Source organism: Falco punctatus, assembly GCF_963210335.1.
Source record: "Falco punctatus genome assembly, contig: scaffold_211, whole genome shotgun sequence".
Classification (NCBI taxonomy): Eukaryota; Metazoa; Chordata; class Aves; order Falconiformes; family Falconidae; genus Falco; species Falco punctatus.
In genome coordinates, this window is record NW_027660102.1 from 1 (window position 1) to 67196 (window position 67196).

The following is a 67196-nucleotide window of genomic DNA, read 5'->3' on the forward strand; positions in this document are numbered from 1 at the left end:
ACAAGCCTTCAAGGCTCCCAAGACCAAGCCTAAGAGGGTCAGGACCGTGCATGTTTGTACTCGCAGTGAAGCTCAACACCTTAGGCAACCCTCAGCCGAGACAACGGTGAAAAACTCACCGGCGCCGAACGTTTCCTCGTCTGTAAGCTGCCCATCCTTAGCATGCAGGACTCCACATTCAAAATTCACAGGTCCCGGAGAAAGAAAACCAAAAACTACAGGACAAACAGACAATCAAACAAAAGACCTCAAATAAGGTTTCCTCTAAGGACTGTTAGATACATCTTTTGTACACGACCTACGCACGGCAACATACGCTTCGTACCAGCTCCGTTACATGCTCAAGTAGCAGACGCCTCAGACTCTGCTTTCCATCACAGATTACGATTTTTTGATGACGTTACTAAAGCTGGTCATCTATTAGTACGATAGGTTATGCCAGTGCCTGAAATGATTTTCGATCTCAGACGCTGCACAGAAACGCCGCAGTTTTTCACTGCAATAAGCAATTGATACCTCAGTCGGTACACGTCACCGAGTGAGTGCTAGGAGTGAAAAGTTTACATTTACCTCTCGCTCTTCGACAGCCAATGAATCCGGTAAACAAAACAACATCTTTAGCACACCGGTACCGAAGACACAGCGCAAAACCCCCCGTTAATGTGCTCCTGTATTTGTTTTAATTTCAAAGTAGCCACTTCAACTGATAAAGACAGCCGATTCTCTACCTGTAACTCTACTCCTCCTTATTATCCTGCTACAGAAAGAAACAAACCGCTAGCATTTCTACGTAACGACTTATTTTTCCAGAGAAGAATAAAAAGCCACAACCGACCAACCAAAAAAAAAAAACCAAACAGAAACAAAACAAACAAAAAAAAAAAACCCCCAAAACAACTCACCTCCTACCTTCTGTGTCCCAGGATGAAAAGTTTCCTTCGGGTTCTTCCCAAATTTGTCATGACCCACAGGACTGAAATGCAAACGAAATACTGCTTTAGAGGAGAGCGAGCACACACCTCGACATTAAACCATGAACTGGCTGTAGTCGGAATCGATTGCGAGAAGAATCGTTCAAAGAGCCTCGCTGACGTGGAATTTTTTGCGGAAGAGCCATTTATTTCCCACACGACTAACCGCTGAGACTTCTTAAACTTCTTTCTGATTTTAAAAACAGAAACAACTAGGACCCTGCACGGAGATCACTTTTAAGCGTACCGTATTTACTTAGGAAGCACAGAACTTTATTCCCTCGTCCTTCGCTTCGGCTTTCTACGTAACTGTCGTGAGCGTTTTAGGAAGACTCGGTAACCTATCCTATTTCATAAGCTTCTCTTCCATCCCTTTGAAAACAACTCCAGGCACGTCAAATGAAAAACGAGCTGCTCGGCGTCAGGCTCGTACCCCAAAGATCCACAAGCAAGACCAGCTGCCTCGCTCAACGGAAAGACCTCACGTACAGCATTTCTTCCCAACTCGTGTTTCTACGTGACTGTCATTTTCGCCCCTTTTTTTTCCCCTACCGTGAATTTCTGGAGCTGCGCAGCACGCCACGGAGTGCCAAATGCAGTCTGTCTGAGGCACACCGAGCTGACACGGAGGTCACATCCGATGCGCCTCTCCATCATCGCTTACGCTAGGCCACCACGCCGACAGGATCTCCCGTAGTTCCCTTCGAAAGCAATTAAAAGGCTGAGATTAATTTAATTGACAAAAAAGCAGGTTTGTCGTGCAGCTGAAATTCGTTGACATAGTCGGTACCGAAACTCACGCTGGCTGTGAACGGGGTGAAATGGCAAAGGACCATCAGCCAGGCCCGAGGGAAGGCTCAAAGGCTGTACAAGCTAAAGAACAGCCAGGGAAGGGATTTTAGTCCGAGCCCAGGCGGGCAAAAGGAGATGACGTTAGTCCTGCTGCCTGCAGGCGTGTGGGAAAATCACCCCGGGGTGGGGGGGGGAACTCGAGAAAATTGCGTCCTAACGGAAGCAGGGTATTACGGAGAGCTTTTTTTAGGGTAGGATACAGCTACAGCCTCGAGGACGGTCGGCACGCACACAGCCTGTACCGCCACCGCTCCCTAAGCAGCGGCTCGGCGCACGCCGACAGCGGTGACGGAGGACGAGCTTAAGGCAAAAAGCCAAAAGCAAACCCCTCAAAGCCCAGAACCGTTCTCAGGAACACAGGAGTTAAGCCTAAAAGCGGTTGAAAGCTGCCTCCTACCTCTTCCCCCTCCGAGACCGGCACGTTTCCTCGCGATCCCTTTTCGCAAACAAAAGACGGACGCCTGCGGTATCAGCTTGGTCCCGAAGCACCACGACGCGCTTGCTGGCTACACGCTCTCTTCTGACAAGGCTGACAGCTTCTCCGCACGCGACAGCCGAGGCCCTGTGAAACACGAGGAAGGCAAACACCGGTAACGTCTCGCAGGGGTCAGGAGGAAGTCAGGATGCACTCCATTCGGAGCCCGACGCGTTACCCAAAGGAATTACCCCAGCAGAACAAGAGGCAGGAACGATCGGTAGACAGGCAGACCACATGCACGGCAGCGATACCCCCGTCAGACTTGCAGGGCGCTTCCAGTCCCAGCCCGCTGCCGCGGCTCAGGCCGGCGGCTGGGGGAAAGACAAAGCCCCGCGCAGAGCTGCGGCGGCTGCCCGGGCAGCCCAGAGGCGGCGGGGGGGGGGGGGGGGGCGGCAGGTCGCCGCGGGCCGACCCCTCCCTCTCCCGGGCCCCGCCAGGCCGCCACAAGCGGCGAGCACCGGGGCCGCCCCGCCGCCGCTCCTCGCCTCCTCGCTGAGGTAGCGGCGCAGCCCCGACAGACAAAAAAAAAAAAAAAAAAAAAAAAACCCAGCCCAAAATAGGCAGCACCGTGAGGAGCCCGCTGACCACCGTCGCTGCCGGGGAGACGAGAACGGCCGGCAGCCCCGCCGGTCCCGGGCCGGGCCGCCCGCCTCAGCCCGCCCGCCGCCGGCACCAGGCGCTCCCCGCCGCGGCCGAGCGCCGGCCCGCCGCATCCCCCGCCCCGCCCCCCCCGCTTCGGCCGCTGCCCGCCGGCCCCCGCCCGCCCGCCCGCCCGCCCTCAGGCCGAGCGCTCACCCAGCGCGCCGCCGCACGTCCCGGCCCGAAAGTCTTCCAGGCTGCCGGCGAAGGCTCCGCACCGCCACGGGCGCGGCGGCGCGCCGCGCGGGCTTGAAATGAACCCCACTTCCGGGGCCGTCTGCGTAACCCGTACGTGCGAGGCCGAAGCCCCGCCCCTAGGGGGCAAGCCGTTTCCGCGCACGCGCAAAAGCGGAATTGCGTCATACGCATGCGACGTCGCCGGAGACCACGCCCCCTTTGGCTTCAGTCCGGCACTGCGCATGCGCTGCCCTTAGTTTTGCCAGTACCTCTTCTGCGCATGCGCGAAAGCGGAATTGCGTCATACGCATGCGACGTCGCCGGAGACCACGCCCCCTTTGGCTTCAAGCCGGCACTGCGCATGCGCTGCCCTTAGTTTTGCCAGTACCTCTTCTGCGCATGCGCAGAAGCGGAATTGCGTCATCACCACGCGACTACTCCCCCAGACCACGCCCCCTTTGGCTTCAAGCCCCGTCTGCGCATGCGCTGCCCTTACTCTGCAGGGCGGCCACGCTGCTGCCGCCTGGCGAAAAAATTTGGGTACTGCAGCCAGTCTACCTAACAGACTGCACCCTTTATTAGACGAATGGAAGCGAGAAGGGAACTCTGCCCACGGCCCCTTAGCAAGTCGCCCGGCTTCACATCTCGCTGGATCAACTTCTTCCAGTGAACATATTCAATTCCACCAGTCTAGAGAAAAAGAGAAAAAAAAAAAAAAAAAAAAAAAAAAGAAAAAACAAAAGAATCACTCGAGAGACCAGGCATACACTTTTTTTTTTTTTTTTTCCTTATAAAAACACCAGCAACATTGTCTTCACGATAAAAGAGGCAATGAAACCTTTTCTTGTCAAATGTAAGGGCACTAAAGAGAAGGTAATTCGACAGACAAGACAGAAACCTCTCCAGCTCTTTCCCCACGTCTATTTGGCATTCGTTTCCAAAAACTTTCTCGGGTGAACGTCTTTTGTCTTTGAGCAGTGCGACAGGCGGTTTGCAAACGGCACAAGTCTCTGCTTTTGAAAAATCAACTCAGACTCTGTAATCACTTTAGATGGGGCACTTTGTGTTTCAGAGAAACAAAACCAACGCTGAGTCTTTCCTTGAACGACACAGGCCTGTTCACCTTTAAATCAGAGAAACAACGGACGTGGTTCTGATCTCTCAAGGAATCTTTACTTTCCAACAGACTGCACCGTCAGGATCAACAAAGCAGTTTCCTACCGTTTCGCCAGCGAGCCAGAGGACTGTCTCGAGACTCAGTTTCCTTGAACAAACACCGAAGAGATCTTCAAGACTCGGTCCAAATGGCTCCGTCAACCTTGAAATCGTAGTCCCCTTCAGCTCCACACCGCTTCATTCTGGGAACGCCCGCTAGAAAAAAAAGGAACAGTTTATTCAGTGTAACGATTCGATTGGTATACAAGCCTTCAAGGCTCCCAAGACCAAGCCTAAGAGGGTCAGGACCGTGCATGTTTGTACTCGCAGTGAAGCTCAACACCTTAGGCAACCCTCAGCCGAGACAAAGGTGAAAAACTCACCGGCGCCGAACGTTTCCTCGTCTGTAAGCTGCCCATCCTTAGCATGCAGGACTCCACATTCAAAATTCACAGGTCCCGGAGAAAGAAAACCAAAAACTACAGGACAAACAGACAATCAAACAAAAGACCTCAAATAAGGTTTCCTCTAAGGACTGTTAGATACATCTTTTGTACACGACCTACGCACGGCAACATACGCTTCGTACCAGCTCCGTTACATGCTCAAGTAGCAGACGCCTCAGACTCTGCTTTCCATCACAGATTACGATTTTTTGATGACGTTACTAAAGCTGGTCATCTATTAGTACGATAGGTTATGCCAGTGCCTGAAATGATTTTCGATCTCAGACGCTGCACAGAAACGCCGCAGTTTTTCACTGCAATAAGCAATTGATACCTCAGTCGGTACACGTCACCGAGTGAGTGCTAGGAGTGAAAAGTTTACATTTACCTCTCGCTCTTCGACAGCCAATGAATCCGGTAAACAAAACAACATCTTTAGCACACCGGTACCGAAGACACAGCGCAAAACCCCCCGTTAATGTGCTCCTGTATTTGTTTTAATTTCAAAGTAGCCACTTCAACTGATAAAGACAGCCGATTCTCTACCTGTAACTCTACTCCTCCTTATTATCCTGCTACAGAAAGAAACAAACCGCTAGCATTTCTACGTAACGACTTATTTTTCCAGAGAAGAATAAAAAGCCACAACCGACCAACCAAAAAAAAAAAACCAAACAGAAACAAAACAAACAAAAAAAAAAAACCCCCAAAACAACTCACCTCCTACCTTCTGTGTCCCAGGATGAAAAGTTTCCTTCGGGTTCTTCCCAAATTTGTCATGACCCACAGGACTGAAATGCAAACGAAATACTGCTTTAGAGGAGAGCGAGCACACACCTCGACATTAAACCATGAACTGGCTGTAGTCGGAATCGATTGCGAGAAGAATCGTTCAAAGAGCCTCGCTGACGTGGAATTTTTTGCGGAAGAGCCATTTATTTCCCACACGACTAACCGCTGAGACTTCTTAAACTTCTTTCTGATTTTAAAAACAGAAACAACTAGGACCCTGCACGGAGATCACTTTTAAGCGTACCGTATTTACTTAGGAAGCACAGAACTTTATTCCCTCGTCCTTCGCTTCGGCTTTCTACGTAACTGTCGTGAGCGTTTTAGGAAGACTCGGTAACCTATCCTATTTCATAAGCTTCTCTTCCATCCCTTTGAAAACAACTCCAGGCACGTCAAATGAAAAACGAGCTGCTCGGCGTCAGGCTCGTACCCCAAAGATCCACAAGCAAGACCAGCTGCCTCGCTCAACGGAAAGACCTCACGTACAGCATTTCTTCCCAACTCGTGTTTCTACGTGACTGTCATTTTCGCCCCTTTTTTTTCCCCTACCGTGAATTTCTGGAGCTGCGCAGCACGCCACGGAGTGCCAAATGCAGTCTGTCTGAGGCACACCGAGCTGACACGGAGGTCACATCCGATGCGCCTCTCCATCATCGCTTACGCTAGGCCACCACGCCGACAGGATCTCCCGTAGTTCCCTTCGAAAGCAATTAAAAGGCTGAGATTAATTTAATTGACAAAAAAGCAGGTTTGTCGTGCAGCTGAAATTCGTTGACATAGTCGGTACCGAAACTCACGCTGGCTGTGAACGGGGTGAAATGGCAAAGGACCATCAGCCAGGCCCGAGGGAAGGCTCAAAGGCTGTACAAGCTAAAGAACAGCCAGGGAAGGGATTTTAGTCCGAGCCCAGGCGGGCAAAAGGAGATGACGTTAGTCCTGCTGCCTGCAGGCGTGTGGGAAAATCACCCCGGGGTGGGGGGGGGAACTCGAGAAAATTGCGTCCTAACGGAAGCAGGGTATTACGGAGAGCTTTTTTTAGGGTAGGATACAGCTACAGCCTCGAGGACGGTCGGCACGCACACAGCCTGTACCGCCACCGCTCCCTAAGCAGCGGCTCGGCGCACGCCGACAGCGGTGACGGAGGACGAGCTTAAGGCAAAAAGCCAAAAGCAAACCCCTCAAAGCCCAGAACCGTTCTCAGGAACACAGGAGTTAAGCCTAAAAGCGGTTGAAAGCTGCCTCCTACCTCTTCCCCCTCCGAGACCGGCACGTTTCCTCGCGATCCCTTTTCGCAAACAAAAGACGGACGCCTGCGGTATCAGCTTGGTCCCGAAGCACCACGACGCGCTTGCTGGCTACACGCTCTCTTCTGACAAGGCTGACAGCTTCTCCGCACGCGACAGCCGAGGCCCTGTGAAACACGAGGAAGGCAAACACCGGTAACGTCTCGCAGGGGTCAGGAGGAAGTCAGGATGCACTCCATTCGGAGCCCGACGCGTTACCCAAAGGAATTACCCCAGCAGAACAAGAGGCAGGAACGATCGGTAGACAGGCAGACCACATGCACGGCAGCGATACCCCCGTCAGACTTGCAGGGCGCTTCCAGTCCCAGCCCGCTGCCGCGGCTCAGGCCGGCGGCTGGGGGAAAGACAAAGCCCCGCGCAGAGCTGCGGCGGCTGCCCGGGCAGCCCAGAGGCGGCGGGGGGGGGGGGGGGGGCGGCAGGTCGCCGCGGGCCGACCCCTCCCTCTCCCGGGCCCCGCCAGGCCGCCACAAGCGGCGAGCACCGGGGCCGCCCCGCCGCCGCTCCTCGCCTCCTCGCTGAGGTAGCGGCGCAGCCCCGACAGACAAAAAAAAAAAAAAAAAAAAAAAAACCCAGCCCAAAATAGGCAGCACCGTGAGGAGCCCGCTGACCACCGTCGCTGCCGGGGAGACGAGAACGGCCGGCAGCCCCGCCGGTCCCGGGCCGGGCCGCCCGCCTCAGCCCGCCCGCCGCCGGCACCAGGCGCTCCCCGCCGCGGCCGAGCGCCGGCCCGCCGCATCCCCCGCCCCGCCCCCCCCGCTTCGGCCGCTGCCCGCCGGCCCCCGCCCGCCCGCCCGCCCGCCCTCAGGCCGAGCGCTCACCCAGCGCGCCGCCGCACGTCCCGGCCCGAAAGTCTTCCAGGCTGCCGGCGAAGGCTCCGCACCGCCACGGGCGCGGCGGCGCGCCGCGCGGGCTTGAAATGAACCCCACTTCCGGGGCCGTCTGCGTAACCCGTACGTGCGAGGCCGAAGCCCCGCCCCTAGGGGGCAAGCCGTTTCCGCGCACGCGCAAAAGCGGAATTGCGTCATACGCATGCGACGTCGCCGGAGACCACGCCCCCTTTGGCTTCAGTCCGGCACTGCGCATGCGCTGCCCTTAGTTTTGCCAGTACCTCTTCTGCGCATGCGCGAAAGCGGAATTGCGTCATACGCATGCGACGTCGCCGGAGACCACGCCCCCTTTGGCTTCAAGCCGGCACTGCGCATGCGCTGCCCTTAGTTTTGCCAGTACCTCTTCTGCGCATGCGCAGAAGCGGAATTGCGTCATCACCACGCGACTACTCCCCCAGACCACGCCCCCTTTGGCTTCAAGCCCCGTCTGCGCATGCGCTGCCCTTACTCTGCAGGGCGGCCACGCTGCTGCCGCCTGGCGAAAAAATTTCGGTACTGCAGCCAGTCTACCTAACAGACTGCACCCTTTATTAGACGAATGGAAGCGAGAAGGGAACTCTGCCCACGGCCCCTTAGCAAGTCGCCCGGCTTCACATCTCGCTGGATCAACTTCTTCCAGTGAACATATTCAATTCCACCAGTCTAGAGAAAAAGAGAAAAAAAAAAAAAAAAAAAAAAAAAAGAAAAAACAAAAGAATCACTCGAGAGACCAGGCATACACTTTTTTTTTTTTTTTTTCCTTATAAAAACACCAGCAACATTGTCTTCACGATAAAAGAGGCAATGAAACCTTTTCTTGTCAAATGTAAGGGCACTAAAGAGAAGGTAATTCGACAGACAAGACAGAAACCTCTCCAGCTCTTTCCCCACGTCTATTTGGCATTCGTTTCCAAAAACTTTCTCGGGTGAACGTCTTTTGTCTTTGAGCAGTGCGACAGGCGGTTTGCAAACGGCACAAGTCTCTGCTTTTGAAAAATCAACTCAGACTCTGTAATCACTTTAGATGGGGCACTTTGTGTTTCAGAGAAACAAAACCAACGCTGAGTCTTCCCTTGAACGACACAGGCCTGTTCACCTTTAAATCAGAGAAACAACGGACGTGGTTCTGATCCCTCAAGGAATCTGTACTTTCCAACAGACTGCACCGTCAGGATCAACAAAGCAGTTTCCTACCGTTTCGCCAGCGAGCCAGAGGACTGTCTCGAGACTAAGTTTCCTTGAACAAACACCGAAGAGATCTTCAAGACTCGGTCCAAATGGCTCCGTCAACCTTGAAATCGTAGTCCCCTTCAGCTCCACACCGCTTCATTCTGGGAACGCCCGCTAGAAAAAAAAGAAACAGTTTATTCAGTGTAACGATTCGATTGGTATACAAGCCTTCAAGGCTCCCAAGACCAAGCCTAAGAGGGTCAGGACCGTGCATGTTTGTACTCGCAGTGAAGCTCAACACCTTAGGCAACCCTCAGCCGAGACAACGGTGAAAAACTCACCGGCGCCGAACGTTTCCTCGTCTGTAAGCTGCCCATCCTTAGCATGCAGGACTCCACATTCAAAATTCACAGGTCCCGGAGAAAGAAAACCAAAAACTACAGGACAAACAGACAATCAAACAAAAGACCTCAAATAAGGTTTCCTCTAAGGACTGTTAGATACATCTTTTGTACACGACCTACGCACGGCAACATACGCTTCGTACCAGCTCCGTTACATGCTCAAGTAGCAGACGCCTCAGACTCTGCTTTCCATCACAGATTACGATTTTTTGATGACGTTACTAAAGCTGGTCATCTATTAGTACGATAGGTTATGCCAGTGCCTGAAATGATTTTCGATCTCAGACGCTGCACAGAAACGCCGCAGTTTTTCACTGCAATAAGCAATTGATACCTCAGTCGGTACACGTCACCGAGTGAGTGCTAGGAGTGAAAAGTTTACATTTACCTCTCGCTCTTCGACAGCCAATGAATCCGGTAAACAAAACAACATCTTTAGCACACCGGTACCGAAGACACAGCGCAAAACCCCCCGTTAATGTGCTCCTGTATTTGTTTTAATTTCAAAGTAGCCACTTCAACTGATAAAGACAGCCGATTCTCTACCTGTAACTCTACTCCTCCTTATTATCCTGCTACAGAAAGAAACAAACCGCTAGCATTTCTACGTAACGACTTATTTTTCCAGAGAAGAATAAAAAGCCACAACCGACCAACCAAAAAAAAAAAACCAAACAGAAACAAAACAAACAAAAAAAAAAAACCCCCAAAACAACTCACCTCCTACCTTCTGTGTCCCAGGATGAAAAGTTTCCTTCGGGTTCTTCCCAAATTTGTCATGACCCACAGGACTGAAATGCAAACGAAATACTGCTTTAGAGGAGAGCGAGCACACACCTCGACATTAAACCATGAACTGGCTGTAGTCGGAATCGATTGCGAGAAGAATCGTTCAAAGAGCCTCGCTGACGTGGAATTTTTTGCGGAAGAGCCATTTATTTCCCACACGACTAACCGCTGAGACTTCTTAAACTTCTTTCTGATTTTAAAAACAGAAACAACTAGGACCCTGCACGGAGATCACTTTTAAGCGTACCGTATTTACTTAGGAAGCACAGAACTTTATTCCCTCGTCCTTCGCTTCGGCTTTCTACGTAACTGTCGTGAGCGTTTTAGGAAGACTCGGTAACCTATCCTATTTCATAAGCTTCTCTTCCATCCCTTTGAAAACAACTCCAGGCACGTCAAATGAAAAACGAGCTGCTCGGCGTCAGGCTCGTACCCCAAAGATCCACAAGCAAGACCAGCTGCCTCGCTCAACGGAAAGACCTCACGTACAGCATTTCTTCCCAACTCGTGTTTCTACGTGACTGTCATTTTCGCCCCTTTTTTTTCCCCTACCGTGAATTTCTGGAGCTGCGCAGCACGCCACGGAGTGCCAAATGCAGTCTGTCTGAGGCACACCGAGCTGACACGGAGGTCACATCCGATGCGCCTCTCCATCATCGCTTACGCTAGGCCACCACGCCGACAGGATCTCCCGTAGTTCCCTTCGAAAGCAATTAAAAGGCTGAGATTAATTTAATTGACAAAAAAGCAGGTTTGTCGTGCAGCTGAAATTCGTTGACATAGTCGGTACCGAAACTCACGCTGGCTGTGAACGGGGTGAAATGGCAAAGGACCATCAGCCAGGCCCGAGGGAAGGCTCAAAGGCTGTACAAGCTAAAGAACAGCCAGGGAAGGGATTTTAGTCCGAGCCCAGGCGGGCAAAAGGAGATGACGTTAGTCCTGCTGCCTGCAGGCGTGTGGGAAAATCACCCCGGGGTGGGGGGGGGAACTCGAGAAAATTGCGTCCTAACGGAAGCAGGGTATTACGGAGAGCTTTTTTTAGGGTAGGATACAGCTACAGCCTCGAGGACGGTCGGCACGCACACAGCCTGTACCGCCACCGCTCCCTAAGCAGCGGCTCGGCGCACGCCGACAGCGGTGACGGAGGACGAGCTTAAGGCAAAAAGCCAAAAGCAAACCCCTCAAAGCCCAGAACCGTTCTCAGGAACACAGGAGTTAAGCCTAAAAGCGGTTGAAAGCTGCCTCCTACCTCTTCCCCCTCCGAGACCGGCACGTTTCCTCGCGATCCCTTTTCGCAAACAAAAGACGGACGCCTGCGGTATCAGCTTGGTCCCGAAGCACCACGACGCGCTTGCTGGCTACACGCTCTCTTCTGACAAGGCTGACAGCTTCTCCGCACGCGACAGCCGAGGCCCTGTGAAACACGAGGAAGGCAAACACCGGTAACGTCTCGCAGGGGTCAGGAGGAAGTCAGGATGCACTCCATTCGGAGCCCGACGCGTTACCCAAAGGAATTACCCCAGCAGAACAAGAGGCAGGAACGATCGGTAGACAGGCAGACCACATGCACGGCAGCGATACCCCCGTCAGACTTGCAGGGCGCTTCCAGTCCCAGCCCGCTGCCGCGGCTCAGGCCGGCGGCTGGGGGAAAGACAAAGCCCCGCGCAGAGCTGCGGCGGCTGCCCGGGCAGCCCAGAGGCGGCGGGGGGGGGGGGGGGGGCGGCAGGTCGCCGCGGGCCGACCCCTCCCTCTCCCGGGCCCCGCCAGGCCGCCACAAGCGGCGAGCACCGGGGCCGCCCCGCCGCCGCTCCTCGCCTCCTCGCTGAGGTAGCGGCGCAGCCCCGACAGACAAAAAAAAAAAAAAAAAAAAAAAAACCCAGCCCAAAATAGGCAGCACCGTGAGGAGCCCGCTGACCACCGTCGCTGCCGGGGAGACGAGAACGGCCGGCAGCCCCGCCGGTCCCGGGCCGGGCCGCCCGCCTCAGCCCGCCCGCCGCCGGCACCAGGCGCTCCCCGCCGCGGCCGAGCGCCGGCCCGCCGCATCCCCCGCCCCGCCCCCCCCGCTTCGGCCGCTGCCCGCCGGCCCCCGCCCGCCCGCCCGCCCGCCCTCAGGCCGAGCGCTCACCCAGCGCGCCGCCGCACGTCCCGGCCCGAAAGTCTTCCAGGCTGCCGGCGAAGGCTCCGCACCGCCACGGGCGCGGCGGCGCGCCGCGCGGGCTTGAAATGAACCCCACTTCCGGGGCCGTCTGCGTAACCCGTACGTGCGAGGCCGAAGCCCCGCCCCTAGGGGGCAAGCCGTTTCCGCGCACGCGCAAAAGCGGAATTGCGTCATACGCATGCGACGTCGCCGGAGACCACGCCCCCTTTGGCTTCAGTCCGGCACTGCGCATGCGCTGCCCTTAGTTTTGCCAGTACCTCTTCTGCGCATGCGCGAAAGCGGAATTGCGTCATACGCATGCGACGCCGCCGGAGACCACGCCCCCTTTGGCTTCAAGCCGGCACTGCGCATGCGCTGCCCTTAGTTTTGCCAGTACCTCTTCTGCGCATGCGCAGAAGCGGAATTGCGTCATCACCACGCGACTACTCCCCCAGACCACGCCCCCTTTGGCTTCAAGCCCCGTCTGCGCATGCGCTGCCCTTACTCTGCAGGGCGGCCACGCTGCTGCCGCCTGGCGAAAAAATTTGGGTACTGCAGCCAGTCTACCTAACAGACTGCACCCTTTATTAGACGAATGGAAGCGAGAAGGGAACTCTGCCCACGGCCCCTTAGCAAGTCGCCCGGCTTCACATCTCGCTGGATCAACTTCTTCCAGTGAACATATTCAATTCCACCAGTCTAGAGAAAAAGAGAAAAAAAAAAAAAAAAAAAAAAAAAAGAAAAAACAAAAGAATCACTCGAGAGACCAGGCATACACTTTTTTTTTTTTTTTTTCCTTATAAAAACACCAGCAACATTGTCTTCACGATAAAAGAGGCAATGAAACCTTTTCTTGTCAAATGTAAGGGCACTAAAGAGAAGGTAATTCGACAGACAAGACAGAAACCTCTCCAGCTCTTTCCCCACGTCTATTTGGCATTCGTTTCCAAAAACTTTCTCGGGTGAACGTCTTTTGTCTTTGAGCAGTGCGACAGGCGGTTTGCAAACGGCACAAGTCTCTGCTTTTGAAAAATCAACTCAGACTCTGTAATCACTTTAGATGGGGCACTTTGTGTTTCAGAGAAACAAAACCAACGCTGAGTCTTTCCTTGAACGACACAGGCCTGTTCACCTTTAAATCAGAGAAACAACGGACGTGGTTCTGATCTCTCAAGGAATCTTTACTTTCCAACAGACTGCACCGTCAGGATCAACAAAGCAGTTTCCTACCGTTTCGCCAGCGAGCCAGAGGACTGTCTCGAGACTCAGTTTCCTTGAACAAACACCGAAGAGATCTTCAAGACTCGGTCCAAATGGCTCCGTCAACCTTGAAATCGTAGTCCCCTTCAGCTCCACACCGCTTCATTCTGGGAACGCCCGCTAGAAAAAAAAGGAACAGTTTATTCAGTGTAACGATTCGATTGGTATACAAGCCTTCAAGGCTCCCAAGACCAAGCCTAAGAGGGTCAGGACCGTGCATGTTTGTACTCGCAGTGAAGCTCAACACCTTAGGCAACCCTCAGCCGAGACAAAGGTGAAAAACTCACCGGCGCCGAACGTTTCCTCGTCTGTAAGCTGCCCATCCTTAGCATGCAGGACTCCACATTCAAAATTCACAGGTCCCGGAGAAAGAAAACCAAAAACTACAGGACAAACAGACAATCAAACAAAAGACCTCAAATAAGGTTTCCTCTAAGGACTGTTAGATACATCTTTTGTACACGACCTACGCACGGCAACATACGCTTCGTACCAGCTCCGTTACATGCTCAAGTAGCAGACGCCTCAGACTCTGCTTTCCATCACAGATTACGATTTTTTGATGACGTTACTAAAGCTGGTCATCTATTAGTACGATAGGTTATGCCAGTGCCTGAAATGATTTTCGATCTCAGACGCTGCACAGAAACGCCGCAGTTTTTCACTGCAATAAGCAATTGATACCTCAGTCGGTACACGTCACCGAGTGAGTGCTAGGAGTGAAAAGTTTACATTTACCTCTCGCTCTTCGACAGCCAATGAATCCGGTAAACAAAACAACATCTTTAGCACACCGGTACCGAAGACACAGCGCAAAACCCCCCGTTAATGTGCTCCTGTATTTGTTTTAATTTCAAAGTAGCCACTTCAACTGATAAAGACAGCCGATTCTCTACCTGTAACTCTACTCCTCCTTATTATCCTGCTACAGAAAGAAACAAACCGCTAGCATTTCTACGTAACGACTTATTTTTCCAGAGAAGAATAAAAAGCCACAACCGACCAACCAAAAAAAAAAAACCAAACAGAAACAAAACAAACAAAAAAAAAAAACCCCCAAAACAACTCACCTCCTACCTTCTGTGTCCCAGGATGAAAAGTTTCCTTCGGGTTCTTCCCAAATTTGTCATGACCCACAGGACTGAAATGCAAACGAAATACTGCTTTAGAGGAGAGCGAGCACACACCTCGACATTAAACCATGAACTGGCTGTAGTCGGAATCGATTGCGAGAAGAATCGTTCAAAGAGCCTCGCTGACGTGGAATTTTTTGCGGAAGAGCCATTTATTTCCCACACGACTAACCGCTGAGACTTCTTAAACTTCTTTCTGATTTTAAAAACAGAAACAACTAGGACCCTGCACGGAGATCACTTTTAAGCGTACCGTATTTACTTAGGAAGCACAGAACTTTATTCCCTCGTCCTTCGCTTCGGCTTTCTACGTAACTGTCGTGAGCGTTTTAGGAAGACTCGGTAACCTATCCTATTTCATAAGCTTCTCTTCCATCCCTTTGAAAACAACTCCAGGCACGTCAAATGAAAAACGAGCTGCTCGGCGTCAGGCTCGTACCCCAAAGATCCACAAGCAAGACCAGCTGCCTCGCTCAACGGAAAGACCTCACGTACAGCATTTCTTCCCAACTCGTGTTTCTACGTGACTGTCATTTTCGCCCCTTTTTTTTCCCCTACCGTGAATTTCTGGAGCTGCGCAGCACGCCACGGAGTGCCAAATGCAGTCTGTCTGAGGCACACCGAGCTGACACGGAGGTCACATCCGATGCGCCTCTCCATCATCGCTTACGCTAGGCCACCACGCCGACAGGATCTCCCGTAGTTCCCTTCGAAAGCAATTAAAAGGCTGAGATTAATTTAATTGACAAAAAAGCAGGTTTGTCGTGCAGCTGAAATTCGTTGACATAGTCGGTACCGAAACTCACGCTGGCTGTGAACGGGGTGAAATGGCAAAGGACCATCAGCCAGGCCCGAGGGAAGGCTCAAAGGCTGTACAAGCTAAAGAACAGCCAGGGAAGGGATTTTAGTCCGAGCCCAGGCGGGCAAAAGGAGATGACGTTAGTCCTGCTGCCTGCAGGCGTGTGGGAAAATCACCCCGGGGTGGGGGGGGGAACTCGAGAAAATTGCGTCCTAACGGAAGCAGGGTATTACGGAGAGCTTTTTTTAGGGTAGGATACAGCTACAGCCTCGAGGACGGTCGGCACGCACACAGCCTGTACCGCCACCGCTCCCTAAGCAGCGGCTCGGCGCACGCCGACAGCGGTGACGGAGGACGAGCTTAAGGCAAAAAGCCAAAAGCAAACCCCTCAAAGCCCAGAACCGTTCTCAGGAACACAGGAGTTAAGCCTAAAAGCGGTTGAAAGCTGCCTCCTACCTCTTCCCCCTCCGAGACCGGCACGTTTCCTCGCGATCCCTTTTCGCAAACAAAAGACGGACGCCTGCGGTATCAGCTTGGTCCCGAAGCACCACGACGCGCTTGCTGGCTACACGCTCTCTTCTGACAAGGCTGACAGCTTCTCCGCACGCGACAGCCGAGGCCCTGTGAAACACGAGGAAGGCAAACACCGGTAACGTCTCGCAGGGGTCAGGAGGAAGTCAGGATGCACTCCATTCGGAGCCCGACGCGTTACCCAAAGGAATTACCCCAGCAGAACAAGAGGCAGGAACGATCGGTAGACAGGCAGACCACATGCACGGCAGCGATACCCCCGTCAGACTTGCAGGGCGCTTCCAGTCCCAGCCCGCTGCCGCGGCTCAGGCCGGCGGCTGGGGGAAAGACAAAGCCCCGCGCAGAGCTGCGGCGGCTGCCCGGGCAGCCCAGAGGCGGCGGGGGGGGGGGGGGGGGCGGCAGGTCGCCGCGGGCCGACCCCTCCCTCTCCCGGGCCCCGCCAGGCCGCCACAAGCGGCGAGCACCGGGGCCGCCCCGCCGCCGCTCCTCGCCTCCTCGCTGAGGTAGCGGCGCAGCCCCGACAGACAAAAAAAAAAAAAAAAAAAAAAAAAACCCAGCCCAAAATAGGCAGCACCGTGAGGAGCCCGCTGACCACCGTCGCTGCCGGGGAGACGAGAACGGCCGGCAGCCCCGCCGGTCCCGGGCCGGGCCGCCCGCCTCAGCCCGCCCGCCGCCGGCACCAGGCGCTCCCCGCCGCGGCCGAGCGCCGGCCCGCCGCATCCCCCGCCCCGCCCCCCCCGCTTCGGCCGCTGCCCGCCGGCCCCCGCCCGCCCGCCCGCCCGCCCTCAGGCCGAGCGCTCACCCAGCGCGCCGCCGCACGTCCCGGCCCGAAAGTCTTCCAGGCTGCCGGCGAAGGCTCCGCACCGCCACGGGCGCGGCGGCGCGCCGCGCGGGCTTGAAATGAACCCCACTTCCGGGGCCGTCTGCGTAACCCGTACGTGCGAGGCCGAAGCCCCGCCCCTAGGGGGCAAGCCGTTTCCGCGCACGCGCAAAAGCGGAATTGCGTCATACGCATGCGACGTCGCCGGAGACCACGCCCCCTTTGGCTTCAGTCCGGCACTGCGCATGCGCTGCCCTTAGTTTTGCCAGTACCTCTTCTGCGCATGCGCGAAAGCGGAATTGCGTCATACGCATGCGACGTCGCCGGAGACCACGCCCCCTTTGGCTTCAAGCCGGCACTGCGCATGCGCTGCCCTTAGTTTTGCCAGTACCTCTTCTGCGCATGCGCAGAAGCGGAATTGCGTCATCACCACGCGACTACTCCCCAGACCACGCCCCCTTTGGCTTCAAGCCCCGTCTGCGCATGCGCTGCCCTTACTCTGCAGGGCGGCCACGCTGCTGCCGCCTGGCGAAAAAATTTCGGTACTGCAGCCAGTCTACCTAACAGACTGCACCCTTTATTAGACGAATGGAAGCGAGAAGGGAACTCTGCCCACGGCCCCTTAGCAAGTCGCCCGGCTTCACATCTCGCTGGATCAACTTCTTCCAGTGAACATATTCAATTCCACCAGTCTAGAGAAAAAGAGAAAAAAAAAAAAAAAAAAAAAAAAAAAGAAAAAACAAAAGAATCACTCGAGAGACCAGGCATACACTTTTTTTTTTTTTTTTTCCTTATAAAAACACCAGCAACATTGTCTTCACGATAAAAGAGGCAATGAAACCTTTTCTTGTCAAATGTAAGGGCACTAAAGAGAAGGTAATTCGACAGACAAGACAGAAACCTCTCCAGCTCTTTCCCCACGTCTATTTGGCATTCGTTTCCAAAAACTTTCTCGGGTGAACGTCTTTTGTCTTTGAGCAGTGCGACAGGCGGTTTGCAAACGGCACAAGTCTCTGCTTTTGAAAAATCAACTCAGACTCTGTAATCACTTTAGATGGGGCACTTTGTGTTTCAGAGAAACAAAACCAACGCTGAGTCTTTCCTTGAACGACACAGGCCTGTTCACCTTTAAATCAGAGAAACAACGGACGTGGTTCTGATCTCTCAAGGAATCTTTACTTTCCAACAGACTGCACCGTCAGGATCAACAAAGCAGTTTCCTACCGTTTCGCCAGCGAGCCAGAGGACTGTCTCGAGACTCAGTTTCCTTGAACAAACACCGAAGAGATCTTCAAGACTCGGTCCAAATGGCTCCGTCAACCTTGAAATCGTAGTCCCCTTCAGCTCCACACCGCTTCATTCTGGGAACGCCCGCTAGAAAAAAAAGGAACAGTTTATTCAGTGTAACGATTCGATTGGTATACAAGCCTTCAAGGCTCCCAAGACCAAGCCTAAGAGGGTCAGGACCGTGCATGTTTGTACTCGCAGTGAAGCTCAACACCTTAGGCAACCCTCAGCCGAGACAAAGGTGAAAAACTCACCGGCGCCGAACGTTTCCTCGTCTGTAAGCTGCCCATCCTTAGCATGCAGGACTCCACATTCAAAATTCACAGGTCCCGGAGAAAGAAAACCAAAAACTACAGGACAAACAGACAATCAAACAAAAGACCTCAAATAAGGTTTCCTCTAAGGACTGTTAGATACATCTTTTGTACACGACCTACGCACGGCAACATACGCTTCGTACCAGCTCCGTTACATGCTCAAGTAGCAGACGCCTCAGACTCTGCTTTCCATCACAGATTACGATTTTTTGATGACGTTACTAAAGCTGGTCATCTATTAGTACGATAGGTTATGCCAGTGCCTGAAATGATTTTCGATCTCAGACGCTGCACAGAAACGCCGCAGTTTTTCACTGCAATAAGCAATTGATACCTCAGTCGGTACACGTCACCGAGTGAGTGCTAGGAGTGAAAAGTTTACATTTACCTCTCGCTCTTCGACAGCCAATGAATCCGGTAAACAAAACAACATCTTTAGCACACCGGTACCGAAGACACAGCGCAAAACCCCCCGTTAATGTGCTCCTGTATTTGTTTTAATTTCAAAGTAGCCACTTCAACTGATAAAGACAGCCGATTCTCTACCTGTAACTCTACTCCTCCTTATTATCCTGCTACAGAAAGAAACAAACCGCTAGCATTTCTACGTAACGACTTATTTTTCCAGAGAAGAATAAAAAGCCACAACCGACCAACCAAAAAAAAAAAACCAAACAGAAACAAAACAAACAAAAAAAAAAAACCCCCAAAACAACTCACCTCCTACCTTCTGTGTCCCAGGATGAAAAGTTTCCTTCGGGTTCTTCCCAAATTTGTCATGACCCACAGGACTGAAATGCAAACGAAATACTGCTTTAGAGGAGAGCGAGCACACACCTCGACATTAAACCATGAACTGGCTGTAGTCGGAATCGATTGCGAGAAGAATCGTTCAAAGAGCCTCGCTGACGTGGAATTTTTTGCGGAAGAGCCATTTATTTCCCACACGACTAACCGCTGAGACTTCTTAAACTTCTTTCTGATTTTAAAAACAGAAACAACTAGGACCCTGCACGGAGATCACTTTTAAGCGTACCGTATTTACTTAGGAAGCACAGAACTTTATTCCCTCGTCCTTCGCTTCGGCTTTCTACGTAACTGTCGTGAGCGTTTTAGGAAGACTCGGTAACCTATCCTATTTCATAAGCTTCTCTTCCATCCCTTTGAAAACAACTCCAGGCACGTCAAATGAAAAACGAGCTGCTCGGCGTCAGGCTCGTACCCCAAAGATCCACAAGCAAGACCAGCTGCCTCGCTCAACGGAAAGACCTCACGTACAGCATTTCTTCCCAACTCGTGTTTCTACGTGACTGTCATTTTCGCCCCTTTTTTTTCCCCTACCGTGAATTTCTGGAGCTGCGCAGCACGCCACGGAGTGCCAAATGCAGTCTGTCTGAGGCACACCGAGCTGACACGGAGGTCACATCCGATGCGCCTCTCCATCATCGCTTACGCTAGGCCACCACGCCGACAGGATCTCCCGTAGTTCCCTTCGAAAGCAATTAAAAGGCTGAGATTAATTTAATTGACAAAAAAGCAGGTTTGTCGTGCAGCTGAAATTCGTTGACATAGTCGGTACCGAAACTCACGCTGGCTGTGAACGGGGTGAAATGGCAAAGGACCATCAGCCAGGCCCGAGGGAAGGCTCAAAGGCTGTACAAGCTAAAGAACAGCCAGGGAAGGGATTTTAGTCCGAGCCCAGGCGGGCAAAAGGAGATGACGTTAGTCCTGCTGCCTGCAGGCGTGTGGGAAAATCACCCCGGGGTGGGGGGGGGAACTCGAGAAAATTGCGTCCTAACGGAAGCAGGGTATTACGGAGAGCTTTTTTTAGGGTAGGATACAGCTACAGCCTCGAGGACGGTCGGCACGCACACAGCCTGTACCGCCACCGCTCCCTAAGCAGCGGCTCGGCGCACGCCGACAGCGGTGACGGAGGACGAGCTTAAGGCAAAAAGCCAAAAGCAAACCCCTCAAAGCCCAGAACCGTTCTCAGGAACACAGGAGTTAAGCCTAAAAGCGGTTGAAAGCTGCCTCCTACCTCTTCCCCCTCCGAGACCGGCACGTTTCCTCGCGATCCCTTTTCGCAAACAAAAGACGGACGCCTGCGGTATCAGCTTGGTCCCGAAGCACCACGACGCGCTTGCTGGCTACACGCTCTCTTCTGACAAGGCTGACAGCTTCTCCGCACGCGACAGCCGAGGCCCTGTGAAACACGAGGAAGGCAAACACCGGTAACGTCTCGCAGGGGTCAGGAGGAAGTCAGGATGCACTCCATTCGGAGCCCGACGCGTTACCCAAAGGAATTACCCCAGCAGAACAAGAGGCAGGAACGATCGGTAGACAGGCAGACCACATGCACGGCAGCGATACCCCCGTCAGACTTGCAGGGCGCTTCCAGTCCCAGCCCGCTGCCGCGGCTCAGGCCGGCGGCTGGGGGAAAGACAAAGCCCCGCGCAGAGCTGCGGCGGCTGCCCGGGCAGCCCAGAGGCGGCGGGGGGGGGGGGGGGGGCGGCAGGTCGCCGCGGGCCGACCCCTCCCTCTCCCGGGCCCCGCCAGGCCGCCACAAGCGGCGAGCACCGGGGCCGCCCCGCCGCCGCTCCTCGCCTCCTCGCTGAGGTAGCGGCGCAGCCCCGACAGACAAAAAAAAAAAAAAAAAAAAAAAAACCCAGCCCAAAATAGGCAGCACCGTGAGGAGCCCGCTGACCACCGTCGCTGCCGGGGAGACGAGAACGGCCGGCAGCCCCGCCGGTCCCGGGCCGGGCCGCCCGCCTCAGCCCGCCCGCCGCCGGCACCAGGCGCTCCCCGCCGCGGCCGAGCGCCGGCCCGCCGCATCCCCCGCCCCGCCCCCCCCGCTTCGGCCGCTGCCCGCCGGCCCCCGCCCGCCCGCCCGCCCGCCCTCAGGCCGAGCGCTCACCCAGCGCGCCGCCGCACGTCCCGGCCCGAAAGTCTTCCAGGCTGCCGGCGAAGGCTCCGCACCGCCACGGGCGCGGCGGCGCGCCGCGCGGGCTTGAAATGAACCCCACTTCCGGGGCCGTCTGCGTAACCCGTACGTGCGAGGCCGAAGCCCCGCCCCTAGGGGGCAAGCCGTTTCCGCGCACGCGCAAAAGCGGAATTGCGTCATACGCATGCGACGTCGCCGGAGACCACGCCCCCTTTGGCTTCAGTCCGGCACTGCGCATGCGCTGCCCTTAGTTTTGCCAGTACCTCTTCTGCGCATGCGCGAAAGCGGAATTGCGTCATACGCATGCGACGTCGCCGGAGACCACGCCCCCTTTGGCTTCAAGCCGGCACTGCGCATGCGCTGCCCTTAGTTTTGCCAGTACCTCTTCTGCGCATGCGCAGAAGCGGAATTGCGTCATCACCACGCGACTACTCCCCCAGACCACGCCCCCTTTGGCTTCAAGCCCCGTCTGCGCATGCGCTGCCCTTACTCTGCAGGGCGGCCACGCTGCTGCCGCCTGGCGAAAAAATTTCGGTACTGCAGCCAGTCTACCTAACAGACTGCACCCTTTATTAGACGAATGGAAGCGAGAAGGGAACTCTGCCCACGGCCCCTTAGCAAGTCGCCCGGCTTCACATCTCGCTGGATCAACTTCTTCCAGTGAACATATTCAATTCCACCAGTCTAGAGAAAAAGAGAAAAAAAAAAAAAAAAAAAAAAAAAAGAAAAAACAAAAGAATCACTCGAGAGACCAGGCATACACTTTTTTTTTTTTTTTTTCCTTATAAAAACACCAGCAACATTGTCTTCACGATAAAAGAGGCAATGAAACCTTTTCTTGTCAAATGTAAGGGCACTAAAGAGAAGGTAATTCGACAGACAAGACAGAAACCTCTCCAGCTCTTTCCCCACGTCTATTTGGCATTCGTTTCCAAAAACTTTCTCGGGTGAACGTCTTTTGTCTTTGAGCAGTGCGACAGGCGGTTTGCAAACGGCACAAGTCTCTGCTTTTGAAAAATCAACTCAGACTCTGTAATCACTTTAGATGGGGCACTTTGTGTTTCAGAGAAACAAAACCAACGCTGAGTCTTTCCTTGAACGACACAGGCCTGTTCACCTTTAAATCAGAGAAACAACGGACGTGGTTCTGATCCCTCAAGGAATCTGTACTTTCCAACAGACTGCACCGTCAGGATCAACAAAGCAGTTTCCTACCGTTTCGCCAGCGAGCCAGAGGACTGTCTCGAGACTAAGTTTCCTTGAACAAACACCGAAGAGATCTTCAAGACTCGGTCCAAATGGCTCCGTCAACCTTGAAATCGTAGTCCCCTTCAGCTCCACACCGCTTCATTCTGGGAACGCCCGCTAGAAAAAAAAGAAACAGTTTATTCAGTGTAACGATTCGATTGGTATACAAGCCTTCAAGGCTCCCAAGACCAAGCCTAAGAGGGTCAGGACCGTGCATGTTTGTACTCGCAGTGAAGCTCAACACCTTAGGCAACCCTCAGCCGAGACAACGGTGAAAAACTCACCGGCGCCGAACGTTTCCTCGTCTGTAAGCTGCCCATCCTTAGCATGCAGGACTCCACATTCAAAATTCACAGGTCCCGGAGAAAGAAAACCAAAAACTACAGGACAAACAGACAATCAAACAAAAGACCTCAAATAAGGTTTCCTCTAAGGACTGTTAGATACATCTTTTGTACACGACCTACGCACGGCAACATACGCTTCGTACCAGCTCCGTTACATGCTCAAGTAGCAGACGCCTCAGACTCTGCTTTCCATCACAGATTACGATTTTTTGATGACGTTACTAAAGCTGGTCATCTATTAGTACGATAGGTTATGCCAGTGCCTGAAATGATTTTCGATCTCAGACGCTGCACAGAAACGCCGCAGTTTTTCACTGCAATAAGCAATTGATACCTCAGTCGGTACACGTCACCGAGTGAGTGCTAGGAGTGAAAAGTTTACATTTACCTCTCGCTCTTCGACAGCCAATGAATCCGGTAAACAAAACAACATCTTTAGCACACCGGTACCGAAGACACAGCGCAAAACCCCCCGTTAATGTGCTCCTGTATTTGTTTTAATTTCAAAGTAGCCACTTCAACTGATAAAGACAGCCGATTCTCTACCTGTAACTCTACTCCTCCTTATTATCCTGCTACAGAAAGAAACAAACCGCTAGCATTTCTACGTAACGACTTATTTTTCCAGAGAAGAATAAAAAGCCACAACCGACCAACCAAAAAAAAAAAACCAAACAGAAACAAAACAAACAAAAAAAAAAAACCCCCAAAACAACTCACCTCCTACCTTCTGTGTCCCAGGATGAAAAGTTTCCTTCGGGTTCTTCCCAAATTTGTCATGACCCACAGGACTGAAATGCAAACGAAATACTGCTTTAGAGGAGAGCGAGCACACACCTCGACATTAAACCATGAACTGGCTGTAGTCGGAATCGATTGCGAGAAGAATCGTTCAAAGAGCCTCGCTGACGTGGAATTTTTTGCGGAAGAGCCATTTATTTCCCACACGACTAACCGCTGAGACTTCTTAAACTTCTTTCTGATTTTAAAAACAGAAACAACTAGGACCCTGCACGGAGATCACTTTTAAGCGTACCGTATTTACTTAGGAAGCACAGAACTTTATTCCCTCGTCCTTCGCTTCGGCTTTCTACGTAACTGTCGTGAGCGTTTTAGGAAGACTCGGTAACCTATCCTATTTCATAAGCTTCTCTTCCATCCCTTTGAAAACAACTCCAGGCACGTCAAATGAAAAACGAGCTGCTCGGCGTCAGGCTCGTACCCCAAAGATCCACAAGCAAGACCAGCTGCCTCGCTCAACGGAAAGACCTCACGTACAGCATTTCTTCCCAACTCGTGTTTCTACGTGACTGTCATTTTCGCCCCTTTTTTTTCCCCTACCGTGAATTTCTGGAGCTGCGCAGCACGCCACGGAGTGCCAAATGCAGTCTGTCTGAGGCACACCGAGCTGACACGGAGGTCACATCCGATGCGCCTCTCCATCATCGCTTACGCTAGGCCACCACGCCGACAGGATCTCCCGTAGTTCCCTTCGAAAGCAATTAAAAGGCTGAGATTAATTTAATTGACAAAAAAGCAGGTTTGTCGTGCAGCTGAAATTCGTTGACATAGTCGGTACCGAAACTCACGCTGGCTGTGAACGGGGTGAAATGGCAAAGGACCATCAGCCAGGCCCGAGGGAAGGCTCAAAGGCTGTACAAGCTAAAGAACAGCCAGGGAAGGGATTTTAGTCCGAGCCCAGGCGGGCAAAAGGAGATGACGTTAGTCCTGCTGCCTGCAGGCGTGTGGGAAAATCACCCCGGGGTGGGGGGGGGAACTCGAGAAAATTGCGTCCTAACGGAAGCAGGGTATTACGGAGAGCTTTTTTTAGGGTAGGATACAGCTACAGCCTCGAGGACGGTCGGCACGCACACAGCCTGTACCGCCACCGCTCCCTAAGCAGCGGCTCGGCGCACGCCGACAGCGGTGACGGAGGACGAGCTTAAGGCAAAAAGCCAAAAGCAAACCCCTCAAAGCCCAGAACCGTTCTCAGGAACACAGGAGTTAAGCCTAAAAGCGGTTGAAAGCTGCCTCCTACCTCTTCCCCCTCCGAGACCGGCACGTTTCCTCGCGATCCCTTTTCGCAAACAAAAGACGGACGCCTGCGGTATCAGCTTGGTCCCGAAGCACCACGACGCGCTTGCTGGCTACACGCTCTCTTCTGACAAGGCTGACAGCTTCTCCGCACGCGACAGCCGAGGCCCTGTGAAACACGAGGAAGGCAAACACCGGTAACGTCTCGCAGGGGTCAGGAGGAAGTCAGGATGCACTCCATTCGGAGCCCGACGCGTTACCCAAAGGAATTACCCCAGCAGAACAAGAGGCAGGAACGATCGGTAGACAGGCAGACCACATGCACGGCAGCGATACCCCCGTCAGACTTGCAGGGCGCTTCCAGTCCCAGCCCGCTGCCGCGGCTCAGGCCGGCGGCTGGGGGAAAGACAAAGCCCCGCGCAGAGCTGCGGCGGCTGCCCGGGCAGCCCAGAGGCGGCGGGGGGGGGGGGGGGGGCGGCAGGTCGCCGCGGGCCGACCCCTCCCTCTCCCGGGCCCCGCCAGGCCGCCACAAGCGGCGAGCACCGGGGCCGCCCCGCCGCCGCTCCTCGCCTCCTCGCTGAGGTAGCGGCGCAGCCCCGACAGACAAAAAAAAAAAAAAAAAAAAAAAAACCCAGCCCAAAATAGGCAGCACCGTGAGGAGCCCGCTGACCACCGTCGCTGCCGGGGAGACGAGAACGGCCGGCAGCCCCGCCGGTCCCGGGCCGGGCCGCCCGCCTCAGCCCGCCCGCCGCCGGCACCAGGCGCTCCCCGCCGCGGCCGAGCGCCGGCCCGCCGCATCCCCCGCCCCGCCCCCCCCGCTTCGGCCGCTGCCCGCCGGCCCCCGCCCGCCCGCCCGCCCGCCCTCAGGCCGAGCGCTCACCCAGCGCGCCGCCGCACGTCCCGGCCCGAAAGTCTTCCAGGCTGCCGGCGAAGGCTCCGCACCGCCACGGGCGCGGCGGCGCGCCGCGCGGGCTTGAAATGAACCCCACTTCCGGGGCCGTCTGCGTAACCCGTACGTGCGAGGCCGAAGCCCCGCCCCTAGGGGGCAAGCCGTTTCCGCGCACGCGCAAAAGCGGAATTGCGTCATACGCATGCGACGTCGCCGGAGACCACGCCCCCTTTGGCTTCAGTCCGGCACTGCGCATGCGCTGCCCTTAGTTTTGCCAGTACCTCTTCTGCGCATGCGCGAAAGCGGAATTGCGTCATACGCATGCGACGTCGCCGGAGACCACGCCCCCTTTGGCTTCAAGCCGGCACTGCGCATGCGCTGCCCTTAGTTTTGCCAGTACCTCTTCTGCGCATGCGCAGAAGCGGAATTGCGTCATCACCACGCGACTACTCCCCCAGACCACGCCCCCTTTGGCTTCAAGCCCCGTCTGCGCATGCGCTGCCCTTACTCTGCAGGGCGGCCACGCTGCTGCCGCCTGGCGAAAAAATTTCGGTACTGCAGCCAGTCTACCTAACAGACTGCACCCTTTATTAGACGAATGGAAGCGAGAAGGGAACTCTGCCCACGGCCCCTTAGCAAGTCGCCCGGCTTCACATCTCGCTGGATCAACTTCTTCCAGTGAACATATTCAATTCCACCAGTCTAGAGAAAAAGAGAAAAAAAAAAAAAAAAAAAAAAAAAAGAAAAAACAAAAGAATCACTCGAGAGACCAGGCATACACTTTTTTTTTTTTTTTTTCCTTATAAAAACACCAGCAACATTGTCTTCACGATAAAAGAGGCAATGAAACCTTTTCTTGTCAAATGTAAGGGCACTAAAGAGAAGGTAATTCGACAGACAAGACAGAAACCTCTCCAGCTCTTTCCCCACGTCTATTTGGCATTCGTTTCCAAAAACTTTCTCGGGTGAACGTCTTTTGTCTTTGAGCAGTGCGACAGGCGGTTTGCAAACGGCACAAGTCTCTGCTTTTGAAAAATCAACTCAGACTCTGTAATCACTTTAGATGGGGCACTTTGTGTTTCAGAGAAACAAAACCAACGCTGAGTCTTTCCTTGAACGACACAGGCCTGTTCACCTTTAAATCAGAGAAACAACGGACGTGGTTCTGATCTCTCAAGGAATCTTTACTTTCCAACAGACTGCACCGTCAGGATCAACAAAGCAGTTTCCTACCGTTTCGCCAGCGAGCCAGAGGACTGTCTCGAGACTCAGTTTCCTTGAACAAACACCGAAGAGATCTTCAAGACTCGGTCCAAATGGCTCCGTCAACCTTGAAATCGTAGTCCCCTTCAGCTCCACACCGCTTCATTCTGGGAACGCCCGCTAGAAAAAAAAGGAACAGTTTATTCAGTGTAACGATTCGATTGGTATACAAGCCTTCAAGGCTCCCAAGACCAAGCCTAAGAGGGTCAGGACCGTGCATGTTTGTACTCGCAGTGAAGCTCAACACCTTAGGCAACCCTCAGCCGAGACAAAGGTGAAAAACTCACCGGCGCCGAACGTTTCCTCGTCTGTAAGCTGCCCATCCTTAGCATGCAGGACTCCACATTCAAAATTCACAGGTCCCGGAGAAAGAAAACCAAAAACTACAGGACAAACAGACAATCAAACAAAAGACCTCAAATAAGGTTTCCTCTAAGGACTGTTAGATACATCTTTTGTACACGACCTACGCACGGCAACATACGCTTCGTACCAGCTCCGTTACATGCTCAAGTAGCAGACGCCTCAGACTCTGCTTTCCATCACAGATTACGATTTTTTGATGACGTTACTAAAGCTGGTCATCTATTAGTACGATAGGTTATGCCAGTGCCTGAAATGATTTTCGATCTCAGACGCTGCACAGAAACGCCGCAGTTTTTCACTGCAATAAGCAATTGATACCTCAGTCGGTACACGTCACCGAGTGAGTGCTAGGAGTGAAAAGTTTACATTTACCTCTCGCTCTTCGACAGCCAATGAATCCGGTAAACAAAACAACATCTTTAGCACACCGGTACCGAAGACACAGCGCAAAACCCCCCGTTAATGTGCTCCTGTATTTGTTTTAATTTCAAAGTAGCCACTTCAACTGATAAAGACAGCCGATTCTCTACCTGTAACTCTACTCCTCCTTATTATCCTGCTACAGAAAGAAACAAACCGCTAGCATTTCTACGTAACGACTTATTTTTCCAGAGAAGAATAAAAAGCCACAACCGACCAACCAAAAAAAAAAAACCAAACAGAAACAAAACAAACAAAAAAAAAAAACCCCCAAAACAACTCACCTCCTACCTTCTGTGTCCCAGGATGAAAAGTTTCCTTCGGGTTCTTCCCAAATTTGTCATGACCCACAGGACTGAAATGCAAACGAAATACTGCTTTAGAGGAGAGCGAGCACACACCTCGACATTAAACCATGAACTGGCTGTAGTCGGAATCGATTGCGAGAAGAATCGTTCAAAGAGCCTCGCTGACGTGGAATTTTTTGCGGAAGAGCCATTTATTTCCCACACGACTAACCGCTGAGACTTCTTAAACTTCTTTCTGATTTTAAAAACAGAAACAACTAGGACCCTGCACGGAGATCACTTTTAAGCGTACCGTATTTACTTAGGAAGCACAGAACTTTATTCCCTCGTCCTTCGCTTCGGCTTTCTACGTAACTGTCGTGAGCGTTTTAGGAAGACTCGGTAACCTATCCTATTTCATAAGCTTCTCTTCCATCCCTTTGAAAACAACTCCAGGCACGTCAAATGAAAAACGAGCTGCTCGGCGTCAGGCTCGTACCCCAAAGATCCACAAGCAAGACCAGCTGCCTCGCTCAACGGAAAGACCTCACGTACAGCATTTCTTCCCAACTCGTGTTTCTACGTGACTGTCATTTTCGCCCCTTTTTTTTCCCCTACCGTGAATTTCTGGAGCTGCGCAGCACGCCACGGAGTGCCAAATGCAGTCTGTCTGAGGCACACCGAGCTGACACGGAGGTCACATCCGATGCGCCTCTCCATCATCGCTTACGCTAGGCCACCACGCCGACAGGATCTCCCGTAGTTCCCTTCGAAAGCAATTAAAAGGCTGAGATTAATTTAATTGACAAAAAAGCAGGTTTGTCGTGCAGCTGAAATTCGTTGACATAGTCGGTACCGAAACTCACGCTGGCTGTGAACGGGGTGAAATGGCAAAGGACCATCAGCCAGGCCCGAGGGAAGGCTCAAAGGCTGTACAAGCTAAAGAACAGCCAGGGAAGGGATTTTAGCCCGAGCCCAGGCGGGCAAAAGGAGATGACGTTAGTCCTGCTGCCTGCAGGCGTGTGGGAAAATCACCCCGGGGTGGGGGGGGGAACTCGAGAAAATTGCGTCCTAACGGAAGCAGGGTATTACGGAGAGCTTTTTTTAGGGTAGGATACAGCTACAGCCTCGAGGACGGTCGGCACGCACACAGCCTGTACCGCCACCGCTCCCTAAGCAGCGGCTCGGCGCACGCCGACAGCGGTGACGGAGGACGAGCTTAAGGCAAAAAGCCAAAAGCAAACCCCTCAAAGCCCAGAACCGTTCTCAGGAACACAGGAGTTAAGCCTAAAAGCGGTTGAAAGCTGCCTCCTACCTCTTCCCCCTCCGAGACCGGCACGTTTCCTCGCGATCCCTTTTCGCAAACAAAAGACGGACGCCTGCGGTATCAGCTTGGTCCCGAAGCACCACGACGCGCTTGCTGGCTACACGCTCTCTTCTGACAAGGCTGACAGCTTCTCCGCACGCGACAGCCGAGGCCCTGTGAAACACGAGGAAGGCAAACACCGGTAACGTCTCGCAGGGGTCAGGAGGAAGTCAGGATGCACTCCATTCGGAGCCCGACGCGTTACCCAAAGGAATTACCCCAGCAGAACAAGAGGCAGGAACGATCGGTAGACAGGCAGACCACATGCACGGCAGCGATACCCCCGTCAGACTTGCAGGGCGCTTCCAGTCCCAGCCCGCTGCCGCGGCTCAGGCCGGCGGCTGGGGGAAAGACAAAGCCCCGCGCAGAGCTGCGGCGGCTGCCCGGGCAGCCCAGAGGCGGCGGGGGGGGGGGGGGGGGCGGCAGGTCGCCGCGGGCCGACCCCTCCCTCTCCCGGGCCCCGCCAGGCCGCCACAAGCGGCGAGCACCGGGGCCGCCCCGCCGCCGCTCCTCGCCTCCTCGCTGAGGTAGCGGCGCAGCCCCGACAGACAAAAAAAAAAAAAAAAAAAAAAAAACCCAGCCCAAAATAGGCAGCACCGTGAGGAGCCCGCTGACCACCGTCGCTGCCGGGGAGACGAGAACGGCCGGCAGCCCCGCCGGTCCCGGGCCGGGCCGCCCGCCTCAGCCCGCCCGCCGCCGGCACCAGGCGCTCCCCGCCGCGGCCGAGCGCCGGCCCGCCGCATCCCCCGCCCCGCCCCCCCCGCTTCGGCCGCTGCCCGCCGGCCCCCGCCCGCCCGCCCGCCCGCCCTCAGGCCGAGCGCTCACCCAGCGCGCCGCCGCACGTCCCGGCCCGAAAGTCTTCCAGGCTGCCGGCGAAGGCTCCGCACCGCCACGGGCGCGGCGGCGCGCCGCGCGGGCTTGAAATGAACCCCACTTCCGGGGCCGTCTGCGTAACCCGTACGTGCGAGGCCGAAGCCCCGCCCCTAGGGGGCAAGCCGTTTCCGCGCACGCGCAAAAGCGGAATTGCGTCATACGCATGCGACGTCGCCGGAGACCACGCCCCCTTTGGCTTCAGTCCGGCACTGCGCATGCGCTGCCCTTAGTTTTGCCAGTACCTCTTCTGCGCATGCGCGAAAGCGGAATTGCGTCATACGCATGCGACGTCGCCGGAGACCACGCCCCCTTTGGCTTCAAGCCGGCACTGCGCATGCGCTGCCCTTAGTTTTGCCAGTACCTCTTCTGCGCATGCGCAGAAGCGGAATTGCGTCATCACCACGCGACTACTCCCCCAGACCACGCCCCCTTTGGCTTCAAGCCCCGTCTGCGCATGCGCTGCCCTTACTCTGCAGGGCGGCCACGCTGCTGCCGCCTGGCGAAAAAATTTGGGTACTGCAGCCAGTCTACCTAACAGACTGCACCCTTTATTAGACGAATGGAAGCGAGAAGGGAACTCTGCCCACGGCCCCTTAGCAAGTCGCCCGGCTTCACATCTCGCTGGATCAACTTCTTCCAGTGAACATATTCAATTCCACCAGTCTAGAGAAAAAGAGAAAAAAAAAAAAAAAAAAAAAAAAAAGAAAAAACAAAAGAATCACTCGAGAGACCAGGCATACACTTTTTTTTTTTTTTTTTCCTTATAAAAACACCAGCAACATTGTCTTCACGATAAAAGAGGCAATGAAACCTTTTCTTGTCAAATGTAAGGGCACTAAAGAGAAGGTAATTCGACAGACAAGACAGAAACCTCTCCAGCTCTTTCCCCACGTCTATTTGGCATTCGTTTCCAAAAACTTTCTCGGGTGAACGTCTTTTGTCTTTGAGCAGTGCGACAGGCGGTTTGCAAACGGCACAAGTCTCTGCTTTTGAAAAATCAACTCAGACTCTGTAATCACTTTAGATGGGGCACTTTGTGTTTCAGAGAAACAAAACCAACGCTGAGTCTTTCCTTGAACGACACAGGCCTGTTCACCTTTAAATCAGAGAAACAACGGACGTGGTTCTGATCTCTCAAGGAATCTTTACTTTCCAACAGACTGCACCGTCAGGATCAACAAAGCAGTTTCCTACCGTTTCGCCAGCGAGCCAGAGGACTGTCTCGAGACTCAGTTTCCTTGAACAAACACCGAAGAGATCTTCAAGACTCGGTCCAAATGGCTCCGTCAACCTTGAAATCGTAGTCCCCTTCAGCTCCACACCGCTTCATTCTGGGAACGCCCGCTAGAAAAAAAAGGAACAGTTTATTCAGTGTAACGATTCGATTGGTATACAAGCCTTCAAGGCTCCCAAGACCAAGCCTAAGAGGGTCAGGACCGTGCATGTTTGTACTCGCAGTGAAGCTCAACACCTTAGGCAACCCTCAGCCGAGACAAAGGTGAAAAACTCACCGGCGCCGAACGTTTCCTCGTCTGTAAGCTGCCCATCCTTAGCATGCAGGACTCCACATTCAAAATTCACAGGTCCCGGAGAAAGAAAACCAAAAACTACAGGACAAACAGACAATCAAACAAAAGACCTCAAATAAGGTTTCCTCTAAGGACTGTTAGATACATCTTTTGTACACGACCTACGCACGGCAACATACGCTTCGTACCAGCTCCGTTACATGCTCAAGTAGCAGACGCCTCAGACTCTGCTTTCCATCACAGATTACGATTTTTTGATGACGTTACTAAAGCTGGTCATCTATTAGTACGATAGGTTATGCCAGTGCCTGAAATGATTTTCGATCTCAGACGCTGCACAGAAACGCCGCAGTTTTTCACTGCAATAAGCAATTGATACCTCAGTCGGTACACGTCACCGAGTGAGTGCTAGGAGTGAAAAGTTTACATTTACCTCTCGCTCTTCGACAGCCAATGAATCCGGTAAACAAAACAACATCTTTAGCACACCGGTACCGAAGACACAGCGCAAAACCCCCCGTTAATGTGCTCCTGTATTTGTTTTAATTTCAAAGTAGCCACTTCAACTGATAAAGACAGCCGATTCTCTACCTGTAACTCTACTCCTCCTTATTATCCTGCTACAGAAAGAAACAAACCGCTAGCATTTCTACGTAACGACTTATTTTTCCAGAGAAGAATAAAAAGCCACAACCGACCAACCAAAAAAAAAAAACCAAACAGAAACAAAACAAACAAAAAAAAAAAACCCCCAAAACAACTCACCTCCTACCTTCTGTGTCCCAGGATGAAAAGTTTCCTTCGGGTTCTTCCCAAATTTGTCATGACCCACAGGACTGAAATGCAAACGAAATACTGCTTTAGAGGAGAGCGAGCACACACCTCGACATTAAACCATGAACTGGCTGTAGTCGGAATCGATTGCGAGAAGAATCGTTCAAAGAGCCTCGCTGACGTGGAATTTTTTGCGGAAGAGCCATTTATTTCCCACACGACTAACCGCTGAGACTTCTTAAACTTCTTTCTGATTTTAAAAACAGAAACAACTAGGACCCTGCACGGAGATCACTTTTAAGCGTACCGTATTTACTTAGGAAGCACAGAACTTTATTCCCTCGTCCTTCGCTTCGGCTTTCTACGTAACTGTCGTGAGCGTTTTAGGAAGACTCGGTAACCTATCCTATTTCATAAGCTTCTCTTCCATCCCTTTGAAAACAACTCCAGGCACGTCAAATGAAAAACGAGCTGCTCGGCGTCAGGCTCGTACCCCAAAGATCCACAAGCAAGACCAGCTGCCTCGCTCAACGGAAAGACCTCACGTACAGCATTTCTTCCCAACTCGTGTTTCTACGTGACTGTCATTTTCGCCCCTTTTTTTTCCCCTACCGTGAATTTCTGGAGCTGCGCAGCACGCCACGGAGTGCCAAATGCAGTCTGTCTGAGGCACACCGAGCTGACACGGAGGTCACATCCGATGCGCCTCTCCATCATCGCTTACGCTAGGCCACCACGCCGACAGGATCTCCCGTAGTTCCCTTCGAAAGCAATTAAAAGGCTGAGATTAATTTAATTGACAAAAAAGCAGGTTTGTCGTGCAGCTGAAATTCGTTGACATAGTCGGTACCGAAACTCACGCTGGCTGTGAACGGGGTGAAATGGCAAAGGACCATCAGCCAGGCCCGAGGGAAGGCTCAAAGGCTGTACAAGCTAAAGAACAGCCAGGGAAGGGATTTTAGTCCGAGCCCAGGCGGGCAAAAGGAGATGACGTTAGTCCTGCTGCCTGCAGGCGTGTGGGAAAATCACCCCGGGGTGGGGGGGGGAACTCGAGAAAATTGCGTCCTAACGGAAGCAGGGTATTACGGAGAGCTTTTTTTAGGGTAGGATACAGCTACAGCCTCGAGGACGGTCGGCACGCACACAGCCTGTACCGCCACCGCTCCCTAAGCAGCGGCTCGGCGCACGCCGACAGCGGTGACGGAGGACGAGCTTAAGGCAAAAAGCCAAAAGCAAACCCCTCAAAGCCCAGAACCGTTCTCAGGAACACAGGAGTTAAGCCTAAAAGCGGTTGAAAGCTGCCTCCTACCTCTTCCCCCTCCGAGACCGGCACGTTTCCTCGCGATCCCTTTTCGCAAACAAAAGACGGACGCCTGCGGTATCAGCTTGGTCCCGAAGCACCACGACGCGCTTGCTGGCTACACGCTCTCTTCTGACAAGGCTGACAGCTTCTCCGCACGCGACAGCCGAGGCCCTGTGAAACACGAGGAAGGCAAACACCGGTAACGTCTCGCAGGGGTCAGGAGGAAGTCAGGATGCACTCCATTCGGAGCCCGACGCGTTACCCAAAGGAATTACCCCAGCAGAACAAGAGGCAGGAACGATCGGTAGACAGGCAGACCACATGCACGGCAGCGATACCCCCGTCAGACTTGCAGGGCGCTTCCAGTCCCAGCCCGCTGCCGCGGCTCAGGCCGGCGGCTGGGGGAAAGACAAAGCCCCGCGCAGAGCTGCGGCGGCTGCCCGGGCAGCCCAGAGGCGGCGGGGGGGGGGGGGGGGGCGGCAGGTCGCCGCGGGCCGACCCCTCCCTCTCCCGGGCCCCGCCAGGCCGCCACAAGCGGCGAGCACCGGGGCCGCCCCGCCGCCGCTCCTCGCCTCCTCGCTGAGGTAGCGGCGCAGCCCCGACAGACAAAAAAAAAAAAAAAAAAAAAAAAAACCCAGCCCAAAATAGGCAGCACCGTGAGGAGCCCGCTGACCACCGTCGCTGCCGGGGAGACGAGAACGGCCGGCAGCCCCGCCGGTCCCGGGCCGGGCCGCCCGCCTCAGCCCGCCCGCCGCCGGCACCAGGCGCTCCCCGCCGCGGCCGAGCGCCGGCCCGCCGCATCCCCCGCCCCGCCCCCCCCGCTTCGGCCGCTGCCCGCCGGCCCCCGCCCGCCCGCCCGCCCGCCCTCAGGCCGAGCGCTCACCCAGCGCGCCGCCGCACGTCCCGGCCCGAAAGTCTTCCAGGCTGCCGGCGAAGGCTCCGCACCGCCACGGGCGCGGCGGCGCGCCGCGCGGGCTTGAAATGAACCCCACTTCCGGGGCCGTCTGCGTAACCCGTACGTGCGAGGCCGAAGCCCCGCCCCTAGGGGGCAAGCCGTTTCCGCGCACGCGCAAAAGCGGAATTGCGTCATACGCATGCGACGTCGCCGGAGACCACGCCCCCTTTGGCTTCAGTCCGGCACTGCGCATGCGCTGCCCTTAGTTTTGCCAGTACCTCTTCTGCGCATGCGCGAAAGCGGAATTGCGTCATACGCATGCGACGCCGCCGGAGACCACGCCCCCTTTGGCTTCAAGCCGGCACTGCGCATGCGCTGCCCTTAGTTTTGCCAGTACCTCTTCTGCGCATGCGCAGAAGCGGAATTGCGTCATCACCACGCGACTACTCCCCCAGACCACGCCCCCTTTGGCTTCAAGCCCCGTCTGCGCATGCGCTGCCCTTACTCTGCAGGGCGGCCACGCTGCTGCCGCCTGGCGAAAAAATTTGGGTACTGCAGCCAGTCTACCTAACAGACTGCACCCTTTATTAGACGAATGGAAGCGAGAAGGGAACTCTGCCCACGGCCCCTTAGCAAGTCGCCCGGCTTCACATCTCGCTGGATCAACTTCTTCCAGTGAACATATTCAATTCCACCAGTCTAGAGAAAAAGAGAAAAAAAAAAAAAAAAAAAAAAAAAAGAAAAAACAAAAGAATCACTCGAGAGACCAGGCATACACTTTTTTTTTTTTTTTTTCCTTATAAAAACACCAGCAACATTGTCTTCACGATAAAAGAGGCAATGAAACCTTTTCTTGTCAAATGTAAGGGCACTAAAGAGAAGGTAATTCGACAGACAAGACAGAAACCTCTCCAGCTCTTTCCCCACGTCTATTTGGCATTCGTTTCCAAAAACTTTCTCGGGTGAACGTCTTTTGTCTTTGAGCAGTGCGACAGGCGGTTTGCAAACGGCACAAGTCTCTGCTTTTGAAAAATCAACTCAGACTCTGTAATCACTTTAGATGGGGCACTTTGTGTTTCAGAGAAACAAAACCAACGCTGAGTCTTTCCTTGAACGACACAGGCCTGTTCACCTTTAAATCAGAGAAACAACGGACGTGGTTCTGATCTCTCAAGGAATCTTTACTTTCCAACAGACTGCACCGTCAGGATCAACAAAGCAGTTTCCTACCGTTTCGCCAGCGAGCCAGAGGACTGTCTCGAGACTAAGTTTCCTTGAACAAACACCGAAGAGATCTTCAAGACTCGGTCCAAATGGCTCCGTCAACCTTGAAATCGTAGTCCCCTTCAGCTCCACACCGCTTCATTCTGGGAACGCCCGCTAGAAAAAAAAGGAACAGTTTATTCAGTGTAACGATTCGATTGGTATACAAGCCTTCAAGGCTCCCAAGACCAAGCCTAAGAGGGTCAGGACCGTGCATGTTTGTACTCGCAGTGAAGCTCAACACCTTAGGCAACCCTCAGCCGAGACAAAGGTGAAAAACTCACCGGCGCCGAACGTTTCCTCGTCTGTAAGCTGCCCATCCTTAGCATGCAGGACTCCACATTCAAAATTCACAGGTCCCGGAGAAAGAAAACCAAAAACTACAGGACAAACAGACAATCAAACAAAAGACCTCAAATAAGGTTTCCTCTAAGGACTGTTAGATACATCTTTTGTACACGACCTACGCACGGCAACATACGCTTCGTACCAGCTCCGTTACATGCTCAAGTAGCAGACGCCTCAGACTCTGCTTTCCATCACAGATTACGATTTTTTGATGACGTTACTAAAGCTGGTCATCTATTAGTACGATAGGTTATGCCAGTGCCTGAAATGATTTTCGATCTCAGACGCTGCACAGAAACGCCGCAGTTTTTCACTGCAATAAGCAATTGATACCTCAGTCGGTACACGTCACCGAGTGAGTGCTAGGAGTGAAAAGTTTACATTTACCTCTCGCTCTTCGACAGCCAATGAATCCGGTAAACAAAACAACATCTTTAGCACACCGGTACCGAAGACACAGCGCAAAACCCCCCGTTAATGTGCTCCTGTATTTGTTTTAATTTCAAAGTAGCCACTTCAACTGATAAAGACAGCCGATTCTCTACCTGTAACTCTACTCCTCCTTATTATCCTGCTACAGAAAGAAACAAACCGCTAGCATTTCTACGTAACGACTTATTTTTCCAGAGAAGAATAAAAAGCCACAACCGACCAACCAAAAAAAAAAAACCAAACAGAAACAAAACAAACAAAAAAAAAAAACCCCCAAAACAACTCACCTCCTACCTTCTGTGTCCCAGGATGAAAAGTTTCCTTCGGGTTCTTCCCAAATTTGTCATGACCCACAGGACTGAAATGCAAACGAAATACTGCTTTAGAGGAGAGCGAGCACACACCTCGACATTAAACCATGAACTGGCTGTAGTCGGAATCGATTGCGAGAAGAATCGTTCAAAGAGCCTCGCTGACGTGGAATTTTTTGCGGAAGAGCCATTTATTTCCCACACGACTAACCGCTGAGACTTCTTAAACTTCTTTCTGATTTTAAAAACAGAAACAACTAGGACCCTGCACGGAGATCACTTTTAAGCGTACCGTATTTACTTAGGAAGCACAGAACTTTATTCCCTCGTCCTTCGCTTCGGCTTTCTACGTAACTGTCGTGAGCGTTTTAGGAAGACTCGGTAACCTATCCTATTTCATAAGCTTCTCTTCCATCCCTTTGAAAACAACTCCAGGCACGTCAAATGAAAAACGAGCTGCTCGGCGTCAGGCTCGTACCCCAAAGATCCACAAGCAAGACCAGCTGCCTCGCTCAACGGAAAGACCTCACGTACAGCATTTCTTCCCAACTCGTGTTTCTACGTGACTGTCATTTTCGCCCCTTTTTTTTCCCCTACCGTGAATTTCTGGAGCTGCGCAGCACGCCACGGAGTGCCAAATGCAGTCTGTCTGAGGCACACCGAGCTGACACGGAGGTCACATCCGATGCGCCTCTCCATCATCGCTTACGCTAGGCCACCACGCCGACAGGATCTCCCGTAGTTCCCTTCGAAAGCAATTAAAAGGCTGAGATTAATTTAATTGACAAAAAAGCAGGTTTGTCGTGCAGCTGAAATTCGTTGACATAGTCGGTACCGAAACTCACGCTGGCTGTGAACGGGGTGAAATGGCAAAGGACCATCAGCCAGGCCCGAGGGAAGGCTCAAAGGCTGTACAAGCTAAAGAACAGCCAGGGAAGGGATTTTAGTCCGAGCCCAGGCGGGCAAAAGGAGATGACGTTAGTCCTGCTGCCTGCAGGCGTGTGGGAAAATCACCCCGGGGTGGGGGGGGGAACTCGAGAAAATTGCGTCCTAACGGAAGCAGGGTATTACGGAGAGCTTTTTTTAGGGTAGGATACAGCTACAGCCTCGAGGACGGTCGGCACGCACACAGCCTGTACCGCCACCGCTCCCTAAGCAGCGGCTCGGCGCACGCCGACAGCGGTGACGGAGGACGAGCTTAAGGCAAAAAGCCAAAAGCAAACCCCTCAAAGCCCAGAACCGTTCTCAGGAACACAGGAGTTAAGCCTAAAAGCGGTTGAAAGCTGCCTCCTACCTCTTCCCCCTCCGAGACCGGCACGTTTCCTCGCGATCCCTTTTCGCAAACAAAAGACGGACGCCTGCGGTATCAGCTTGGTCCCGAAGCACCACGACGCGCTTGCTGGCTACACGCTCTCTTCTGACAAGGCTGACAGCTTCTCCGCACGCGACAGCCGAGGCCCTGTGAAACACGAGGAAGGCAAACACCGGTAACGTCTCGCAGGGGTCAGGAGGAAGTCAGGATGCACTCCATTCGGAGCCCGACGCGTTACCCAAAGGAATTACCCCAGCAGAACAAGAGGCAGGAACGATCGGTAGACAGGCAGACCACATGCACGGCAGCGATACCCCCGTCAGACTTGCAGGGCGCTTCCAGTCCCAGCCCGCTGCCGCGGCTCAGGCCGGCGGCTGGGGGAAAGACAAAGCCCCGCGCAGAGCTGCGGCGGCTGCCCGGGCAGCCCAGAGGCGGCGGGGGGGGGGGGGGGGGCGGCAGGTCGCCGCGGGCCGACCCCTCCCTCTCCCGGGCCCCGCCAGGCCGCCACAAGCGGCGAGCACCGGGGCCGCCCCGCCGCCGCTCCTCGCCTCCTCGCTGAGGTAGCGGCGCAGCCCCGACAGACAAAAAAAAAAAAAAAAAAAAAAAAAACCCAGCCCAAAATAGGCAGCACCGTGAGGAGCCCGCTGACCACCGTCGCTGCCGGGGAGACGAGAACGGCCGGCAGCCCCGCCGGTCCCGGGCCGGGCCGCCCGCCTCAGCCCGCCCGCCGCCGGCACCAGGCGCTCCCCGCCGCGGCCGAGCGCCGGCCCGCCGCATCCCCCGCCCCGCCCCCCCCGCTTCGGCCGCTGCCCGCCGGCCCCCGCCCGCCCGCCCGCCCGCCCTCAGGCCGAGCGCTCACCCAGCGCGCCGCCGCACGTCCCGGCCCGAAAGTCTTCCAGGCTGCCGGCGAAGGCTCCGCACCGCCACGGGCGCGGCGGCGCGCCGCGCGGGCTTGAAATGAACCCCACTTCCGGGGCCGTCTGCGTAACCCGTACGTGCGAGGCCGAAGCCCCGCCCCTAGGGGGCAAGCCGTTTCCGCGCACGCGCAAAAGCGGAATTGCGTCATACGCATGCGACGTCGCCGGAGACCACGCCCCCTTTGGCTTCAGTCCGGCACTGCGCATGCGCTGCCCTTAGTTTTGCCAGTACCTCTTCTGCGCATGCGCGAAAGCGGAATTGCGTCATACGCATGCGACGTCGCCGGAGACCACGCCCCCTTTGGCTTCAAGCCGGCACTGCGCATGCGCTGCCCTTAGTTTTGCCAGTACCTCTTCTGCGCATGCGCAGAAGCGGAATTGCGTCATCACCACGCGACTACTCCCCCAGACCACGCCCCCTTTGGCTTCAAGCCCCGTCTGCGCATGCGCTGCCCTTACTCTGCAGGGCGGCCACGCTGCTGCCGCCTGGCGAAAAAATTTCGGTACTGCAGCCAGTCTACCTAACAGACTGCACCCTTTATTAGACGAATGGAAGCGAGAAGGGAACTCTGCCCACGGCCCCTTAGCAAGTCGCCCGGCTTCACATCTCGCTGGATCAACTTCTTCCAGTGAACATATTCAATTCCACCAGTCTAGAGAAAAAGAGAAAAAAAAAAAAAAAAAAAAAAAAAAGAAAAAACAAAAGAATCACTCGAGAGACCAGGCATACACTTTTTTTTTTTTTTTTTCCTTATAAAAACACCAGCAACATTGTCTTCACGATAAAAGAGGCAATGAAACCTTTTCTTGTCAAATGTAAGGGCACTAAAGAGAAGGTAATTCGACAGACAAGACAGAAACCTCTCCAGCTCTTTCCCCACGTCTATTTGGCATTCGTTTCCAAAAACTTTCTCGGGTGAACGTCTTTTGTCTTTGAGCAGTGCGACAGGCGGTTTGCAAACGGCACAAGTCTCTGCTTTTGAAAAATCAACTCAGACTCTGTAATCACTTTAGATGGGGCACTTTGTGTTTCAGAGAAACAAAACCAACGCTGAGTCTTCCCTTGAACGACACAGGCCTGTTCACCTTTAAATCAGAGAAACAACGGACGTGGTTCTGATCCCTCAAGGAATCTGTACTTTCCAACAGACTGCACCGTCAGGATCAACAAAGCAGTTTCCTACCGTTTCGCCAGCGAGCCAGAGGACTGTCTCGAGACTAAGTTTCCTTGAACAAACACCGAAGAGATCTTCAAGACTCGGTCCAAATGGCTCCGTCAACCTTGAAATCGTAGTCCCCTTCAGCTCCACACCGCTTCATTCTGGGAACGCCCGCTAGAAAAAAAAGAAACAGTTTATTCAGTGTAACGATTCGATTGGTATACAAGCCTTCAAGGCTCCCAAGACCAAGCCTAAGAGGGTCAGGACCGTGCATGTTTGTACTCGCAGTGAAGCTCAACACCTTAGGCAACCCTCAGCCGAGACAACGGTGAAAAACTCACCGGCGCCGAACGTTTCCTCGTCTGTAAGCTGCCCATCCTTAGCATGCAGGACTCCACATTCAAAATTCACAGGTCCCGGAGAAAGAAAACCAAAAACTACAGGACAAACAGACAATCAAACAAAAGACCTCAAATAAGGTTTCCTCTAAGGACTGTTAGATACATCTTTTGTACACGACCTACGCACGGCAACATACGCTTCGTACCAGCTCCGTTACATGCTCAAGTAGCAGACGCCTCAGACTCTGCTTTCCATCACAGATTACGATTTTTTGATGACGTTACTAAAGCTGGTCATCTATTAGTACGATAGGTTATGCCAGTGCCTGAAATGATTTTCGATCTCAGACGCTGCACAGAAACGCCGCAGTTTTTCACTGCAATAAGCAATTGATACCTCAGTCGGTACACGTCACCGAGTGAGTGCTAGGAGTGAAAAGTTTACATTTACCTCTCGCTCTTCGACAGCCAATGAATCCGGTAAACAAAACAACATCTTTAGCACACCGGTACCGAAGACACAGCGCAAAACCCCCCGTTAATGTGCTCCTGTATTTGTTTTAATTTCAAAGTAGCCACTTCAACTGATAAAGACAGCCGATTCTCTACCTGTAACTCTACTCCTCCTTATTATCCTGCTACAGAAAGAAACAAACCGCTAGCATTTCTACGTAACGACTTATTTTTCCAGAGAAGAATAAAAAGCCACAACCGACCAACCAAAAAAAAAAAACCAAACAGAAACAAAACAAACAAAAAAAAAAAACCCCCAAAACAACTCACCTCCTACCTTCTGTGTCCCAGGATGAAAAGTTTCCTTCGGGTTCTTCCCAAATTTGTCATGACCCACAGGACTGAAATGCAAACGAAATACTGCTTTAGAGGAGAGCGAGCACACACCTCGACATTAAACCATGAACTGGCTGTAGTCGGAATCGATTGCGAGAAGAATCGTTCAAAGAGCCTCGCTGACGTGGAATTTTTTGCGGAAGAGCCATTTATTTCCCACACGACTAACCGCTGAGACTTCTTAAACTTCTTTCTGATTTTAAAAACAGAAACAACTAGGACCCTGCACGGAGATCACTTTTAAGCGTACCGTATTTACTTAGGAAGCACAGAACTTTATTCCCTCGTCCTTCGCTTCGGCTTTCTACGTAACTGTCGTGAGCGTTTTAGGAAGACTCGGTAACCTATCCTATTTCATAAGCTTCTCTTCCATCCCTTTGAAAACAACTCCAGGCACGTCAAATGAAAAACGAGCTGCTCGGCGTCAGGCTCGTACCCCAAAGATCCACAAGCAAGACCAGCTGCCTCGCTCAACGGAAAGACCTCACGTACAGCATTTCTTCCCAACTCGTGTTTCTACGTGACTGTCATTTTCGCCCCTTTTTTTTCCCCTACCGTGAATTTCTGGAGCTGCGCAGCACGCCACGGAGTGCCAAATGCAGTCTGTCTGAGGCACACCGAGCTGACACGGAGGTCACATCCGATGCGCCTCTCCATCATCGCTTACGCTAGGCCACCACGCCGACAGGATCTCCCGTAGTTCCCTTCGAAAGCAATTAAAAGGCTGAGATTAATTTAATTGACAAAAAAGCAGGTTTGTCGTGCAGCTGAAATTCGTTGACATAGTCGGTACCGAAACTCACGCTGGCTGTGAACGGGGTGAAATGGCAAAGGACCATCAGCCAGGCCCGAGGGAAGGCTCAAAGGCTGTACAAGCTAAAGAACAGCCAGGGAAGGGATTTTAGCCCGAGCCCAGGCGGGCAAAAGGAGATGACGTTAGTCCTGCTGCCTGCAGGCGTGTGGGAAAATCACCCCGGGGTGGGGGGGGGAACTCGAGAAAATTGCGTCCTAACGGAAGCAGGGTATTACGGAGAGCTTTTTTTAGGGTAGGATACAGCTACAGCCTCGAGGACGGTCGGCACGCACACAGCCTGTACCGCCACCGCTCCCTAAGCAGCGGCTCGGCGCACGCCGACAGCGGTGACGGAGGACGAGCTTAAGGCAAAAAGCCAAAAGCAAACCCCTCAAAGCCCAGAACCGTTCTCAGGAACACAGGAGTTAAGCCTAAAAGCGGTTGAAAGCTGCCTCCTACCTCTTCCCCCTCCGAGACCGGCACGTTTCCTCGCGATCCCTTTTCGCAAACAAAAGACGGACGCCTGCGGTATCAGCTTGGTCCCGAAGCACCACGACGCGCTTGCTGGCTACACGCTCTCTTCTGACAAGGCTGACAGCTTCTCCGCACGCGACAGCCGAGGCCCTGTGAAACACGAGGAAGGCAAACACCGGTAACGTCTCGCAGGGGTCAGGAGGAAGTCAGGATGCACTCCATTCGGAGCCCGACGCGTTACCCAAAGGAATTACCCCAGCAGAACAAGAGGCAGGAACGATCGGTAGACAGGCAGACCACATGCACGGCAGCGATACCCCCGTCAGACTTGCAGGGCGCTTCCAGTCCCAGCCCGCTGCCGCGGCTCAGGCCGGCGGCTGGGGGAAAGACAAAGCCCCGCGCAGAGCTGCGGCGGCTGCCCGGGCAGCCCAGAGGCGGCGGGGGGGGGGGGGGGGGCGGCAGGTCGCCGCGGGCCGACCCCTCCCTCTCCCGGGCCCCGCCAGGCCGCCACAAGCGGCGAGCACCGGGGCCGCCCCGCCGCCGCTCCTCGCCTCCTCGCTGAGGTAGCGGCGCAGCCCCGACAGACAAAAAAAAAAAAAAAAAAAAAAAAACCCAGCCCAAAATAGGCAGCACCGTGAGGAGCCCGCTGACCACCGTCGCTGCCGGGGAGACGAGAACGGCCGGCAGCCCCGCCGGTCCCGGGCCGGGCCGCCCGCCTCAGCCCGCCCGCCGCCGGCACCAGGCGCTCCCCGCCGCGGCCGAGCGCCGGCCCGCCGCATCCCCCGCCCCGCCCCCCCCGCTTCGGCCGCTGCCCGCCGGCCCCCGCCCGCCCGCCCGCCCGCCCTCAGGCCGAGCGCTCACCCAGCGCGCCGCCGCACGTCCCGGCCCGAAAGTCTTCCAGGCTGCCGGCGAAGGCTCCGCACCGCCACGGGCGCGGCGGCGCGCCGCGCGGGCTTGAAATGAACCCCACTTCCGGGGCCGTCTGCGTAACCCGTACGTGCGAGGCCGAAGCCCCGCCCCTAGGGGGCAAGCCGTTTCCGCGCACGCGCAAAAGCGGAATTGCGTCATACGCATGCGACGTCGCCGGAGACCACGCCCCCTTTGGCTTCAGTCCGGCACTGCGCATGCGCTGCCCTTAGTTTTGCCAGTACCTCTTCTGCGCATGCGCGAAAGCGGAATTGCGTCATACGCATGCGACGTCGCCGGAGACCACGCCCCCTTTGGCTTCAAGCCGGCACTGCGCATGCGCTGCCCTTAGTTTTGCCAGTACCTCTTCTGCGCATGCGCAGAAGCGGAATTGCGTCATCACCACGCGACTACTCCCCCAGACCACGCCCCCTTTGGCTTCAAGCCCCGTCTGCGCATGCGCTGCCCTTACTCTGCAGGGCGGCCACGCTGCTGCCGCCTGGCGAAAAAATTTCGGTACTGCAGCCAGTCTACCTAACAGACTGCACCCTTTATTAGACGAATGGAAGCGAGAAGGGAACTCTGCCCACGGCCCCTTAGCAAGTCGCCCGGCTTCACATCTCGCTGGATCAACTTCTTCCAGTGAACATATTCAATTCCACCAGTCTAGAGAAAAAGAGAAAAAAAAAAAAAAAAAAAAAAAAAAGAAAAAACAAAAGAATCACTCGAGAGACCAGGCATACACTTTTTTTTTTTTTTTTTCCTTATAAAAACACCAGCAACATTGTCTTCACGATAAAAGAGGCAATGAAACCTTTTCTTGTCAAATGTAAGGGCACTAAAGAGAAGGTAATTCGACAGACAAGACAGAAACCTCTCCAGCTCTTTCCCCACGTCTATTTGGCATTCGTTTCCAAAAACTTTCTCGGGTGAACGTCTTTTGTCTTTGAGCAGTGCGACAGGCGGTTTGCAAACGGCACAAGTCTCTGCTTTTGAAAAATCAACTCAGACTCTGTAATCACTTTAGATGGGGCACTTTGTGTTTCAGAGAAACAAAACCAACGCTGAGTCTTCCCTTGAACGACACAGGCCTGTTCACCTTTAAATCAGAGAAACAACGGACGTGGTTCTGATCCCTCAAGGAATCTGTACTTTCCAACAGACTGCACCGTCAGGATCAACAAAGCAGTTTCCTACCGTTTCGCCAGCGAGCCAGAGGACTGTCTCGAGACTAAGTTTCCTTGAACAAACACCGAAGAGATCTTCAAGACTCGGTCCAAATGGCTCCGTCAACCTTGAAATCGTAGTCCCCTTCAGCTCCACACCGCTTCATTCTGGGAACGCCCGCTAGAAAAAAAAGAAACAGTTTATTCAGTGTAACGATTCGATTGGTATACAAGCCTTCAAGGCTCCCAAGACCAAGCCTAAGAGGGTCAGGACCGTGCATGTTTGTACTCGCAGTGAAGCTCAACACCTTAGGCAACCCTCAGCCGAGACAACGGTGAAAAACTCACCGGCGCCGAACGTTTCCTCGTCTGTAAGCTGCCCATCCTTAGCATGCAGGACTCCACATTCAAAATTCACAGGTCCCGGAGAAAGAAAACCAAAAACTACAGGACAAACAGACAATCAAACAAAAGACCTCAAATAAGGTTTCCTCTAAGGACTGTTAGATACATCTTTTGTACACGACCTACGCACGGCAACATACGCTTCGTACCAGCTCCGTTACATGCTCAAGTAGCAGACGCCTCAGACTCTGCTTTCCATCACAGATTACGATTTTTTGATGACGTTACTAAAGCTGGTCATCTATTAGTACGATAGGTTATGCCAGTGCCTGAAATGATTTTCGATCTCAGACGCTGCACAGAAACGCCGCAGTTTTTCACTGCAATAAGCAATTGATACCTCAGTCGGTACACGTCACCGAGTGAGTGCTAGGAGTGAAAAGTTTACATTTACCTCTCGCTCTTCGACAGCCAATGAATCCGGTAAACAAAACAACATCTTTAGCACACCGGTACCGAAGACACAGCGCAAAACCCCCCGTTAATGTGCTCCTGTATTTGTTTTAATTTCAAAGTAGCCACTTCAACTGATAAAGACAGCCGATTCTCTACCTGTAACTCTACTCCTCCTTATTATCCTGCTACAGAAAGAAACAAACCGCTAGCATTTCTACGTAACGACTTATTTTTCCAGAGAAGAATAAAAAGCCACAACCGACCAACCAAAAAAAAAAAACCAAACAGAAACAAAACAAACAAAAAAAAAAAACCCCCAAAACAACTCACCTCCTACCTTCTGTGTCCCAGGATGAAAAGTTTCCTTCGGGTTCTTCCCAAATTTGTCATGACCCACAGGACTGAAATGCAAACGAAATACTGCTTTAGAGGAGAGCGAGCACACACCTCGACATTAAACCATGAACTGGCTGTAGTCGGAATCGATTGCGAGAAGAATCGTTCAAAGAGCCTCGCTGACGTGGAATTTTTTGCGGAAGAGCCATTTATTTCCCACACGACTAACCGCTGAGACTTCTTAAACTTCTTTCTGATTTTAAAAACAGAAACAACTAGGACCCTGCACGGAGATCACTTTTAAGCGTACCGTATTTACTTAGGAAGCACAGAACTTTATTCCCTCGTCCTTCGCTTCGGCTTTCTACGTAACTGTCGTGAGCGTTTTAGGAAGACTCGGTAACCTATCCTATTTCATAAGCTTCTCTTCCATCCCTTTGAAAACAACTCCAGGCACGTCAAATGAAAAACGAGCTGCTCGGCGTCAGGCTCGTACCCCAAAGATCCACAAGCAAGACCAGCTGCCTCGCTCAACGGAAAGACCTCACGTACAGCATTTCTTCCCAACTCGTGTTTCTACGTGACTGTCATTTTCGCCCCTTTTTTTTCCCCTACCGTGAATTTCTGGAGCTGCGCAGCACGCCACGGAGTGCCAAATGCAGTCTGTCTGAGGCACACCGAGCTGACACGGAGGTCACATCCGATGCGCCTCTCCATCATCGCTTACGCTAGGCCACCACGCCGACAGGATCTCCCGTAGTTCCCTTCGAAAGCAATTAAAAGGCTGAGATTAATTTAATTGACAAAAAAGCAGGTTTGTCGTGCAGCTGAAATTCGTTGACATAGTCGGTACCGAAACTCACGCTGGCTGTGAACGGGGTGAAATGGCAAAGGACCATCAGCCAGGCCCGAGGGAAGGCTCAAAGGCTGTACAAGCTAAAGAACAGCCAGGGAAGGGATTTTAGTCCGAGCCCAGGCGGGCAAAAGGAGATGACGTTAGTCCTGCTGCCTGCAGGCGTGTGGGAAAATCACCCCGGGGTGGGGGGGGGAACTCGAGAAAATTGCGTCCTAACGGAAGCAGGGTATTACGGAGAGCTTTTTTTAGGGTAGGATACAGCTACAGCCTCGAGGACGGTCGGCACGCACACAGCCTGTACCGCCACCGCTCCCTAAGCAGCGGCTCGGCGCACGCCGACAGCGGTGACGGAGGACGAGCTTAAGGCAAAAAGCCAAAAGCAAACCCCTCAAAGCCCAGAACCGTTCTCAGGAACACAGGAGTTAAGCCTAAAAGCGGTTGAAAGCTGCCTCCTACCTCTTCCCCCTCCGAGACCGGCACGTTTCCTCGCGATCCCTTTTCGCAAACAAAAGACGGACGCCTGCGGTATCAGCTTGGTCCCGAAGCACCACGACGCGCTTGCTGGCTACACGCTCTCTTCTGACAAGGCTGACAGCTTCTCCGCACGCGACAGCCGAGGCCCTGTGAAACACGAGGAAGGCAAACACCGGTAACGTCTCGCAGGGGTCAGGAGGAAGTCAGGATGCACTCCATTCGGAGCCCGACGCGTTACCCAAAGGAATTACCCCAGCAGAACAAGAGGCAGGAACGATCGGTAGACAGGCAGACCACATGCACGGCAGCGATACCCCCGTCAGACTTGCAGGGCGCTTCCAGTCCCAGCCCGCTGCCGCGGCTCAGGCCGGCGGCTGGGGGAAAGACAAAGCCCCGCGCAGAGCTGCGGCGGCTGCCCGGGCAGCCCAGAGGCGGCGGGGGGGGGGGGGGGGGCGGCAGGTCGCCGCGGGCCGACCCCTCCCTCTCCCGGGCCCCGCCAGGCCGCCACAAGCGGCGAGCACCGGGGCCGCCCCGCCGCCGCTCCTCGCCTCCTCGCTGAGGTAGCGGCGCAGCCCCGACAGACAAAAAAAAAAAAAAAAAAAAAAAAAACCCAGCCCAAAATAGGCAGCACCGTGAGGAGCCCGCTGACCACCGTCGCTGCCGGGGAGACGAGAACGGCCGGCAGCCCCGCCGGTCCCGGGCCGGGCCGCCCGCCTCAGCCCGCCCGCCGCCGGCACCAGGCGCTCCCCGCCGCGGCCGAGCGCCGGCCCGCCGCATCCCCCGCCCCGCCCCCCCCGCTTCGGCCGCTGCCCGCCGGCCCCCGCCCGCCCGCCCGCCCGCCCTCAGGCCGAGCGCTCACCCAGCGCGCCGCCGCACGTCCCGGCCCGAAAGTCTTCCAGGCTGCCGGCGAAGGCTCCGCACCGCCACGGGCGCGGCGGCGCGCCGCGCGGGCTTGAAATGAACCCCACTTCCGGGGCCGTCTGCGTAACCCGTACGTGCGAGGCCGAAGCCCCGCCCCTAGGGGGCAAGCCGTTTCCGCGCACGCGCAAAAGCGGAATTGCGTCATACGCATGCGACGTCGCCGGAGACCACGCCCCCTTTGGCTTCAGTCCGGCACTGCGCATGCGCTGCCCTTAGTTTTGCCAGTACCTCTTCTGCGCATGCGCGAAAGCGGAATTGCGTCATACGCATGCGACGTCGCCGGAGACCACGCCCCCTTTGGCTTCAAGCCGGCACTGCGCATGCGCTGCCCTTAGTTTTGCCAGTACCTCTTCTGCGCATGCGCAGAAGCGGAATTGCGTCATCACCACGCGACTACTCCCCCAGACCACGCCCCCTTTGGCTTCAAGCCCCGTCTGCGCATGCGCTGCCCTTACTCTGCAGGGCGGCCACGCTGCTGCCGCCTGGCGAAAAAATTTCGGTACTGCAGCCAGTCTACCTAACAGACTGCACCCTTTATTAGACGAATGGAAGCGAGAAGGGAACTCTGCCCACGGCCCCTTAGCAAGTCGCCCGGCTTCACATCTCGCTGGATCAACTTCTTCCAGTGAACATATTCAATTCCACCAGTCTAGAGAAAAAGAGAAAAAAAAAAAAAAAAAAAAAAAAAAGAAAAAACAAAAGAATCACTCGAGAGACCAGGCATACACTTTTTTTTTTTTTTTTTCCTTATAAAAACACCAGCAACATTGTCTTCACGATAAAAGAGGCAATGAAACCTTTTCTTGTCAAATGTAAGGGCACTAAAGAGAAGGTAATTCGACAGACAAGACAGAAACCTCTCCAGCTCTTTCCCCACGTCTATTTGGCATTCGTTTCCAAAAACTTTCTCGGGTGAACGTCTTTTGTCTTTGAGCAGTGCGACAGGCGGTTTGCAAACGGCACAAGTCTCTGCTTTTGAAAAATCAACTCAGACTCTGTAATCACTTTAGATGGGGCACTTTGTGTTTCAGAGAAACAAAACCAACGCTGAGTCTTCCCTTGAACGACACAGGCCTGTTCACCTTTAAATCAGAGAAACAACGGACGTGGTTCTGATCCCTCAAGGAATCTGTACTTTCCAACAGACTGCACCGTCAGGATCAACAAAGCAGTTTCCTACCGTTTCGCCAGCGAGCCAGAGGACTGTCTCGAGACTAAGTTTCCTTGAACAAACACCGAAGAGATCTTCAAGACTCGGTCCAAATGGCTCCGTCAACCTTGAAATCGTAGTCCCCTTCAGCTCCACACCGCTTCATTCTGGGAACGCCCGCTAGAAAAAAAAGAAACAGTTTATTCAGTGTAACGATTCGATTGGTATACAAGCCTTCAAGGCTCCCAAGACCAAGCCTAAGAGGGTCAGGACCGTGCATGTTTGTACTCGCAGTGAAGCTCAACACCTTAGGCAACCCTCAGCCGAGACAACGGTGAAAAACTCACCGGCGCCGAACGTTTCCTCGTCTGTAAGCTGCCCATCCTTAGCATGCAGGACTCCACATTCAAAATTCACAGGTCCCGGAGAAAGAAAACCAAAAACTACAGGACAAACAGACAATCAAACAAAAGACCTCAAATAAGGTTTCCTCTAAGGACTGTTAGATACATCTTTTGTACACGACCTACGCACGGCAACATACGCTTCGTACCAGCTCCGTTACATGCTCAAGTAGCAGACGCCTCAGACTCTGCTTTCCATCACAGATTACGATTTTTTGATGACGTTACTAAAGCTGGTCATCTATTAGTACGATAGGTTATGCCAGTGCCTGAAATGATTTTCGATCTCAGACGCTGCACAGAAACGCCGCAGTTTTTCACTGCAATAAGCAATTGATACCTCAGTCGGTACACGTCACCGAGTGAGTGCTAGGAGTGAAAAGTTTACATTTACCTCTCGCTCTTCGACAGCCAATGAATCCGGTAAACAAAACAACATCTTTAGCACACCGGTACCGAAGACACAGCGCAAAACCCCCCGTTAATGTGCTCCTGTATTTGTTTTAATTTCAAAGTAGCCACTTCAACTGATAAAGACAGCCGATTCTCTACCTGTAACTCTACTCCTCCTTATTATCCTGCTACAGAAAGAAACAAACCGCTAGCATTTCTACGTAACGACTTATTTTTCCAGAGAAGAATAAAAAGCCACAACCGACCAACCAAAAAAAAAAAACCAAACAGAAACAAAACAAACAAAAAAAAAAAACCCCCAAAACAACTCACCTCCTACCTTCTGTGTCCCAGGATGAAAAGTTTCCTTCGGGTTCTTCCCAAATTTGTCATGACCCACAGGACTGAAATGCAAACGAAATACTGCTTTAGAGGAGAGCGAGCACACACCTCGACATTAAACCATGAACTGGCTGTAGTCGGAATCGATTGCGAGAAGAATCGTTCAAAGAGCCTCGCTGACGTGGAATTTTTTGCGGAAGAGCCATTTATTTCCCACACGACTAACCGCTGAGACTTCTTAAACTTCTTTCTGATTTTAAAAACAGAAACAACTAGGACCCTGCACGGAGATCACTTTTAAGCGTACCGTATTTACTTAGGAAGCACAGAACTTTATTCCCTCGTCCTTCGCTTCGGCTTTCTACGTAACTGTCGTGAGCGTTTTAGGAAGACTCGGTAACCTATCCTATTTCATAAGCTTCTCTTCCATCCCTTTGAAAACAACTCCAGGCACGTCAAATGAAAAACGAGCTGCTCGGCGTCAGGCTCGTACCCCAAAGATCCACAAGCAAGACCAGCTGCCTCGCTCAACGGAAAGACCTCACGTACAGCATTTCTTCCCAACTCGTGTTTCTACGTGACTGTCATTTTCGCCCCTTTTTTTTCCCCTACCGTGAATTTCTGGAGCTGCGCAGCACGCCACGGAGTGCCAAATGCAGTCTGTCTGAGGCACACCGAGCTGACACGGAGGTCACATCCGATGCGCCTCTCCATCATCGCTTACGCTAGGCCACCACGCCGACAGGATCTCCCGTAGTTCCCTTCGAAAGCAATTAAAAGGCTGAGATTAATTTAATTGACAAAAAAGCAGGTTTGTCGTGCAGCTGAAATTCGTTGACATAGTCGGTACCGAAACTCACGCTGGCTGTGAACGGGGTGAAATGGCAAAGGACCATCAGCCAGGCCCGAGGGAAGGCTCAAAGGCTGTACAAGCTAAAGAACAGCCAGGGAAGGGATTTTAGTCCGAGCCCAGGCGGGCAAAAGGAGATGACGTTAGTCCTGCTGCCTGCAGGCGTGTGGGAAAATCACCCCGGGGTGGGGGGGGAGCTCGAGAAAATTGCGTCCTAACGGAAGCAGGGTATTACGGAGAGCTTTTTTTAGGGTAGGATACAGCTACAGCCTCGAGGACGGTCGGCACGCACACAGCCTGTACCGCCACCGCTCCCTAAGCAGCGGCTCGGCGCACGCCGACAGCGGTGACGGAGGACGAGCTTAAGGCAAAAAGCCAAAAGCAAACCCCTCAAAGCCCAGAACCGTTCTCAGGAACACAGGAGTTAAGCCTAAAAGCGGTTGAAAGCTGCCTCCTACCTCTTCCCCCTCCGAGACCGGCACGTTTCCTCGCGATCCCTTTTCGCAAACAAAAGACGGACGCCTGCGGTATCAGCTTGGTCCCGAAGCACCACGACGCGCTTGCTGGCTACACGCTCTCTTCTGACAAGGCTGACAGCTTCTCCGCACGCGACAGCCGAGGCCCTGTGAAACACGAGGAAGGCAAACACCGGTAACGTCTCGCAGGGGTCAGGAGGAAGTCAGGATGCACTCCATTCGGAGCCCGACGCGTTACCCAAAGGAATTACCCCAGCAGAACAAGAGGCAGGAACGATCGGTAGACAGGCAGACCACATGCACGGCAGCGATACCCCCGTCAGACTTGCAGGGCGCTTCCAGTCCCAGCCCGCTGCCGCGGCTCAGGCCGGCGGCTGGGGGAAAGACAAAGCCCCGCGCAGAGCTGCGGCGGCTGCCCGGGCAGCCCAGAGGCGGCGGGGGGGGGGGGGGGGCGGCAGGTCGCCGCGGGCCGACCCCTCCCTCTCCCGGGCCCCGCCAGGCCGCCACAAGCGGCGAGCACCGGGGCCGCCCCGCCGCCGCTCCTCGCCTCCTCGCTGAGGTAGCGGCGCAGCCCCGACAGACAAAAAAAAAAAAAAAAAAAAAAAAAACCCAGCCCAAAATAGGCAGCACCGTGAGGAGCCCGCTGACCACCGTCGCTGCCGGGGAGACGAGAACGGCCGGCAGCCCCGCCGGTCCCGGGCCGGGCCGCCCGCCTCAGCCCGCCCGCCGCCGGCACCAGGCGCTCCCCGCCGCGGCCGAGCGCCGGCCCGCCGCATCCCCCGCCCCGCCCCCCCCGCTTCGGCCGCTGCCCGCCGGCCCCCGCCCGCCCGCCCGCCCGCCCTCAGGCCGAGCGCTCACCCAGCGCGCCGCCGCACGTCCCGGCCCGAAAGTCTTCCAGGCTGCCGGCGAAGGCTCCGCACCGCCACGGGCGCGGCGGCGCGCCGCGCGGGCTTGAAATGAACCCCACTTCCGGGGCCGTCTGCGTAACCCGTACGTGCGAGGCCGAAGCCCCGCCCCTAGGGGGCAAGCCGTTTCCGCGCACGCGCAAAAGCGGAATTGCGTCATACGCATGCGACGTCGCCGGAGACCACGCCCCCTTTGGCTTCAGTCCGGCACTGCGCATGCGCTGCCCTTAGTTTTGCCAGTACCTCTTCTGCGCATGCGCGAAAGCGGAATTGCGTCATACGCATGCGACGTCGCCGGAGACCACGCCCCCTTTGGCTTCAAGCCGGCACTGCGCATGCGCTGCCCTTAGTTTTGCCAGTACCTCTTCTGCGCATGCGCAGAAGCGGAATTGCGTCATCACCACGCGACTACTCCCCCAGACCACGCCCCCTTTGGCTTCAAGCCCCGTCTGCGCATGCGCTGCCCTTACTCTGCAGGGCGGCCACGCTGCTGCCGCCTGGCGAAAAAATTTCGGTACTGCAGCCAGTCTACCTAACAGACTGCACCCTTTATTAGACGAATGGAAGCGAGAAGGGAACTCTGCCCACGGCCCCTTAGCAAGTCGCCCGGCTTCACATCTCGCTGGATCAACTTCTTCCAGTGAACATATTCAATTCCACCAGTCTAGAGAAAAAGAGAAAAAAAAAAAAAAAAAAAAAAAAAAGAAAAAACAAAAGAATCACTCGAGAGACCAGGCATACACTTTTTTTTTTTTTTTTTCCTTATAAAAACACCAGCAACATTGTCTTCACGATAAAAGAGGCAATGAAACCTTTTCTTGTCAAATGTAAGGGCACTAAAGAGAAGGTAATTCGACAGACAAGACAGAAACCTCTCCAGCTCTTTCCCCACGTCTATTTGGCATTCGTTTCCAAAAACTTTCTCGGGTGAACGTCTTTTGTCTTTGAGCAGTGCGACAGGCGGTTTGCAAACGGCACAAGTCTCTGCTTTTGAAAAATCAACTCAGACTCTGTAATCACTTTAGATGGGGCACTTTGTGTTTCAGAGAAACAAAACCAACGCTGAGTCTTCCCTTGAACGACACAGGCCTGTTCACCTTTAAATCAGAGAAACAACGGACGTGGTTCTGATCCCTCAAGGAATCTGTACTTTCCAACAGACTGCACCGTCAGGATCAACAAAGCAGTTTCCTACCGTTTCGCCAGCGAGCCAGAGGACTGTCTCGAGACTAAGTTTCCTTGAACAAACACCGAAGAGATCTTCAAGACTCGGTCCAAATGGCTCCGTCAACCTTGAAATCGTAGTCCCCTTCAGCTCCACACCGCTTCATTCTGGGAACGCCCGCTAGAAAAAAAAGAAACAGTTTATTCAGTGTAACGATTCGATTGGTATACAAGCCTTCAAGGCTCCCAAGACCAAGCCTAAGAGGGTCAGGACCGTGCATGTTTGTACTCGCAGTGAAGCTCAACACCTTAGGCAACCCTCAGCCGAGACAACGGTGAAAAACTCACCGGCGCCGAACGTTTCCTCGTCTGTAAGCTGCCCATCCTTAGCATGCAGGACTCCACATTCAAAATTCACAGGTCCCGGAGAAAGAAAACCAAAAACTACAGGACAAACAGACAATCAAACAAAAGACCTCAAATAAGGTTTCCTCTAAGGACTGTTAGATACATCTTTTGTACACGACCTACGCACGGCAACATACGCTTCGTACCAGCTCCGTTACATGCTCAAGTAGCAGACGCCTCAGACTCTGCTTTCCATCACAGATTACGATTTTTTGATGACGTTACTAAAGCTGGTCATCTATTAGTACGATAGGTTATGCCAGTGCCTGAAATGATTTTCGATCTCAGACGCTGCACAGAAACGCCGCAGTTTTTCACTGCAATAAGCAATTGATACCTCAGTCGGTACACGTCACCGAGTGAGTGCTAGGAGTGAAAAGTTTACATTTACCTCTCGCTCTTCGACAGCCAATGAATCCGGTAAACAAAACAACATCTTTAGCACACCGGTACCGAAGACACAGCGCAAAACCCCCCGTTAATGTGCTCCTGTATTTGTTTTAATTTCAAAGTAGCCACTTCAACTGATAAAGACAGCCGATTCTCTACCTGTAACTCTACTCCTCCTTATTATCCTGCTACAGAAAGAAACAAACCGCTAGCATTTCTACGTAACGACTTATTTTTCCAGAGAAGAATAAAAAGCCACAACCGACCAACCAAAAAAAAAAAACCAAACAGAAACAAAACAAACAAAAAAAAAAAACCCCCAAAACAACTCACCTCCTACCTTCTGTGTCCCAGGATGAAAAGTTTCCTTCGGGTTCTTCCCAAATTTGTCATGACCCACAGGACTGAAATGCAAACGAAATACTGCTTTAGAGGAGAGCGAGCACACACCTCGACATTAAACCATGAACTGGCTGTAGTCGGAATCGATTGCGAGAAGAATCGTTCAAAGAGCCTCGCTGACGTGGAATTTTTTGCGGAAGAGCCATTTATTTCCCACACGACTAACCGCTGAGACTTCTTAAACTTCTTTCTGATTTTAAAAACAGAAACAACTAGGACCCTGCACGGAGATCACTTTTAAGCGTACCGTATTTACTTAGGAAGCACAGAACTTTATTCCCTCGTCCTTCGCTTCGGCTTTCTACGTAACTGTCGTGAGCGTTTTAGGAAGACTCGGTAACCTATCCTATTTCATAAGCTTCTCTTCCATCCCTTTGAAAACAACTCCAGGCACGTCAAATGAAAAACGAGCTGCTCGGCGTCAGGCTCGTACCCCAAAGATCCACAAGCAAGACCAGCTGCCTCGCTCAACGGAAAGACCTCACGTACAGCATTTCTTCCCAACTCGTGTTTCTACGTGACTGTCATTTTCGCCCCTTTTTTTTCCCCTACCGTGAATTTCTGGAGCTGCGCAGCACGCCACGGAGTGCCAAATGCAGTCTGTCTGAGGCACACCGAGCTGACACGGAGGTCACATCCGATGCGCCTCTCCATCATCGCTTACGCTAGGCCACCACGCCGACAGGATCTCCCGTAGTTCCCTTCGAAAGCAATTAAAAGGCTGAGATTAATTTAATTGACAAAAAAGCAGGTTTGTCGTGCAGCTGAAATTCGTTGACATAGTCGGTACCGAAACTCACGCTGGCTGTGAACGGGGTGAAATGGCAAAGGACCATCAGCCAGGCCCGAGGGAAGGCTCAAAGGCTGTACAAGCTAAAGAACAGCCAGGGAAGGGATTTTAGTCCGAGCCCAGGCGGGCAAAAGGAGATGACGTTAGTCCTGCTGCCTGCAGGCGTGTGGGAAAATCACCCCGGGGTGGGGGGGGAGCTCGAGAAAATTGCGTCCTAACGGAAGCAGGGTATTACGGAGAGCTTTTTTTAGGGTAGGATACAGCTACAGCCTCGAGGACGGTCGGCACGCACACAGCCTGTACCGCCACCGCTCCCTAAGCAGCGGCTCGGCGCACGCCGACAGCGGTGACGGAGGACGAGCTTAAGGCAAAAAGCCAAAAGCAAACCCCTCAAAGCCCAGAACCGTTCTCAGGAACACAGGAGTTAAGCCTAAAAGCGGTTGAAAGCTGCCTCCTACCTCTTCCCCCTCCGAGACCGGCACGTTTCCTCGCGATCCCTTTTCGCAAACAAAAGACGGACGCCTGCGGTATCAGCTTGGTCCCGAAGCACCACGACGCGCTTGCTGGCTACACGCTCTCTTCTGACAAGGCTGACAGCTTCTCCGCACGCGACAGCCGAGGCCCTGTGAAACACGAGGAAGGCAAACACCGGTAACGTCTCGCAGGGGTCAGGAGGAAGTCAGGATGCACTCCATTCGGAGCCCGACGCGTTACCCAAAGGAATTACCCCAGCAGAACAAGAGGCAGGAACGATCGGTAGACAGGCAGACCACATGCACGGCAGCGATACCCCCGTCAGACTTGCAGGGCGCTTCCAGTCCCAGCCCGCTGCCGCGGCTCAGGCCGGCGGCTGGGGGAAAGACAAAGCCCCGCGCAGAGCTGCGGCGGCTGCCCGGGCAGCCCAGAGGCGGCGGGGGGGGGGGGGGGGGCGGCAGGTCGCCGCGGGCCGACCCCTCCCTCTCCCGGGCCCCGCCAGGCCGCCACAAGCGGCGAGCACCGGGGCCGCCCCGCCGCCGCTCCTCGCCTCCTCGCTGAGGTAGCGGCGCAGCCCCGACAGACAAAAAAAAAAAAAAAAAAAAAAAAACCCAGCCCAAAATAGGCAGCACCGTGAGGAGCCCGCTGACCACCGTCGCTGCCGGGGAGACGAGAACGGCCGGCAGCCCCGCCGGTCCCGGGCCGGGCCGCCCGCCTCAGCCCGCCCGCCGCCGGCACCAGGCGCTCCCCGCCGCGGCCGAGCGCCGGCCCGCCGCATCCCCCGCCCCGCCCCCCCCGCTTCGGCCGCTGCCCGCCGGCCCCCGCCCGCCCGCCCGCCCGCCCTCAGGCCGAGCGCTCACCCAGCGCGCCGCCGCACGTCCCGGCCCGAAAGTCTTCCAGGCTGCCGGCGAAGGCTCCGCACCGCCACGGGCGCGGCGGCGCGCCGCGCGGGCTTGAAATGAACCCCACTTCCGGGGCCGTCTGCGTAACCCGTACGTGCGAGGCCGAAGCCCCGCCCCTAGGGGGCAAGCCGTTTCCGCGCACGCGCAAAAGCGGAATTGCGTCATACGCATGCGACGTCGCCGGAGACCACGCCCCCTTTGGCTTCAGTCCGGCACTGCGCATGCGCTGCCCTTAGTTTTGCCAGTACCTCTTCTGCGCATGCGCGAAAGCGGAATTGCGTCATACGCATGCGACGTCGCCGGAGACCACGCCCCCTTTGGCTTCAAGCCGGCACTGCGCATGCGCTGCCCTTAGTTTTGCCAGTACCTCTTCTGCGCATGCGCAGAAGCGGAATTGCGTCATCACCACGCGACTACTCCCCCAGACCACGCCCCCTTTGGCTTCAAGCCCCGTCTGCGCATGCGCTGCCCTTACTCTGCAGGGCGGCCACGCTGCTGCCGCCTGGCGAAAAAATTTCGGTACTGCAGCCAGTCTACCTAACAGACTGCACCCTTTATTAGACGAATGGAAGCGAGAAGGGAACTCTGCCCACGGCCCCTTAGCAAGTCGCCCGGCTTCACATCTCGCTGGATCAACTTCTTCCAGTGAACATATTCAATTCCACCAGTCTAGAGAAAAAGAGAAAAAAAAAAAAAAAAAAAAAAAAAAGAAAAAACAAAAGAATCACTCGAGAGACCAGGCATACACTTTTTTTTTTTTTTTTTCCTTATAAAAACACCAGCAACATTGTCTTCACGATAAAAGAGGCAATGAAACCTTTTCTTGTCAAATGTAAGGGCACTAAAGAGAAGGTAATTCGACAGACAAGACAGAAACCTCTCCAGCTCTTTCCCCACGTCTATTTGGCATTCGTTTCCAAAAACTTTCTCGGGTGAACGTCTTTTGTCTTTGAGCAGTGCGACAGGCGGTTTGCAAACGGCACAAGTCTCTGCTTTTGAAAAATCAACTCAGACTCTGTAATCACTTTAGATGGGGCACTTTGTGTTTCAGAGAAACAAAACCAACGCTGAGTCTTCCCTTGAACGACACAGGCCTGTTCACCTTTAAATCAGAGAAACAACGGACGTGGTTCTGATCCCTCAAGGAATCTGTACTTTCCAACAGACTGCACCGTCAGGATCAACAAAGCAGTTTCCTACCGTTTCGCCAGCGAGCCAGAGGACTGTCTCGAGACTAAGTTTCCTTGAACAAACACCGAAGAGATCTTCAAGACTCGGTCCAAATGGCTCCGTCAACCTTGAAATCGTAGTCCCCTTCAGCTCCACACCGCTTCATTCTGGGAACGCCCGCTAGAAAAAAAAGAAACAGTTTATTCAGTGTAACGATTCGATTGGTATACAAGCCTTCAAGGCTCCCAAGACCAAGCCTAAGAGGGTCAGGACCGTGCATGTTTGTACTCGCAGTGAAGCTCAACACCTTAGGCAACCCTCAGCCGAGACAACGGTGAAAAACTCACCGGCGCCGAACGTTTCCTCGTCTGTAAGCTGCCCATCCTTAGCATGCAGGACTCCACATTCAAAATTCACAGGTCCCGGAGAAAGAAAACCAAAAACTACAGGACAAACAGACAATCAAACAAAAGACCTCAAATAAGGTTTCCTCTAAGGACTGTTAGATACATCTTTTGTACACGACCTACGCACGGCAACATACGCTTCGTACCAGCTCCGTTACATGCTCAAGTAGCAGACGCCTCAGACTCTGCTTTCCATCACAGATTACGATTTTTTGATGACGTTACTAAAGCTGGTCATCTATTAGTACGATAGGTTATGCCAGTGCCTGAAATGATTTTCGATCTCAGACGCTGCACAGAAACGCCGCAGTTTTTCACTGCAATAAGCAATTGATACCTCAGTCGGTACACGTCACCGAGTGAGTGCTAGGAGTGAAAAGTTTACATTTACCTCTCGCTCTTCGACAGCCAATGAATCCGGTAAACAAAACAACATCTTTAGCACACCGGTACCGAAGACACAGCGCAAAACCCCCCGTTAATGTGCTCCTGTATTTGTTTTAATTTCAAAGTAGCCACTTCAACTGATAAAGACAGCCGATTCTCTACCTGTAACTCTACTCCTCCTTATTATCCTGCTACAGAAAGAAACAAACCGCTAGCATTTCTACGTAACGACTTATTTTTCCAGAGAAGAATAAAAAGCCACAACCGACCAACCAAAAAAAAAAAACCAAACAGAAACAAAACAAACAAAAAAAAAAAACCCCCAAAACAACTCACCTCCTACCTTCTGTGTCCCAGGATGAAAAGTTTCCTTCGGGTTCTTCCCAAATTTGTCATGACCCACAGGACTGAAATGCAAACGAAATACTGCTTTAGAGGAGAGCGAGCACACACCTCGACATTAAACCATGAACTGGCTGTAGTCGGAATCGATTGCGAGAAGAATCGTTCAAAGAGCCTCGCTGACGTGGAATTTTTTGCGGAAGAGCCATTTATTTCCCACACGACTAACCGCTGAGACTTCTTAAACTTCTTTCTGATTTTAAAAACAGAAACAACTAGGACCCTGCACGGAGATCACTTTTAAGCGTACCGTATTTACTTAGGAAGCACAGAACTTTATTCCCTCGTCCTTCGCTTCGGCTTTCTACGTAACTGTCGTGAGCGTTTTAGGAAGACTCGGTAACCTATCCTATTTCATAAGCTTCTCTTCCATCCCTTTGAAAACAACTCCAGGCACGTCAAATGAAAAACGAGCTGCTCGGCGTCAGGCTCGTACCCCAAAGATCCACAAGCAAGACCAGCTGCCTCGCTCAACGGAAAGACCTCACGTACAGCATTTCTTCCCAACTCGTGTTTCTACGTGACTGTCATTTTCGCCCCTTTTTTTTCCCCTACCGTGAATTTCTGGAGCTGCGCAGCACGCCACGGAGTGCCAAATGCAGTCTGTCTGAGGCACACCGAGCTGACACGGAGGTCACATCCGATGCGCCTCTCCATCATCGCTTACGCTAGGCCACCACGCCGACAGGATCTCCCGTAGTTCCCTTCGAAAGCAATTAAAAGGCTGAGATTAATTTAATTGACAAAAAAGCAGGTTTGTCGTGCAGCTGAAATTCGTTGACATAGTCGGTACCGAAACTCACGCTGGCTGTGAACGGGGTGAAATGGCAAAGGACCATCAGCCAGGCCCGAGGGAAGGCTCAAAGGCTGTACAAGCTAAAGAACAGCCAGGGAAGGGATTTTAGTCCGAGCCCAGGCGGGCAAAAGGAGATGACGTTAGTCCTGCTGCCTGCAGGCGTGTGGGAAAATCACCCCGGGGTGGGGGGGGGAACTCGAGAAAATTGCGTCCTAACGGAAGCAGGGTATTACGGAGAGCTTTTTTTAGGGTAGGATACAGCTACAGCCTCGAGGACGGTCGGCACGCACACAGCCTGTACCGCCACCGCTCCCTAAGCAGCGGCTCGGCGCACGCCGACAGCGGTGACGGAGGACGAGCTTAAGGCAAAAAGCCAAAAGCAAACCCCTCAAAGCCCAGAACCGTTCTCAGGAACACAGGAGTTAAGCCTAAAAGCGGTTGAAAGCTGCCTCCTACCTCTTCCCCCTCCGAGACCGGCACGTTTCCTCGCGATCCCTTTTCGCAAACAAAAGACGGACGCCTGCGGTATCAGCTTGGTCCCGAAGCACCACGACGCGCTTGCTGGCTACACGCTCTCTTCTGACAAGGCTGACAGCTTCTCCGCACGCGACAGCCGAGGCCCTGTGAAACACGAGGAAGGCAAACACCGGTAACGTCTCGCAGGGGTCAGGAGGAAGTCAGGATGCACTCCATTCGGAGCCCGACGCGTTACCCAAAGGAATTACCCCAGCAGAACAAGAGGCAGGAACGATCGGTAGACAGGCAGACCACATGCACGGCAGCGATACCCCCGTCAGACTTGCAGGGCGCTTCCAGTCCCAGCCCGCTGCCGCGGCTCAGGCCGGCGGCTGGGGGAAAGACAAAGCCCCGCGCAGAGCTGCGGCGGCTGCCCGGGCAGCCCAGAGGCGGCGGGGGGGGGGGGGGGGGCGGCAGGTCGCCGCGGGCCGACCCCTCCCTCTCCCGGGCCCCGCCAGGCCGCCACAAGCGGCGAGCACCGGGGCCGCCCCGCCGCCGCTCCTCGCCTCCTCGCTGAGGTAGCGGCGCAGCCCCGACAGACAAAAAAAAAAAAAAAAAAAAAAAAACCCAGCCCAAAATAGGCAGCACCGTGAGGAGCCCGCTGACCACCGTCGCTGCCGGGGAGACGAGAACGGCCGGCAGCCCCGCCGGTCCCGGGCCGGGCCGCCCGCCTCAGCCCGCCCGCCGCCGGCACCAGGCGCTCCCCGCCGCGGCCGAGCGCCGGCCCGCCGCATCCCCCGCCCCGCCCCCCCCGCTTCGGCCGCTGCCCGCCGGCCCCCGCCCGCCCGCCCGCCCGCCCTCAGGCCGAGCGCTCACCCAGCGCGCCGCCGCACGTCCCGGCCCGAAAGTCTTCCAGGCTGCCGGCGAAGGCTCCGCACCGCCACGGGCGCGGCGGCGCGCCGCGCGGGCTTGAAATGAACCCCACTTCCGGGGCCGTCTGCGTAACCCGTACGTGCGAGGCCGAAGCCCCGCCCCTAGGGGGCAAGCCGTTTCCGCGCACGCGCAAAAGCGGAATTGCGTCATACGCATGCGACGTCGCCGGAGACCACGCCCCCTTTGGCTTCAGTCCGGCACTGCGCATGCGCTGCCCTTAGTTTTGCCAGTACCTCTTCTGCGCATGCGCGAAAGCGGAATTGCGTCATACGCATGCGACGTCGCCGGAGACCACGCCCCCTTTGGCTTCAAGCCGGCACTGCGCATGCGCTGCCCTTAGTTTTGCCAGTACCTCTTCTGCGCATGCGCAGAAGCGGAATTGCGTCATCACCACGCGACTACTCCCCCAGACCACGCCCCCTTTGGCTTCAAGCCCCGTCTGCGCATGCGCTGCCCTTACTCTGCAGGGCGGCCACGCTGCTGCCGCCTGGCGAAAAAATTTCGGTACTGCAGCCAGTCTACCTAACAGACTGCACCCTTTATTAGACGAATGGAAGCGAGAAGGGAACTCTGCCCACGGCCCCTTAGCAAGTCGCCCGGCTTCACATCTCGCTGGATCAACTTCTTCCAGTGAACATATTCAATTCCACCAGTCTAGAGAAAAAGAGAAAAAAAAAAAAAAAAAAAAAAAAAAGAAAAAACAAAAGAATCACTCGAGAGACCAGGCATACACTTTTTTTTTTTTTTTTTCCTTATAAAAACACCAGCAACATTGTCTTCACGATAAAAGAGGCAATGAAACCTTTTCTTGTCAAATGTAAGGGCACTAAAGAGAAGGTAATTCGACAGACAAGACAGAAACCTCTCCAGCTCTTTCCCCACGTCTATTTGGCATTCGTTTCCAAAAACTTTCTCGGGTGAACGTCTTTTGTCTTTGAGCAGTGCGACAGGCGGTTTGCAAACGGCACAAGTCTCTGCTTTTGAAAAATCAACTCAGACTCTGTAATCACTTTAGATGGGGCACTTTGTGTTTCAGAGAAACAAAACCAACGCTGAGTCTTCCCTTGAACGACACAGGCCTGTTCACCTTTAAATCAGAGAAACAACGGACGTGGTTCTGATCCCTCAAGGAATCTGTACTTTCCAACAGACTGCACCGTCAGGATCAACAAAGCAGTTTCCTACCGTTTCGCCAGCGAGCCAGAGGACTGTCTCGAGACTAAGTTTCCTTGAACAAACACCGAAGAGATCTTCAAGACTCGGTCCAAATGGCTCCGTCAACCTTGAAATCGTAGTCCCCTTCAGCTCCACACCGCTTCATTCTGGGAACGCCCGCTAGAAAAAAAAGAAACAGTTTATTCAGTGTAACGATTCGATTGGTATACAAGCCTTCAAGGCTCCCAAGACCAAGCCTAAGAGGGTCAGGACCGTGCATGTTTGTACTCGCAGTGAAGCTCAACACCTTAGGCAACCCTCAGCCGAGACAACGGTGAAAAACTCACCGGCGCCGAACGTTTCCTCGTCTGTAAGCTGCCCATCCTTAGCATGCAGGACTCCACATTCAAAATTCACAGGTCCCGGAGAAAGAAAACCAAAAACTACAGGACAAACAGACAATCAAACAAAAGACCTCAAATAAGGTTTCCTCTAAGGACTGTTAGATACATCTTTTGTACACGACCTACGCACGGCAACATACGCTTCGTACCAGCTCCGTTACATGCTCAAGTAGCAGACGCCTCAGACTCTGCTTTCCATCACAGATTACGATTTTTTGATGACGTTACTAAAGCTGGTCATCTATTAGTACGATAGGTTATGCCAGTGCCTGAAATGATTTTCGATCTCAGACGCTGCACAGAAACGCCGCAGTTTTTCACTGCAATAAGCAATTGATACCTCAGTCGGTACACGTCACCGAGTGAGTGCTAGGAGTGAAAAGTTTACATTTACCTCTCGCTCTTCGACAGCCAATGAATCCGGTAAACAAAACAACATCTTTAGCACACCGGTACCGAAGACACAGCGCAAAACCCCCCGTTAATGTGCTCCTGTATTTGTTTTAATTTCAAAGTAGCCACTTCAACTGATAAAGACAGCCGATTCTCTACCTGTAACTCTACTCCTCCTTATTATCCTGCTACAGAAAGAAACAAACCGCTAGCATTTCTACGTAACGACTTATTTTTCCAGAGAAGAATAAAAAGCCACAACCGACCAACCAAAAAAAAAAAACCAAACAGAAACAAAACAAACAAAAAAAAAAAACCCCCAAAACAACTCACCTCCTACCTTCTGTGTCCCAGGATGAAAAGTTTCCTTCGGGTTCTTCCCAAATTTGTCATGACCCACAGGACTGAAATGCAAACGAAATACTGCTTTAGAGGAGAGCGAGCACACACCTCGACATTAAACCATGAACTGGCTGTAGTCGGAATCGATTGCGAGAAGAATCGTTCAAAGAGCCTCGCTGACGTGGAATTTTTTGCGGAAGAGCCATTTATTTCCCACACGACTAACCGCTGAGACTTCTTAAACTTCTTTCTGATTTTAAAAACAGAAACAACTAGGACCCTGCACGGAGATCACTTTTAAGCGTACCGTATTTACTTAGGAAGCACAGAACTTTATTCCCTCGTCCTTCGCTTCGGCTTTCTACGTAACTGTCGTGAGCGTTTTAGGAAGACTCGGTAACCTATCCTATTTCATAAGCTTCTCTTCCATCCCTTTGAAAACAACTCCAGGCACGTCAAATGAAAAACGAGCTGCTCGGCGTCAGGCTCGTACCCCAAAGATCCACAAGCAAGACCAGCTGCCTCGCTCAACGGAAAGACCTCACGTACAGCATTTCTTCCCAACTCGTGTTTCTACGTGACTGTCATTTTCGCCCCTTTTTTTTCCCCTACCGTGAATTTCTGGAGCTGCGCAGCACGCCACGGAGTGCCAAATGCAGTCTGTCTGAGGCACACCGAGCTGACACGGAGGTCACATCCGATGCGCCTCTCCATCATCGCTTACGCTAGGCCACCACGCCGACAGGATCTCCCGTAGTTCCCTTCGAAAGCAATTAAAAGGCTGAGATTAATTTAATTGACAAAAAAGCAGGTTTGTCGTGCAGCTGAAATTCGTTGACATAGTCGGTACCGAAACTCACGCTGGCTGTGAACGGGGTGAAATGGCAAAGGACCATCAGCCAGGCCCGAGGGAAGGCTCAAAGGCTGTACAAGCTAAAGAACAGCCAGGGAAGGGATTTTAGTCCGAGCCCAGGCGGGCAAAAGGAGATGACGTTAGTCCTGCTGCCTGCAGGCGTGTGGGAAAATCACCCCGGGGTGGGGGGGGAGCTCGAGAAAATTGCGTCCTAACGGAAGCAGGGTATTACGGAGAGCTTTTTTTAGGGTAGGATACAGCTACAGCCTCGAGGACGGTCGGCACGCACACAGCCTGTACCGCCACCGCTCCCTAAGCAGCGGCTCGGCGCACGCCGACAGCGGTGACGGAGGACGAGCTTAAGGCAAAAAGCCAAAAGCAAACCCCTCAAAGCCCAGAACCGTTCTCAGGAACACAGGAGTTAAGCCTAAAAGCGGTTGAAAGCTGCCTCCTACCTCTTCCCCCTCCGAGACCGGCACGTTTCCTCGCGATCCCTTTTCGCAAACAAAAGACGGACGCCTGCGGTATCAGCTTGGTCCCGAAGCACCACGACGCGCTTGCTGGCTACACGCTCTCTTCTGACAAGGCTGACAGCTTCTCCGCACGCGACAGCCGAGGCCCTGTGAAACACGAGGAAGGCAAACACCGGTAACGTCTCGCAGGGGTCAGGAGGAAGTCAGGATGCACTCCATTCGGAGCCCGACGCGTTACCCAAAGGAATTACCCCAGCAGAACAAGAGGCAGGAACGATCGGTAGACAGGCAGACCACATGCACGGCAGCGATACCCCCGTCAGACTTGCAGGGCGCTTCCAGTCCCAGCCCGCTGCCGCGGCTCAGGCCGGCGGCTGGGGGAAAGACAAAGCCCCGCGCAGAGCTGCGGCGGCTGCCCGGGCAGCCCAGAGGCGGCGGGGGGGGGGGGGGGGGCGGCAGGTCGCCGCGGGCCGACCCCTCCCTCTCCCGGGCCCCGCCAGGCCGCCACAAGCGGCGAGCACCGGGGCCGCCCCGCCGCCGCTCCTCGCCTCCTCGCTGAGGTAGCGGCGCAGCCCCGACAGACAAAAAAAAAAAAAAAAAAAAAAAAACCCAGCCCAAAATAGGCAGCACCGTGAGGAGCCCGCTGACCACCGTCGCTGCCGGGGAGACGAGAACGGCCGGCAGCCCCGCCGGTCCCGGGCCGGGCCGCCCGCCTCAGCCCGCCCGCCGCCGGCACCAGGCGCTCCCCGCCGCGGCCGAGCGCCGGCCCGCCGCATCCCCCGCCCCGCCCCCCCCGCTTCGGCCGCTGCCCGCCGGCCCCCGCCCGCCCGCCCGCCCGCCCTCAGGCCGAGCGCTCACCCAGCGCGCCGCCGCACGTCCCGGCCCGAAAGTCTTCCAGGCTGCCGGCGAAGGCTCCGCACCGCCACGGGCGCGGCGGCGCGCCGCGCGGGCTTGAAATGAACCCCACTTCCGGGGCCGTCTGCGTAACCCGTACGTGCGAGGCCGAAGCCCCGCCCCTAGGGGGCAAGCCGTTTCCGCGCACGCGCAAAAGCGGAATTGCGTCATACGCATGCGACGTCGCCGGAGACCACGCCCCCTTTGGCTTCAGTCCGGCACTGCGCATGCGCTGCCCTTAGTTTTGCCAGTACCTCTTCTGCGCATGCGCGAAAGCGGAATTGCGTCATACGCATGCGACGTCGCCGGAGACCACGCCCCCTTTGGCTTCAAGCCGGCACTGCGCATGCGCTGCCCTTAGTTTTGCCAGTACCTCTTCTGCGCATGCGCAGAAGCGGAATTGCGTCATCACCACGCGACTACTCCCCCAGACCACGCCCCCTTTGGCTTCAAGCCCCGTCTGCGCATGCGCTGCCCTTACTCTGCAGGGCGGCCACGCTGCTGCCGCCTGGCGAAAAAATTTCGGTACTGCAGCCAGTCTACCTAACAGACTGCACCC

At 54.0% G+C, this 67196-nt stretch overlaps 13 long non-coding RNA genes across 29 annotated transcripts in view; all 13 read right to left on the reverse strand.

The window, feature by feature from the left end:
• Nucleotides 1-2271: 2271 nt before the first annotated feature.
• Nucleotides 2272-8154, reverse strand: LOC308057494. Of its 3 annotated transcripts, XR_013925286.1 has the most exons (8): nt 7633-7647; nt 6757-6921; nt 6060-6208; nt 5439-5509; nt 4656-4751; nt 4339-4488; nt 3614-3807; nt 2272-2385 (listed from the first exon to the last, which is right to left on the reverse strand). It is a non-coding gene; the product is annotated as an uncharacterized lncRNA (long non-coding RNA). The 3 variants fall into 3 exon arrangements; XR_013925287.1 differs by lacking the exon at nt 2272-2385 and having other exon boundaries at nt 3673-3807; nt 5446-5509; nt 7633-8154; XR_013925288.1 differs by lacking the exon at nt 2272-2385 and having other exon boundaries at nt 3673-3807; nt 7633-8153.
• Nucleotides 8155-8183: 29 nt separating this feature from the next.
• On the reverse strand, nt 8184-9287 carry LOC308057497. Of its 2 annotated transcripts, none has more exons than XR_013925294.1 (3): nt 9192-9287; nt 8875-9024; nt 8184-8343 (listed from the first exon to the last, which is right to left on the reverse strand). It is a non-coding gene; the product is annotated as an uncharacterized lncRNA (long non-coding RNA). The 2 variants fall into 2 exon arrangements; XR_013925295.1 differs by lacking the exon at nt 8184-8343 and adding an exon at nt 8610-8776.
• A 2053-nt stretch (nt 9288-11340) lies between these two features.
• Nucleotides 11341-15979, reverse strand: LOC308057496. Of its 3 annotated transcripts, XR_013925291.1 has the most exons (7): nt 15829-15978; nt 15132-15280; nt 14511-14581; nt 13728-13823; nt 13411-13560; nt 12686-12879; nt 11341-11457 (listed from the first exon to the last, which is right to left on the reverse strand). It is a non-coding gene; the product is annotated as an uncharacterized lncRNA (long non-coding RNA). The 3 variants fall into 3 exon arrangements; XR_013925292.1 differs by lacking the exon at nt 11341-11457 and having other exon boundaries at nt 12745-12879; nt 14518-14581; nt 15829-15979; XR_013925293.1 differs by lacking the exon at nt 11341-11457 and having other exon boundaries at nt 12745-12879; nt 15829-15979.
• Nucleotides 15980-17280: 1301 nt separating this feature from the next.
• Nucleotides 17281-21742, reverse strand: LOC308057495. Of its 2 annotated transcripts, none has more exons than XR_013925289.1 (7): nt 21242-21742; nt 20366-20530; nt 19669-19817; nt 19055-19118; nt 18265-18360; nt 17948-18097; nt 17281-17415 (listed from the first exon to the last, which is right to left on the reverse strand). It is a non-coding gene; the product is annotated as an uncharacterized lncRNA (long non-coding RNA). The 2 variants fall into 2 exon arrangements; XR_013925290.1 differs by having other exon boundaries at nt 19048-19118.
• Nucleotides 21743-21833: 91 nt separating this feature from the next.
• On the reverse strand, nt 21834-22896 carry LOC308057500. Its single transcript, XR_013925302.1, has 3 exons — nt 22801-22896; nt 22484-22633; nt 21834-21952 (listed from the first exon to the last, which is right to left on the reverse strand). It is a non-coding gene; the product is annotated as an uncharacterized lncRNA (long non-coding RNA).
• A 3457-nt stretch (nt 22897-26353) lies between these two features.
• Nucleotides 26354-36505, reverse strand: LOC308057499. Of its 4 annotated transcripts, none has more exons than XR_013925298.1 (15): nt 36410-36505; nt 36093-36242; nt 34851-35561; nt 33974-34138; nt 33277-33425; nt 32663-32726; nt 31873-31968; nt 31556-31705; nt 30314-31024; nt 29438-29602; nt 28741-28889; nt 28120-28190; nt 27337-27432; nt 27020-27169; nt 26354-26488 (listed from the first exon to the last, which is right to left on the reverse strand). It is a non-coding gene; the product is annotated as an uncharacterized lncRNA (long non-coding RNA). The 4 variants fall into 4 exon arrangements; XR_013925299.1 differs by having other exon boundaries at nt 30831-31024; nt 32656-32726; XR_013925300.1 differs by having other exon boundaries at nt 28127-28190; nt 32656-32726.
• Nucleotides 36506-39979: 3474 nt separating this feature from the next.
• Nucleotides 39980-41042, reverse strand: LOC308057501. Of its 2 annotated transcripts, none has more exons than XR_013925303.1 (3): nt 40947-41042; nt 40630-40779; nt 39980-40098 (listed from the first exon to the last, which is right to left on the reverse strand). It is a non-coding gene; the product is annotated as an uncharacterized lncRNA (long non-coding RNA). The 2 variants fall into 2 exon arrangements; XR_013925304.1 differs by lacking the exon at nt 39980-40098 and adding an exon at nt 40365-40531.
• A 3473-nt stretch (nt 41043-44515) lies between these two features.
• LOC308057498 lies at nt 44516-45578 on the reverse strand. 2 transcript variants are annotated; one of them, XR_013925296.1, is made up of 3 exons: nt 45483-45578; nt 45166-45315; nt 44516-44634 (listed from the first exon to the last, which is right to left on the reverse strand). It is a non-coding gene; the product is annotated as an uncharacterized lncRNA (long non-coding RNA). The 2 variants fall into 2 exon arrangements; XR_013925297.1 differs by lacking the exon at nt 44516-44634 and adding an exon at nt 44901-45067.
• A 3474-nt stretch (nt 45579-49052) lies between these two features.
• LOC308057502 lies at nt 49053-50115 on the reverse strand. Of its 2 annotated transcripts, none has more exons than XR_013925305.1 (3): nt 50020-50115; nt 49703-49852; nt 49053-49171 (listed from the first exon to the last, which is right to left on the reverse strand). It is a non-coding gene; the product is annotated as an uncharacterized lncRNA (long non-coding RNA). The 2 variants fall into 2 exon arrangements; XR_013925306.1 differs by lacking the exon at nt 49053-49171 and adding an exon at nt 49438-49604.
• Nucleotides 50116-53587: 3472 nt separating this feature from the next.
• LOC308057491 lies at nt 53588-54650 on the reverse strand. 2 transcript variants are annotated; one of them, XR_013925280.1, is made up of 3 exons: nt 54555-54650; nt 54238-54387; nt 53588-53706 (listed from the first exon to the last, which is right to left on the reverse strand). It is a non-coding gene; the product is annotated as an uncharacterized lncRNA (long non-coding RNA). The 2 variants fall into 2 exon arrangements; XR_013925281.1 differs by lacking the exon at nt 53588-53706 and adding an exon at nt 53973-54139.
• A 3472-nt stretch (nt 54651-58122) lies between these two features.
• On the reverse strand, nt 58123-59185 carry LOC308057492. 2 transcript variants are annotated; one of them, XR_013925282.1, is made up of 3 exons: nt 59090-59185; nt 58773-58922; nt 58123-58241 (listed from the first exon to the last, which is right to left on the reverse strand). It is a non-coding gene; the product is annotated as an uncharacterized lncRNA (long non-coding RNA). The 2 variants fall into 2 exon arrangements; XR_013925283.1 differs by lacking the exon at nt 58123-58241 and adding an exon at nt 58508-58674.
• Nucleotides 59186-62658: 3473 nt separating this feature from the next.
• LOC308057493 lies at nt 62659-63721 on the reverse strand. 2 transcript variants are annotated; one of them, XR_013925284.1, is made up of 3 exons: nt 63626-63721; nt 63309-63458; nt 62659-62777 (listed from the first exon to the last, which is right to left on the reverse strand). It is a non-coding gene; the product is annotated as an uncharacterized lncRNA (long non-coding RNA). The 2 variants fall into 2 exon arrangements; XR_013925285.1 differs by lacking the exon at nt 62659-62777 and adding an exon at nt 63044-63210.
• Nucleotides 63722-67177: 3456 nt separating this feature from the next.
• Nucleotides 67178-67196, reverse strand: part of LOC308057490 — a 3222-nt gene continuing 3203 nt past the window's right edge. For both annotated transcript variants that reach the window (XR_013925278.1, XR_013925279.1), the window contains exon 6: nt 67178-67196. This exon is cut by the window's right edge and continues 116 nt beyond it. This is a non-coding gene — a long non-coding RNA (uncharacterized lncRNA).